General features: G+C 36.1%; 3 protein-coding genes across 6 annotated transcripts in view; 1 reads left to right on the forward strand and 2 right to left on the reverse strand.

Moving 5' to 3' along the window:
* The first annotated feature begins 16,603 nt into the window (after window positions 1-16,603).
* Window positions 16,604-51,131, forward strand: LOC127811519 (cullin-1). The gene is made up of 20 exons (XM_052351450.1): window positions 16,604-16,773; window positions 17,587-17,763; window positions 17,856-17,955; window positions 22,380-22,565; window positions 22,790-22,837; window positions 22,919-23,122; window positions 23,216-23,293; window positions 23,466-23,555; window positions 23,640-23,720; window positions 23,851-23,913; window positions 48,391-48,426; window positions 48,509-48,595; window positions 48,676-48,825; window positions 48,909-48,964; window positions 49,065-49,185; window positions 49,281-49,442; window positions 49,567-49,710; window positions 49,807-50,025; window positions 50,129-50,296; window positions 50,417-51,131. Exons 2-20 carry the CDS (start codon window positions 17,624-17,626, stop codon window positions 50,516-50,518), a joined length of 2,235 nt encoding a protein of 744 aa, XP_052207410.1. The 5' UTR covers window positions 16,604-16,773; window positions 17,587-17,623; the 3' UTR covers window positions 50,519-51,131.
* Window positions 51,132-54,448: 3,317 nt separating this feature from the next.
* On the reverse strand, window positions 54,449-56,956 carry LOC127810902 (transcription termination factor MTERF8, chloroplastic-like). Its single transcript, XM_052350494.1, has 2 exons — window positions 55,623-56,956; window positions 54,449-54,709 (listed from the first exon to the last, which is right to left on the reverse strand). The coding sequence occupies exons 1-2, from the start codon at window positions 56,777-56,779 to the stop codon at window positions 54,694-54,696; spliced, it is 1,173 nt and encodes a 390-aa protein (XP_052206454.1). The 5' UTR covers window positions 56,780-56,956; the 3' UTR covers window positions 54,449-54,693.
* A 12,086-nt stretch (window positions 56,957-69,042) lies between these two features.
* LOC127811503 (probable serine/threonine-protein kinase PBL28) overlaps window positions 69,043-72,089 on the reverse strand; it is a 3,757-nt gene continuing 710 nt past the window's right edge. Inside the window, exons 1-9 of one of the 4 annotated variants that reach the window (XR_008025703.1) lie at window positions 71,942-72,089; window positions 71,615-71,853; window positions 71,125-71,251; window positions 70,950-71,021; window positions 70,717-70,857; window positions 70,451-70,590; window positions 69,861-70,143; window positions 69,398-69,574; window positions 69,043-69,313 (exon numbers count right to left, since the gene is read on the reverse strand). The exon at window positions 71,942-72,089 is cut by the window's right edge and continues 709 nt beyond it. Coding sequence is in view for 2 of the 4 variants with exons in the window: in XM_052351427.1 (XP_052207387.1) it covers window positions 69,895-70,143; window positions 70,451-70,583; window positions 70,674-70,857; window positions 70,950-71,021; window positions 71,125-71,251; window positions 71,615-71,853; window positions 71,942-72,089 (1,152 nt within the window). In the remaining 2 variants the exon portion in view is untranslated. The other 3 variants (XR_008025702.1, XM_052351427.1, XM_052351426.1) reach the window with 3 other exon arrangements.

The following is a 72,089-nucleotide window of genomic DNA, read 5'->3' on the forward strand; positions in this document are numbered from 1 at the left end:
AGGCCAATTCTTTTATGTTAATTAGAAGCAATGTATCATTGTATATTGGTAGTTTAGGATATTTTATTTTGCTTTTTTATTCAGTTTTTATTGTGATACTTGGGATACCCCCTTCCAAATGCTGTAGACATTTTATAGTTTTTTGTAATAGATACTTATCACTTACAAAAAGTAAAAATAAAATTTTGATACATCACTTCATTTTCACTAATTTGGACTCTTCTATGACTCATTTTATCTGATCAGTTTTAGAGTTTTCAAAACTATTTATTTAGTCCTCTTATTCGACATATGATATTCATCTATGTCTATTTGCCCTAGATCAAGACAAGTCTTAACTACTTGTTCTTTTATATATGTTTATTTGTTCTTTTATATTTGGTCATCTTCAGGCTTCAGTCTATTTTAAACCTTTTTTAGCTTATTGATGTTCTCTTTTATGTTTGCTCCCTCTTTCTTCACTCATTTTGGTGCTCTCATTTTGACTCTAAGTGTGCTCTTTTATCGCGTTTTATTCTTTGTCTTCATACTTATTTTAGCAAACAAAAAAAATTGAAAAAAAAATTAAACATCGTTATTTTTTCTTTTTTAATTTTAAAATAAACACACCAAAAAAAAAAAAAAAAAAACAAAGAAATCACAAGTACTGCAAGCTTATGCTTTTAGGGTTTGGGTTCTAGTTAAAATTGCATAGATATTCATATAACAACACTAGAGGGTAGCTACGTGCAAAAAAAAAAAAAAAAAAGTTTATTAGATAGCATTTGACAATTATAACTTTTTTTTAAAAAAAAATTAGATAAAATTTAGATAAAATTTAAATAAAATAAGTTTGGTGTAGTGATAAAATTATTTAAAAAATTAGTTATTATGTAAAGGTTATAAGTTTAAATTTTATGAACATAGTTGATTTTTATTTTTTAATATACATAAAGAGTATTTTAGGAACATATTTTATTGACAGGATTGACTCGTAATATCAAACTATATAGTATTTACTTGTATAATAATATAATATAGAAGATGAATATATTGTATTCAAAATAAAGCATTTATTAACTAAACTGTGCCCAAAAAATAATTTTAGGAAATATTTGTACAACACGTAGTTCCTCTCTAATGGTTGACAAAATAAGAAATTTTTGTATTGAGAGTGCCCATTTCAAATAATTTAATAATTAGTAAGTTGGAAATTAAAGCAGTCACATGGCACAAATTAATTAAAGGGAGGTGACGAATCTAGACATGTTAATTGAAATGATGGATTTGGATTCACACCCCCACTTCAAAGAAAGAATTTTCATTGTCAACCATATTAAGAATGGCACTTTTGAGACTGATTTCTTTCGAAGACTAGGTTTCAATTTGTTAGGACAGGTTAAAAAAAAATGTCCAAAATTAAAGAGGTAAGATACTTAGAGATAAGATAAGTTTTCAAGATTAAAGAGACGAGGCACTGCTAAAGTAATCGTCGCAAAATTATACTTTTTTGCGGTGGTTCATATCTATTATTTCTCGGTTGTTAATAACATTTAGCGGCGGTTTCATAACCGTTGCTAAATTTGAATCTTACTATTGATTTTAGTGGTAGTTTCAAAATTGTCGCTAAATTTTAATATAAATTAGTAGTGACTGTATCGGCGATTTTAAAATTGTCGCTAAAATTTCAATATAAATTTCTATAAATAATGATTTTAGTGGCGATTTCAGAACCGTCGCTAAATTTAAATCTTACTATTGATTTTAGCGATGATTTATATAAATTAGTAGCGATTGTAGCGATGGTTTTAAAACCACCGCTAAATTTCAATATAACTTTCTATAAATCAGTTAGGGTTGCAAATAAGTCGAGCTGTTCGAGCTTGGTTTGGTGTTCGGCTCGGTAAACACTCGTTTGAGTTTGTTCGTTAAAGTAAATGAATTGAACTTGAGCCTAATTTTAAAACTCGATTTGTTAACGAACTAAGATTGAGCTTAGCAAAGTTCGGCCCGATAAGTTCGTGAGCTGACTCAATTATAAACTCGCGAGCTAGCTCGATTAGAAACTCGCGAGCTAGCTCGTGAATAAACTTATTTATAAATGTATTAATAAAATTATTTATAATATTGAATATACTTGTTTATAAATACATTAATAAAATGATTAATAGAACGTGTTGATAAAACGATTTGTTGTAACTTAAAATTAATTAATTAATGTATGAGTTTAATAGCTTAATTATCATTTTAATTGAGTAAGAAAATATTTAGTTGAATAACAACTAATAAATATTAGACTCGACTAATTTTTTATTTTTAATCAAGTAAAACCTAAACATTTAAGAGATTAATCGATTATATACTTGTCTTATTCAAACATATGATAGAATGATATTAATTGAATAACCAAATAGTTATTCGACTAAATGAGTAAATGGTACATTAGTTGAATAACTATAACATTTAATTTAAGTACCGAGTAATAAATATGGATTAAAATAACAACTCTACATTTGTATTTTTGTATCATTAAATTTTAAAAGATTACTACTTAGTAATTACATATTTCACTCGAGTAATACTTAGTTTAATAGAATGTGTTGATAAAAAAATTTGTTATAACTTAAAATTAATCAATTTATGTATGAGTTTAATAGAATAATTATTATTTTAATTGAGTAAAAAAATGTTTAGTTGGGTAACAACTAATAAATATTTAGTTTCTTAATTGATAGAATAACATTAATTGAATAACCAAATAGTTATTCGATTAAATAGTATGATAAGTGTCTTTTATACACTTATTTTGGTCTATAAACTTAGCATTTATACATTCAATGAGCATGATTTCTACTTGATTTAGTTCTATATATGGTTATGTAGATGTGGAGCATGTGTTGAAGACAATAGGAGCACAAAGTGATGATAATGTCGCATTTTTGGAGCTAAAATGGCAGTAAAGGCAAGGTCAAAGGTCCATTCGGGGTCGAGGATGATGATGTCGCAAAGCACCGGAAGAATGACATCATTGGTGAAGTGTTGGAAATCAAAGAGAAACGGCTCACGGTGTTGTCACGCAAAGTATTGTGTGGTAGGGTCGTGGTAAGAATTGTTTTCTGTGGCTCACGGTCTTATCGTGGAAAGCATTCCGTGATAAAGCCGTAGTTGAAGAAGTATTTTGTGGCTCACGACCTTACCACGGAAAGCATTCTGTGGTAAGCCCGTGACAAGATTTTCATTCTGTGGCTCACAACCTTACCGCGGAATGCATTCCGTGGTAAGGCCGCGGTAAGGCTCTAAGCTTCGTAAAAAGGCCGTTTTGAGCCCGTTTCCTTTCAAATCAAGTGGAGATGGGCTCTCTCAAGGGGCACGACTTTGAAGACCTAAAAAGCACTATATAAGAAAGGATTCTTGATAGATTGTGGAGCTTTTGGAGGAGGAGAAGATGACAAGTCTAGGAAGAAGAGGGAGATTTTCTTGAAGATCTTCGGTTTGGTTGTATTTTTCCATTTTTTCTTCTCTCCAATATCATGAACTTTGTTTTTATTATTCTTTCATTGATTGAAACTATGCTAGGCTAAGTACTTTGTTGCTAGGGTGATTGATGAAACCTAGTTCAATGATGATTTAACTAAAAGTATTTGGGTTTTATTATATTCTTGTCTTTCGGGTTGATCGTTTGTTATGCACTAATTCCGTTTTGATGCTTGGCCGCCATTAGAACGTGTTTGTGATTTATATTGCTTTCGAGAGATTCAATATAGATTAGCACTTGGTAATAAACGACATAAGGTTCAATAATAGGTAGAGATACCGTTATGCCTTGTGAAATCTTATTTTGATGATCATTGTGGATAAATGCATGTTTGTAGATTAATTAGAGATAATTAATCTCATATGTAAGCATAGATTCAATCGACCATTGAGAGAGGCTTTTGATTAACTTAGGATAATTGATTTTCAGCTTCAAGCAAGAATTATAAAACTCGATTACTGAAAGATTAAATCAATTAAAGAATTATGGTGGATTCATAAACCTTAGTTGTAACATCCCGTTCGAGCGATAGGAAGGACCGGAACAACTTATCCTGATGGGCCGACGCGAACTTCCCAGGGGGGTCACCCATCCCTGGATTACCCCAGGTCAAGCACGCTTAACTTGGGAGTTCTTTGCCAACATTCAGCCCAAAAGGTATCCAGCTGGTGTTGTTTCCTTTCTTACACTATCCTCGATATATACTAATCTCTCTGAGCTCTCCCGGGGGGTCACCCATCCCTGGATTACCCCAGGTCAAGCACTCTTAACTTGGGAGTTCTTTGCCAACATTCAGCCCAAAAGGTATCCAGCTGGTGTTGTTTCCTTTCTTACACTATCCTCGATATATACTAATCTCTCTAGGCTCTCGGGGTATTACATTCTCCCCCCCTTAAGCACATGACGTCCTTGTCATGCGACCTTACAACTGGTCCCAACTCTCTCTCGTTCAATGTCCCCGGTCCAATACCCCCAGCCTTGGGCTAGTACACGGTCCCCAATCCAGTACCCCCAGCCTTTGGCTAGTACACGGTCCCAACACACGGCTCGGGTCGGCTCTGATACCACCTGTAACATCCCGTTCGAGCGATAGGAAGGACCAGAACAACTTATCCTGATGGGCCTACGCGAACTTCCCAGGGGGGTCACCCATCCCTAGATTACCCCAGGTCAAGCACGCTTAACTTAGGAGTTTTTTGCCAACATTCAGCCCAAAAGATATCCAGCTGGTGTTGTTTCCTTTCTTACACTATTCTCGATATATACTAATATCTCTGGGCTCTCGGGGTATTACACTAGTGCATTAGATTTCTACATTTAAAACTTAAAGAATTATTTTGTATTTTCCATTTAGTGAGTTGGTTTTAGTTAATATAGAACTTCCATTGAGTATTATTTTGATTGTGTGTGACTTATTAAAGTTAATAGTGGTTAAAGTAGGGATTGAAAGCTAATCTTCGTGGGATCGATACTCTATTCATCATTATATTACTTGTTACGATTCCGTTCACTTGTGGGAAAGAATACGCGAACATAGTACATTACATTAGTTAGTAACTATAACATTTAGTGTAAGTACCAAGTAATAAATATGAATTAAAACAATAACTCTAGATTTGTAATTTTATATCATTAAATTTTAAAAAAATTACTACTTAGTAACTGTATATCTCACTCGTGTAATACTTAATTTATTCTACTAATGTTATTTTAAATTTTAAAAAATGAATCGTTACACACAGTATTAAATGCACATTCTAACCCTTATCACAATAGAATTTTTTTACAAACCCCATTGATAATCATTCTCTACAGATTACTCAACATAAAATGAATGGAAGTAATTTTAGAGAATTGTTTCAATCAATTTTGCCAGTGATCAAAGAAAAAAAAAAGAGCCAAATATTTGACAGGAACTATTCATATCCCACCAGATACATTAACAAATTATGGCACATAGGAAGTAGAAAACTAAATTAATATGACATGTCTTATCATCTCAATGGAGCTGAGGATTGGTGAAACATATCTCTTCTACAAAATTGCAAAAGAAATTTGAGATGGAGTAAAAGATATGTATTTAGATTTAGAAAATACCTCTCAATGCTTTAAAATTAGGTCAGTTATTCGTACAATTAGACAAGGTAACTTTAATGTTACATAATACTATAATGTTTTGACAGAATTATGATATGAGATTAATTTATTCTACAATATTAGTTGGGATTGTCCAGCTAATAGTATAAAATATAGTAAAGGCCGAATAGACTAATATATTCTGAATTTTGGGTCAATTTTTAATTTTATCCAGTTTTGACCTTTACTTTAATTTGGTCATTGAACTTTCACATTTGTTTCAATTTTATCTTCGATTGGCCAAGCCTGTGTCCCAGCTCATGTGGAGGCTGATGTGGCCAATAATGGACAAATCAGCAAAATACCTGACCCGATCCATCCCGACTCGACCCGTTCGCTTAAAACCCATCATCTTCATCTTTTAGCTAGGGTTTTAACCCCTCTGTGCATTGTCGTTGTAGCCAAAATAGATGCCAAAACTGAAACTAGAGTTCCGTCTTCAACCTCTAACCAAACCTGATGTAGCAAAGACAAAGAGTTGTCCTAGAAAAGAGGAATTCTTTGGAGTTTTTTATATGCTCGAAACAACTATACCACACGAAGATCAGGACCAAATGTTACTTGAACAGGAGCTACGTGGAACTCGTATTATGAACGTTGTAGCATATGAAGGTATTGAGAAAGCCAAGAATAAACGAGCTAATGTGCAAAGGGAGCCCTAACTCTCCAAGTTCCCTTCATCTTCTCTGCAACAGCTGTCGATTCCTTTCTTAGAGACGTGGATCAAGCTTCCCCCTTCTCATCCCCCATTCACAAATCGACAATCTCTCACCTTTCCTTCCATGGCATCAATGTCTTATCCTCTTGCAAGATTTATTCAGCAACCAACTCTCTCTCTCTCTCGTGATATATCTCTTCATCACTCGACTTCTTCTTCTTAGTGTTGTGGGTGGTGGCCGAAAATCACAGGTAAGAATGTAGCCCTGTGCATCATTCCATTGATTTCAATTTTGTGTGGGGTTGTGCTATGGCCAAGTTGATGGTATCTTGGTTCGTGGCTTTGAATCCCCTTTGCTCTCCCTCAATTCGATCTTGCTTCTTCTTCTACTTCGTTTGCGTCGTCTTCTTTTCCTGTTTCCTCTGCGTCATTTTCTTCTTCTGCGTCGGCTTCTTTTTCTTCTTTTTCTTCTTCTTCTTCACGATGAACCCTAGCCCTAAACAACAAGATGGTCGTGGCTTGGGGGCCTCCAACGATCATGGTCAGAAGCCACTGCCGTTGGCAACAATCTTAGGGCAATGAACATAGGGTTTTAAGCGAGCAGGGCGGGGCGGGATGGGACGGGTCGAGTCAGGTGTTTGGTTGATGTGTTCATTATTGAACACATTAGCAGTCACGTAAGTTAGGGCACAAGTTTGGCCGATCGAGAATAAAATTGAAACAAATGTAAAAGTTTGATGACTAAATTGAAGTAAAGGTCAAAACTGGATAAAATTGAAAATTGACCCAAAGTTCAGGATATATTAGTCTACTTGGCCAATAGTAAAATGTTGAAAAATGATCTTGTTTTTTATTTCTTCCATGGCCTTAACTAAGATTTAAATGAAGTTCATAGAAAATTGTTAGGTGCTAAATCATTACTTACACTCAGAAAAATATTTGCTGAAGTAAGGAGAGAGGAAAATAGGTGGAAGGTAATGCTCACCCAAATTGCAGATTCACACTTAGGCCCTCAAAATTCTACTCTCGCTACAATTAAAAGAGAATACACTATATCCAAGGATTAAGGAAAGGATAAGTAGTGGTGTGATTGTTAGAAAACATTGATCTGATCATACGCAGCGGAAAATAAAATCTGATTTTATTGGTATCACGTTTTTCAAATCTTACGGTTAAATCGAAGACATAAAACGAAAGGTTACCTCGAAACGAAATCTGATTTCGTTGCCGATAACCCGCCTGATATCTCCCACGCGTGAGATGCCGAGTAGGTCCACCCTGAAATCGTCAAGACTTCAATAGACTTGAGAGAAAAAGGGGCTCGAAAATTTTCTCAAAAATTTCCGTTTTTGATTCAACTGATTGATAGATTGGATTTTGGGTTTAATGTTATATTTATAAACAAGAAACCCTAAAACCCTAAATGCTATTGGGCCGGGCTTTAGGTGCTAGCAAAAAGCCCAAACCAAATTAATAATTAAATAAATAATCATATTACTTATTTAATTATTCTTATTTCTTAAATAATTGCATTTATAATTTAGTAATTCCATAATTACTAAATTTGCCCCCTTTTTCTTTTAAAAAATGATTTCTATTGGGTGGGACTTTCTGGGTTCACAATTAAATTGGCAACGAGAATTAATCAATTATTAATTCTCGTAAATCACGAGTGACATCTAGCAATATGTCATGATTACCCAATTTAATGTGAAGCGGGAATGTGAACCTTACATTTCGGTGTCCTGCAATACAGTCCCTCTATCATACTATATCCCAACGAGATATGAGATCACGGTCAGTAGGTCAAATCTCTCGATCTCGTCGTATGACCAAATCCAATAATCACACTTGACTAATATGACACAACCTCTACGGAATCCAAATTCCGTCGTCATATTACCTCGGCCAAGGATTTATCGTCAAGTGACCACTGGATCGCATATGATATCTTCCTCGTATATCTCGAGATGATAGATTCCATGTCTGATGCACACATACCTCGTGTGTCACTAAACTAGGCACATAGATACGTACGGCTATCCTTGATTAGGACAACCATATAATATCGTTGATATCCTAATCCACTAACACACAGATATCCATGTCATCTCAGGTCTAAGGACTAATGCAAATCCGCAGTTAATATTAAATCATTGACCCGTGAGATAAAACCCATGTGATTCAATATTAATAGTCCCGTTCAGTGAACTCGTTCCTATAACGAGCACCCACTCGTCTTCCTTCTGTATCTTATACAGAGTGGTATGAGACCCACCAATCTTGTCTTTCGGTATCTTATACCGAACAAGGAGGAAGACGATGTGCCAGCCTTTGCGAGTTACTAATTATCCAAGTTAGGAACTCTATGGCCAAGAACATATTTATAGTATAACGTATTGTGGATTATCCGTCTCGATTATTCTTAACAATTAAGAATGGTATCCACTCCTTATTATACTAAAGGATATTTGTATGTTCAATTTAAATCATATTGCAATTTCAATTAAACATAAAACTTGCCATTAAATAAGATTTAAAGAATTACAAGATCAAGTCCTATTGTGTCACTAGAACTGGTCTTAAGGGCTTATATCTAACAGTGATCACTATAATAAACCATACCACAAAAGAGAAACGTGCTGGAAAATTCATGTTAAGCCAACAAATTGGAAGCCATGAAATAAACGAGAAACAACCCATTCGGCCTACGTTATAGAAGTTCGTATTGAAACTAAAACACACACACACACAAACCTAAACCTATGAGCTTAGTAGATTGAAGCCTAAATCAAACCATAGGTACAAAACTCTCAAATACTGTTATTTTAAGCCAACAACTTTAATTGCTTAACAAGGTATTTTTTTAGGGGTGTTCACGGTGCGGTTTGGGCTGTTTAAGGCATTTTTAATATCTCAAGTTGCATGTGCAATTTTTTGTTATTCCAAACCACGCGGTCTGGTGTGATTTCTGCGATTTGTTCAAAACATGCATGAGACACAATCTAAAAATATCAAACAACAATCGACACCCAACAAAAGTAAGTGCAATCTCGACCTCTAAAAACTGACCTCAAATATGAAAACACCCTTAATTGGATTGAAAAAGTGAGGATCAGATCATCAAATAAACAAAACCCTCGAAATGTCCACGGATTGACTTTACCCAATTGTTGAAGTGGACAACATAAACTAATTATGAATTAATAGTCCAAGGGGCCTAGGGGAGTGAATGACAACTAAACCTGTATTTAGTTTCATTATTTTTTTATAAAAAAAAAATTAATACAACAAATAAACTAATGAACATGAGATGAGTTATAGACACTTGTCAAACAAAAATAGCTTTCCACAATCCTGAGATATGACAAGATTTTTTTTTTTAACCTAGGCATTAAGAGATAACAAGCAATCATCCTTGCCAGATAGGTTGTATCAGTTCTATTTTATGAAACTATTATGCATTTACATGCAATCCTTAGGGCCAATATATTAAGCAAGAGAAAAACCTCTTATTAATAGCGAGATTAAAGAGAGCCACCAATTTCCTTATAAGAGAAACATGGCTCAAGAACAAGAAGTTACCTTCAACTCCAGTGAAGCGTTGACAAGACCCCAAACCTCTTGAGATTCGCCAATGTGGAAGGCATCTCCGGCGAAGCGTCAATGAGAGATGAAAGCGTGGAGGTAGAGGTAGTCCAAGAGATTTGGTTGGCACACTTAGGTGCCTCCACCTTGATTTGGTGCGTTTTGAGGCCTCACCGGCGATTTTCTCGAACTGCTTGGACCCTCTAAGATGATGTCATAGAACTAGAGAGTAGAGGCTAAAAGAAAAAGGGCCAATTGGAGGAATGGATGTCGTCGATCTAGTGCTACGGGGACTGGGTAGAGAGAAAGAATGAAAGATTAATTAGGTTAACTGGTTAGGGTTTTCATGTTTTATAGTTTATAATTTTTTTTATTATTATACCACTCGGGCGGTTCAATTTTTAACCGAACCGATCTTACTCAAACCGCACAATTTGAGGCTTTCTCAAACCATGTCAAACTATTTCCCTAAAAAACCTGCGCTATGTAATGCGAGTTTGACGATTTTTTTTAACACCCCTAGTATTTTTCGATACTCATTGATATCTAGAAAACTTGATGAATATGTTTAGATAGTGGATACAAGTGCATCTGATCATATAATAAGTTTGGCTAATTCTATATCAGATTACACAACTTGTACTACTATTAGTATTTTCTATGGGTGATGGCACACCATCTCTTACTTTGGGATTTGGAACACTTAGTTTATTGAAACTAAAGCTGAAATTTGTTTTACATGTACCTGGATTAAAATGTAATTTACTCTCAATTATCAAGTTGACAAGAGACATGAGTTAGTGTAACCTTTTTTTCATCTTATTGTATTTCCATGACCAATCTTCGAGGATGATGATTGGCGGTGTTGAGGAAAAATATGATCTCTACTATATTTGAGGAGATGTTGCGGCAATTCAAAATTCTCCAACAAATAAAATATTTTTGCTATAACTTCTAATGTTAATGCACTACTATAGCATAAACACTTAGGACACCCTAGTTTTCCATACCTAAAATCCTTGCATTCTTATCTTTTCATTAATAAAAAGCAATCTTCTATTAAGTGTGAGGGTTATATTTTTGCTAAACAACTCTGATTATCTTATACAGTCTTACAAACCATCTAAACCTTTTCATTTGATTTATAGTAATATTTAAGGTCTTGCCTAACATGCAAATGTCTCTGGTACTCATTGGTTTATAACCTTTATTGACAATCATGCTAGAGTTTATTAAGTTTATCTCACAAAAGAAAAATTTGAGGCCAGTAGCATTTTTAAACAGTTTCACAAACTTATCTTGAATATATTCCAATCTTCCATTTATGTCCTTCAAACTAATAATGGATGTGAATATTTCTCTCGTGATTTCACTCTATCTTTCCAAACATGACATATTCCATCAAAGTTCATTCCATATACCCCTCAACAAAATGGGGTGGTAGAAAGAAAAATTAGACATCTTCTAGAGGTTGCTTGATCCATGATGTTCACTAGTTATGTTCCTAATTTCTATCGGGGGAAACCATTCTCATAGCTTCTTACCTCATCAATTGTCTTTCCTCCAAATCACTTTAATTTCGAACCCCTCCCTTTTAACACTTTTCGTGATTTGTTTTCTCATGTCTACCTCCTCACTTTTCCTTCCCCCAACGTTTTTGGTTACACTATGTATGTTCACAACCATAATCCCCTTGGAACAAAATTTGAACCTAAAGCACTTAAAGTGTATATTTGTTGGGTATTCTCTTTTCCAAAAAAAGCTACAAGTGCTATTGTCCCTCATCTCATAAGTTTTTTATGTCTTATGATGTAATTTTTTATGAAAATCAACCTTTATATCCTCATATATCTCTTCAGGTGGAGACTACAAGTGCATATTGGCATTAGAATCCCCCTGTCTCTTTTCCCATGAATGACCCTATTGAATCCCAATCGTCAATGTGTTCTCAAGATAAAGCATCAACTCCTGAAAACCCATTACTAGTTGCTCCTGAAAACTCACTTACAATTCCTAAAACTTCCTTTACATCTTCTAAAAATTCACTTATAGCTTTTGCCACTTTTTTTACAGCTCCTAAAAATCCATTTACAACTCCTACCATTTATCTCACAACTCCTAAAAATCCACTTCTAGTTTATTCTCGGTAGCCTAAAGATCCTCAACAACCTTAGCATATCCAAACATTAGATCCTGAGCCCAATCCACCTAAGAACATCATTACCATGGTTGATGATCTAGCTATTCCTATATCACTTCGAAATTGGGTAAGGTCATATGCTAAGTACTTTATTTCTAATCATTTAGCTTATTCCAAGTTGTCTCCGTTTTTACAAGTATAGAATTAATATTGAAATTCCTAAGACCATTTAATGTGCTTTGAAGGTCCAAAGTGGCAATCTGTTATTTTAGAAGAGATGAAAACCCTAGTTGGTAACAATACTTGGGACATCGTAGAGTTACGCTCAAATAAAAAAGTGGTCGGATGTAAATGGGTATTCATAGTGAAGTATTGTGCATATGAGAGTATTGATAGATATAAGGTCAGATTGGTGGCCCAAAATTTCTCTCAAACCTATAGGATTGACTATAAAGAGACATTTGCTCCTGTAGCTAAATTAAATTATATCAGAGTTTTACTTTCTCTTGCTGTCAATTTAGAATGGTCTCTATATCAATTAGATATTAAATATGCCTTCCTCAATAGAGAATTGGATGAGGAAATCTATATGAAGGTTCTTCTTGGATTTGAGCAAGAAGTGAAAGTTGGAAAGGTATGTAAGCTTAAGAAGTCTTTATATGGGTTGAAACAGTCACCAAGAGCATAGTTTAAAATGTTCAATATGGCTTTCAATCAGTTAGAATATCAACAAGGGTAAGCAGACCATACATTATTTACAAAACATACAGTACATGGAAATAAGGCTATCTTAATTGTATATGTGGATGATATCATAGTAACAAGGGATGATATTCAAGAAATAGTTGAGAGTTGAATTTAAAGTTAAAGACTTAGGAACAATGAGATATTTCCTAGGAATAAAGGTGGCTTAGAGGAAAGTAGGTGCTTTCATTTCACAAAGAAAATACACACTAGATCTTTTGAAAGAGGCATGTATGCTAGGGTGCATATATACCTACTGGAACACCTCAAGAGAAGAACTATAATTTTGGAGAAATCAAGGATGATGCACCTATAACAAAAGAAAGATATCAACGGTTGGTGGAAAAATTAATTTATTTATCTCTTACACAACTTGATACAGTATACACAGTAAGTGTGATAAGCCAATATATGCAATCTTCTACCCAAAGGGTTTTGTTGATGCAGATTGTGTAAGAATTATTTTGTGGTTCACATGATAATTAATGTATATCTCAACAGATATTATAGTATTTATCTGATAAGATAATCCAGTTCATTATCAGTTATAATTGTATTAATCTGATAAGATAAATATAAAGATTTAATAAGATAATGATTTACTTAATTCTATTTGGTTTAGAAGATAATGATGATAATTCCTAAGAGTCTTGATGGAAGACTACTTCTACTATTATAAATAAGGGGTTTGGTTATCTCCCTACCCAACAACAATAAAAAACAATTATAGTTATATTATTCTATCATTATGGTTGAGGTGAAAGGGGAGAAACCAAATTCCAGCATTTTGTCTTTAGCTGGTATTTCTCATTACAGTATAATCTCTTATAGATATAGGTACGCATTTAATTACAGCATCACATGATTTACATGAGTTTTACGATTATGGACATAATATTTAATTGTATGTTATGTATGTCATACAATATTATTGTAACTTACAGATTGGGCTAGGTCTATTAAAGATAGTCGGTTAATTTTAGGTTATTGCACTAAGTTCTAGGAAATTTTGATTATATGGAGAAGTAAAAAGTCAACAACTGTTGCCCATAGTAGTGCCGAGGTAGAATTTCAAGCCATAACTCAAGGGATTTATGAAGTAATTTGGTTAGAAAGATTGATAGAATATTTTCATATTATTTTGTCACAACAAACAAAAATGTACAATGATAGTAAATCAACTATTAGTATTGTCAATAATATTGTTTTACTTTTGATAATGTTTTGATGATGAAAAACTTTATATATTTAGAATTTAAAAATGAAATATATTTTATATCTTTGGAAATAGAAAATGAAACATCCAAATAATACCAAATGATAGATTTATTTTTAATGTGCTTTCAATATATGCAAAAATCCTTTGTGGCATAAATTTTCAACTTGGAAGTTAATATTATGGTATTAAAGAATTTTTATTTTGAAATCAAACGAATATTAAAAGAGTGTGTTAAAATTCTTTCAAAATCATACATATTCCTTTAAATCAAGGCAAAATTATCATCTATGCTATCAACCATTTTGTGCTTTAGGAAATGAGTTGATGAATTAAGCAAAAATTGATGACCTCTTTATCAAAAGAGTCGACCATTTATAGTCTTAAAGCAAAAATAGTTGATTGTTCTTGCTAATTGTCGACAGAGTGTTTTCATATTTTTTTTTTATAATTTTTATTTTAATTAAAAAAATGTCGATCATCACTGTAGCATATCAAAAGTTTCTCAAAACTATTGACCCGTATGATAAAACAATCGACCATTTGCATGAAATTGTGACATGTTGCAAAATTTGTCAACTGAATTTTTAAAGAAATCAACCATTTTTCTAAAAAGATCAAAAGTTTGCCCTAAGTCGTAAGAAGATTTTCAAATTCTTGATGGAAATAGTCGATTGATTTGAAAAATTGTTGACAATTTCTTTTACTAACATGTTAAAACAACTAGTTTTTATAAGCATTAAATACTCCCAACAATTTTTGAAATGTCTAATTAATTCAAAGATCAGGAGAAACTTATAAATATAGCTTAAGGATGTGCTGAAAAATGTTACCAAGCATATACAAGTTTAAAGTGATCTCATCGTTCATTAAAGTGCTCAAATTTTTAATTTTTCTCTCAACTAAGGCTGTAATTCATTTGTTATACTTTCTTGAAGGCTTGTTGTATATTTTAGGAAGACATTATAACTGAGAGGTTCAATTTTAGATATTCTCAATTGTAATCCTTGTGTATTTTCTAGAGATTTTGCTAGAAGGTCTACTTGAGTGCAAATATGAGGTTATATTTATCTAACCAGTTGCTATAAGGGCTACTTAATTTTAAGTATAAGGTTTTAGTGAATTTTAAAATCACTAATAAGGAGTTAAGGTAATGGATTATGTCGGGTTGAGTTAAATCACTATAAATCTCTCGTGTCTATTTTATTATTTGTTTTGATTTTTTCAAGCTCACAAATATTAATTTATACGCATTATTTCATTGCACTGAAACAAATTTTCAAGAAAAAAATTTGTAAAACTCAATTTAATTTTTAAAATACCCAATTCATCTTTCTCTTGGGTGTATGGTGACATAATTGTACTAATCCAACAAATAATCTAGTTCAACATTATCGAATAAAATATGTGAAAATAGATTAGAGTTTCATAAAGCAGGAAATTGAAGGAGGAGGAATTAATTTGTCCTTTATTCCCATAAAAAGTCATATTGCTAATGTTTTTAACAAAGTTATGACAAACCAAGTTTTGAATCACTAATTGGTAAGTTAGAAATGACAAATATTTATTTACCAATTTAAGGAAGAGTGTTAGAACGAGTAAAAATGAAAACTCGAAATTAAAGTGATAAGATTATTAGAAATAAGATAAGTTTTCAAGGTTAAATGGATGAGACAGTCTAAAAAAAAAAAAAAAGATGACTTGAGAAATTTTAAATTTTAGTTGATTTGTTTTATTTTTTAAGTCTAATTTAAGTTGATTTTTAAGAGATAGTTTAAATGGTTTCTTGTATATATATACATATATATGTTATATATGTACCATACTCAAATTCAATAAAATTCAAATAAGCTTTTTCAAATATTCTGCTTATTTCACAATTATTAGCCATATAATGATTAATTATGTGTGTTACATGAAGTAATATTTTGTCAAATAATTTTTTTCACTAGTTTTTTTATTTTTTATGTTAATAATATTATTTTTAAAAAAAAGTTAGCAGTGACCATTCTCTAGGGTTTTGGAAAAATAGTACATATGCATGTACGTATAAGGAAAATTGCATAAAGAAAGTCGGTATATTTTTGCCAAAATGAAAAATAGATGACAATAAGAGAAAGAATTGCAAAATTTTAGAGGGTGATGCTGAGAATTCACGAACATTAGGGGAGTAAAGGTAAATAAATAAACATTCGAGTGTTTTGGACATTGCTATGCTTAAGATTTTGGGGTCTTGAGACGAAATGTAAAAATGGGCCCTCGAATCGATCACGAGGATGAGCTGGCGAGTGTACGAAATTGCGACGAAACTATGAAGTGAGAAAGAGGTAGTAAGCGAGCCACTGGCCACGAGGATGAGGACAACAGAGCAACGAGAGGAGAGAGAGGTAGTGAGTGACAGTGCAATGAGAGTGAGGGCGACACAGCGAGAGATGCAGGACAACGAGCGAATCAATGAAAGCAAGAGGAGGAGAAACATAGGGAAACTTAGCAGGGGGAAGGGGGGTGGGCTGCTGGGCCTGGGCAGTGGGCCTCAGAAAGAGGGAGAATTCCAATTTATGGGCTCAAATAGTCAAATTTTATGGGCCCTGGGCAACCGCTTGCCTCATGGGCCTCATGGGAGCACCGGTCCTGGCTCTGGAAGAGAGAGCATCATACAAGGTCGACGAGACGTGAGAAAGAGAGATCGATCTCCTTTTATTCAATGCTCCATTGGAGCTCATACATCTTCTTCGTTGATTCTGGTGATTTCAGTTAGGGTTTATTCGGAAAATCAGGTTTCCTCCTCTCTACGTGTGTGTATATATATATATATATCTGTTCATTCTCTACGTTTATCTGTGTAACTCCTATCTATATACAAAAAGATATGTAATACATGTGCTTTCTATTTGTTTAAGTGCTCATTTGTTCGTTTGGATCTTTGAACGCTTGATCAGATGTTTGTTTCTGATTATTAATTCATTTTTATTGTTTTTATTAGTTTTATTTGTGTCGGTAATCGATCGAGGGATTTGATTTCGGCGCTTATTTTGCATAATTTGATTCTTAAAGTTCGATTTATGGTACTGTGAGTTTAGGTCGAAGGTTTGTGGTCTTCCGGATTTGATTCTACCGCTTTTTCGGTTTTAGGCTCACATTTCATGGCATTTCCCTTGAAATTGTTGGGGTTTTGCAATGAATTATCAACGGTGCGATTAGAATGGGAGTCCAATGGTTGATTCTGGTAAATGTATGTGTGATGTGTAGAATTGGGTTTAGAGCTGAAGATAAGAAATGCGGCAAATGGTGAATGGTTGATTTTGGATGGTTATTTAATTGGTTTTGGATTTTGTGCTGGTCTTCATTCAGAAATAAGTCTAAATTCTTAATTTATCTTATATAATTTTATTGCTGAAGCTCCATTCACAGTATTCTGAGCTTGGGTTCAGGTTCTGTAGCTCTCTGGATTTGATTCTTTTACTTGGTAGGGTTTATGCTAGTTTCAATACTATTGCTTTGAAATGGTCAGGGCTTGTAATTTATTATATGTGGTATCTCTAGAAAGGCATTGCAATGGGTGACTTTTGGTAATCTATGTTTGCTTATAGATTCTAGGTTTAGAGCTGGTGATCAGGGTGTGGCAAGATGACAATGAATGAGCGAAAGACAATTGACTTGGAACAGGGATGGGAGTTCATGCAGAAAGGGATTACAAAGCTGAAGAACATTCTAGAAGGACTCCCTGAGCCACAATTCAGCTCTGAGGACTATATGATGCTCTATACGTATCCTATTGTCATTGTTTTCTTATCTGTTTGTTTTCATTAGCAATGATTTTGTTATTGTGCATTGGACTTCTCCTTAACTTTGTATACAGAACCATCTATAATATGTGCACTCAGAAGCCGCCTCATGATTACTCTCAGCAATTATATGACAAGTACCGAGAGTCTTTTGAAGAGTACATTACTTCCACAGTAAGGAAGATTTATTCATCAAGTATATATTTGCCAAGATGGGGAAGACACACATATACAGGCACTTTAAGATAGGAAAAAAAAAAGTAAATGATACATACACATGCACACACCATCATGTCATGTTACACTAGGAAGATCTTATTCATCTAATTTATCTATGCATGATCAGGTAGACATGGGACAAAGATATGCACCTAATTTGTCCTTTTGACATGTTATTTCTTATGAATGTTCACTTCTGTATAATGTTTAACATTGTACTGCATATGCGATTTTATCCCATGAGGAAAGTGAAGGATGCATTTAGGAAAAAAAGCGGAATAAATGCTGTAAATATATGAAGGAAGACTGACAGTACACGTTTTATAAGCTCCAAGGGAGTATTGCCAAAAAAAAGGAATAGCTTGTCTGTTGTTTTTTGGTTGTTGAATACATTCTGAAATCATGAAATAGTGTTAGCAGGAAAGAGAAAAGATTAGTTATTTTCTATCTCATGCAAGATTCCTTACTAGGTTCTGTTGATAAGATGGGGATGTCTTTAGATCATTTAAATTACACGTGAATGCAAGGTGGAAAATTACTAACAAGCTGCCAATGGCAACTGTCATCAGGTTGTACCTATAAAGCACAGACATTTCCTAGGGGCTGCCATGCTAGTATAGCCTGTGTTAGACACTCAGACATGCCTCTAATATGTGTCAGACACGCCCATGTGGTGTGCCCAACACTTTCTTAAAACTTTATAAAAGGATACAAGAGAGGATACAAGAGAGGACACATGTGTCCTTATGCGGACACTTGGAAGACTAAAATAAGGGTTTTCTTTTTGACTTGTCAGTTTTCTGACTAGGCAACTGCATGATTCTTTTGTTTTCCCATGTTTTGATTGCATGATTCTTCAGTTTTGATACCCTTCACACTTCTATATTCTCTAGCTCTTTAAACATCGACTAAATTGTGAGGGACAAAGACGATTGGATTGTGAGTTGATTGCTAATTAGATTAGACTTATTTATTTGGAGTTTTGGCTTATGAATTTTAAATGCATATTTATGAGTTTGGAATATAGTTTTGATACTTTATGATGTCATAAAAAATATAAAAATTATTTTATTGATTAACATATCTCAACTGTATTGAGTGTTCCTGTGTCCTTGTGTCTGCATCTGTGCTTCACGGGGTTGTATTCATTCATTTATTAAATGCTCAATTTTTGAGTTGTGTTATTCTTTTTAGATTTTTTAGACCTTTGACTGCTGCAATTTCCAAATAAAACTCATTAGTATTATTTCTGATAAGCCGTGGACTATATAGAAAGAGCAACCTTGTTACCAAAGAGGCCGATCAAGCCTCACCTAAGAAATTAATTATACAAAGACAATCCAGAAAGCAGACAGGGGTTAAAGTAAACCCCACTATTTAAATGTTATGAGTCTGTCTCCCAATACCCGAAAAAGCCCTCTTTTTGTATTTGTGTTAAATAATTATTTAAATATTGCCGTACGTATCATATTTGCTGATGGATATCCCTTTTTTTGTCTTTTATCTTTCTTTTTTTTTCTGTCCTGTGATATAGTTATGGTGTAATTCACTGGTCATAAAATGAACTTTTAGTGTTATTATTGATATAAGCCAACACTATGCTGCATTAGTATGGTCAGTAGAACCATTTTTTCACGCAATTCTTTTTCCTATTTTTGAAGCATGGTTTATTTTGTAAGTTATACAATTTTTTTCCCGATACTAAAAATTATTAACATGTTAAAAATGAAAAATCTTGTATAAGAAAAAGTTTTTATCATCTTTTTTCTTTTACATGGGAAAAGAGAGTATTTATAATATTAAATGAATAAGATTTTTGCCATGAACTTGAGATAGAAAATGATAAAAGTCTCTTAAGCAGATATGACGAGTGTAGTACAAATGAGTTGACAAGCCTTTCTCCTTAAAATAATAAATATCTTGTAGCCTGAAAGAAGGGCGAAACCAACCACAATAAGAGTAGCAAACTTGGTGGAAGAAAAATAATTGGACTATTGGAGCACAACTAGGACATGGTACATCCATGCATCCACTTCCAACAATATTGACTTAAGCTTTTGTTTTAGTGGATTATCTAGTAGAATTCTAGATAGCAAAAGCTCTTTACAACAACATAAATCACAAGCCTTTATTCCATTAGGTAGTGTCAGCAACATGAATTATAGATCTCCAAGCATCTCTATCAATGCCTATATCCTCTATAACATAAGCATTATTTGCAACATTCATGCTCAAAACATGTTTATCTGCAAATTTCTGTAGCATTTTCTGGAGCCTGGGCGGAAAAATTAAGTCACAAGTTTTGTTTTTGATTGCTATTAAGCATTAGATGACCCTGCCACTATTTGTACACTGATTGTGATTGATACGCTGCTGATTGTGTGATTCAAAACTATACTTGCACCCTTGGCTTTTCTTGGTATTTTCTTCCTCTTGGAAAAAATAACATATCTTTTAACAATTTTCTAATAATATTTTTGGCTAAGTGAAAAAAGTTGATATTCAAAGATAATTTCTTCTCAGAATTTAGTAGCTATTATTTTTTTATAGGCAATAATATTGTATGATAAGAGGGCCACCATGGATGGGTAATCCTTTAAGAAAAGTTCAAAATTTATTAGTTATTGGAAAAATAGTCAACAAAAATAGAAACACATGGAAAAGTAAAAGACGAATTTCTTCTAGAAATCCATACCTTTAGCCTATGTTTGGATAGAGGGTACAAAGAGGGAGGAGACGGGACAGGAGGGAAAGGGAGACTCTTTCCCTAGTTTGGGAGAGAGTTTCATAATGGAATAGAATGGAAAGGGAGGGTAAACAATACCCTTCCAACCCCTCCCATACTCTTATTTTCCTTACACCTTGATTTGTGGTGTAAGGAGGGGGAAAGAAAATATTTTCCAGTATTCTTATTGTTTTTACTATATCCTTCCCTTTCCATTCTTCATCCAAACAAGGTAAAGTTATATTACACTCATTTATGTTCCATTCCTTCCAAACAATGGGATGGTATCAAACATTATGTTACTTACTTTACTCTTCTATTTCATTTGATTATGTATTGTTCTGTCCTCGACCCAATCCCTCTCCAAACATAGGTTTAGGTTTTTTTTTTTAGTGTAAAATCCTCAGTGAGGTTGCTTGGGAAATTGTAGGGATTCAACTCACATGACTTGGAAAGCATATTATTTATCAAGGAAAAAAGGTCTATCTATATTTGTGGGGTGTTTCCTTACTACTGGTACTAACTATGGCCATACAAATTTGAAAACTTGACCATTCTTGACCACCACAATGACTTGTAATGGCTACAACATGTCAAGCCTTAATCCCACTATGACATGCAACGGCCGGAAGAAATAAAAAACCAAATGAAATACAGTTACAAATAGTGTTCAATTAGTTGATAACATTTCAAATGGTTTGTTGTCTTCTAAAACCCAATAAAAGTAAACAAATGGCTGCCACAAAATCACATTTGATTGCTCTTTAAAGTTCCCCAACTTTAAGACTTGATTTCTCACAGTTCAACACATGCTGCATCCCTTTTCATGTTCACACGCTAAATATCATCACCTATAAGGCTATATCAAAGTTTCATGAATGTTCAGCACTTGTATCTTTGTTGCATAAGCATAATAATCTAGTAATTTGTTCACCTTGCACATTCTCCTCTCTCGCAATGGTGATGGTGCCTCATGTGCTTAAGTTTAAGGATGTAGAGGGAGGTGAACTTATTCATGTTCCAGGTGGTCAAATGTACAATGTTCGATTATTGGGTTAAGGGCTGAATAGCAGTGGTGTTTAACTAAATGATGTCATTTGTTAGATTACAATTTGAAAGAAGATGTATTTATCCATTTATAATCGGATAATGAGAAAGAGTGATTTTTGTGTGCGTTGTATTTGTGCCATGAATTTGGATGTTGTGAAGGATCCTTTCCTTTTTTTATTTGAGTAGGATCAACTCCTCTGATATTTCCACTATAGAGTGCTCCTTTTCCCTAATTTCCCATTAACATCTCTGTATGGATTTTGTGGTAAAAATTTATGTCAAGATAAGGAAATTATCACATCATTGGTGAGTAATCCTTTCTTCTGTTTGTATACAACTGGCATTGAATCTGGTTCTTCTTTTATCCTCTTATGTACATTCATTCGCACGTGAGTTATTATGTTAGTGGCTATGCTGTAGGCTTACTAGAAGACTGCTGACAGTATTGCAAAATGCTTATTTTCCTATTTGATAGACCAATGTAGAATTTTTTTTTTTTTTTATCTTCGCAGAATATAATTTTCACCATTAAACTTCTAGGGTTAGTTTCTGCTAGCTCTCTTGCAGATTTGCAGATAATTTCATATATTGGCTTTCTGATTAGGTATTGCCTTCTTTGAGAGAGAAGCATGATGAGTTCATGCTAAGGGAGCTTGTGAAGAGGTGGTCAAATCATAAAGTGATGGTCAGGTGGCTTTCTCGATTCTTTCATTATCTTGATCGCTACTTTATTGCTCGGAGGTCACTTCCAGCACTTAACGAAGTTGGACTTGCTTGCTTTCGGGATCTGGTATTACATGCTTCTAGCCTACTGTTATCTTATATATTCATTTCCTCAACTTCTTTCTATGGAAACCTCTAAGTGGCTCTCTTTTAGAGTTTTATCTTTTAACAAAAGTGAACTCCTGCTTTTCATATCCTCTTTATTTGTCTTTCTTTTTCTACCTGGCCTTTCCCTCTGAAATATTCAAATTTGTTGCGTTAAAATATGTGTATGATATGCTTTGATTTCAGGTTTACCAGGAGATAAATGGGAAAGTAAAGGATGCTGTCATATCTCTGGTATGTCTAAGCCATTATTTCCATCAGTTCAGTCTTTTCCATGCTTCCTGGTTGGATTAATCACCTGTATCCCCTGACCAGATTGATCAGGAGCGTGAAGGAGAGCAGATTGTCCGAGCTTTGTTAAAGAATGTATTGGATATATTCGTTGAAATTGGATTGGGTCAAATGGATTATTATGAGAATGACTTTGAAGCAGCTATGCTAAAAGATACTGCTGCTTATTATTCTCGGAAGGCTTCAAACTGGATCTTGGAAGATTCCTGTCCAGATTATATGTTGAAAGTAGGCATCTACATTTTCTTTTTAGTTTTAGGTTCTGATATTTATCAGTTTGGAAATTATGTATAATTTCCAATTCTCCTTTTTGGAATCCAGGCTGAGGAGTGTTTGAAACGAGAGAAGGATAGGGTTGCTCATTACCTACATTCTAGCAGTGAGCCAAAGTTGCTTGAGGTTTGTTCTTCCTATTGTTGAAGGAATAATAATAGAAACTAGGGAATTATTTCCAACCATAAAAACTAGTATTTTCATATTGCCTATTACCTTTCTTATCTTGAGAGCAATTTTGAAGCTATCCATTTTTGTTGCTGCTGTTAAAATTTTGGGTCATGTTCTCTTGCTATAGAAAGTTCAACATGAGTTGTTGTCTGTTTATGCGAACCAATTGCTTGAAAAGGAGCACTCTGGATGTCATGCGTTGCTTAGGGATGACAAGGTGCCAGTCGGACTGTTATTATTCAAGCATTTCTGCTCCTGTTTATATCCTATAGTTAATTATTAACTGTCTCTTCTCTTGTAGGTGGAGGATTTGTCAAGGATGTATAGGCTCTTTTCTAAAATACCTCGAGGGTTAGAGCCTGTATCTAGTATTTTTAAACAGGTTTGTTTCCATAACTTGTAGTATTTTATTTTATTTTTATTTTTTTTTAAATCTTGTAGCATGGAACCTCTTGTTACTATTTTTTTTTGCTCTCTCTTTTCAAATTGCTTACTGCTATTTCTTAATGCAGCATGTGACTGCCGAAGGTATGGCCTTGGTTAAGCAGGCAGAAGATGCAGCAAGCAATAAGAAGGTAGGTATACTGATTGTGTATATCTGATCCCATATTCATGTAAATTATACCTTGGGGAGATGCATTGACAAGACTGAGAATTGATTCAGCATCTTATTTAGACTCAAAGCAGGCTACAGCAATTTATTTGTGTGGATGAAAATTCATTTAGACTTTATTTAAGTGAAGCTTCATAGAAATGTAGTGCTTGTTTGGTTTAGGGGTATGCAGTAGCATCACTGACTGGAATGCTGGAAAGTCTTAAGTTAATCTTGGTGGTTGTATTGGATGCTATATTAGTTCGTCCTCCAAAATGAACATTTTTTTTGATGAATGTGATGTCATGACCCAAGAAATAATAGAAGGGCATTATTGTAATAGGATTGTAACGGGTTGTTAGGATATTTTTACAAGTTGTTAGAAGCACATGGGTGCTGTTAGGATGTTGTTAGAAATTAGTTAATTAGCTACTATGCCTATATAAAGGCCCCATTGTAAGAGGAGAAGATATGCTTGAATTGAATGATGAAAATCTGATTCTCTCCACAATTCTCCCTCTCATTTTCTCTCTACTTCTCTCCCTCATTTCTCTCTACATCCTTCCCCCATTTCTGTCCAAATATCCCTCTAAACTTTCTGTTCTCAGTTCTACTCCATCGGATTCTTCCGATTGCCCATCCAACCCTGTTATGAACCCTAGGTTCATGACATGTGAGAATCTATTAAATGCGTACCGAGGCTTTATTACCCATATGCAAGATGGATGGTTTAAGCATATTCATTATACGCCTTTCCTCAAACTCTACAAATCCAAAATAGATAAAGATCGCTTAATACTACTAAAGAATTAACAATACCACATGGATAAAAATATAGTGTCAACTGAGGTTAATAGATATGAGCTTGTAGAAGATATGGCAATAGATAGAGATGATTGGTGAGTTAGACTCCATGTAGCCAACCGCATTTAGTGAAATTAAGGCTTTACATGTTGTAAGTTTAAACAAAGGTTCACATAATTGGAATTGCAAATTTATTCATAGGCTAATTCTGTAGTAAAATTGTTTCATTGGTAGATCATATTGTGAAAGCATAGTAGGCTTCTTAATATATCTTTAATGTTATGTTGCTATGTTGTGTTGTTGCTACTGTTGTTTATTATAGTTAGGCGATTATAAGGTGCCTTCAATAAGACAACTGCTATATAAATAGCTGTCTCTTCATTTGAGTTTGGCTTTTGTAATTCATACTTTGTTCTTTGATTTAGTAAAATTCCTAAGAGGTATTTCTTCTTCCTCCTCGTGTTCTCTATTTGTGCCCTAGGGTTTTGTTACATGGTATTAGAGCCATAGCTCTATTTCAATGGCATTCAATTCAGATCATAGTCCTTCCTCCTCATCACCTCGCACCTCCTCTTTTTCTCTAGCCTCGCAATCAAACTTTTTTGTGGTGGCTAAGGCATTTAGCTTTATTCCGATAAAGCTTGATTCGAGCAACTACATTTTCTAGAAAGCATAGATTCTTGCAACTCTCCGTGCTTTTGATTTGGTGTCTTTTCTAAATAAATCACCACCTCCACTGAAGTACCTATCAAATCCAACAATCGGTGAAGTTACCACTAGATCTTCGATCAGTCTAGAGTACCTGAATTAGATCAGATCAGACCAATTGCTGCTTGAATGGCTGTTCTCCACTATTGATAAAGAGGTTTTGGCGTAGGTGATTCACTGTGAATCATCTGTCAAGATATGAATTTCTTTAGAAAGCCTTTACTCGCGTCAAACGATTGCTAAATCATTTCAATTAAAGCAGGAACTATGGTCTATAAAGAAAGATTCCTTATCTGTGAATGATTACATTCTAAGGATTAAAACGGTAGGTCATTCTCTAGCAGCTATCGGAGAGCCTCTAAATGATAAGGAATTGTTGCTTGCTATTTTAAATGGTCTTGATCGTGACTATGAGACAATAGTGAGTCTGATTACATATCAAATGGAAGAAATTGACTTAGAGAAGGTGCAGTATATGTTATTAATGCATGAACAAAGACTAACATCCAAGAATTTGTCATCACTTTCAACTAATTTTGACTCTACTATTTCTCCTTCAATGATTGTAAATGTGGCTTCACAATCATCACGAAATGGTGATTTTGTTAACAATAGAGGTGGTTATATGTCACGAGGAGGTAGTTATGTTAATAGAGGAGGTCGAGGCCAAGGTAGAGCTTCCAATAGAAAAATATACTGTCAATTGTGTCGTAAACTAGGGCACTTTGCTGATAAATGCTATTGTCGGTTTGATAGGAATTTTTAGAGAACTTCTAATCAAGGATTTGGATGGTTTAACAATGGTGTTCAGACAGATTCTAAAGCATATATGGCTGCTCTTAGTGATTCTAATGGAGTCTACATGAATGAGATAGGATCAGTCCAAGGTGCTCACTATAGTCATTTTCCTCAGCAACCTGATATAACCTATCTTGACCTTCTTCTTTGTTAGATTTTTCATGGTTTGTTGACTTTGGAGCAACAAATCATATTACATCCAACCTCAACAATCTTTCCCTTTATGCTCCCTATAATGGTGGAGACAAAGTTGCCATAGGAAATGGTAAGACTCTGCCTATTTCTAATGTTGGCTATGTCAAATTATATACTTAAACACAACTTGCTTCTATTATTTCATTGCCTAATACGCTTCACGTATCTAGTATGAAGAAGAATTTGATTAGTGTATCACAATGTTGCTGAATTTCATGCTACTTCTTGTTTGATTAAGGACAAGGATTCCAAGCATGTGCTACTTCAGGGACACTGTCATGGTCTTAATAAGTAGAAGTAGAGATATCATATAAAAGGGGAGTATACATGTGGGGCAGTTAAGGGAAGCAACTAGCTAACTCTATAAGAGGGTAACTATGTAAATAAAAGGCTGGCGGGATCCTATATAAAGGACCCGAGCACATGTAAATCGGTTATCGAATATATTGAATTGAATTCATTCTCTCATTCCCTCTCAATTTCTCTCTCTCTCGGTTTCTATTCTCCTCTCTCCCTATTTCTCTAATTCTCCTGAATTCTTCATAGAACTCGAGAGAATTCTGATCAGATCTTCTAAGATCTGACAATTTGGTATCAGAGTAGTTTCGGGCCAAGGGAAGGCGGTAACAACAATGGTAGAGGGAACTCGAATGAAAAACTTGGAGTCATAGGTGCACCAATTTCATTTGATGGTGACCGACTTGCAAGCTCGGGTCGAGCTGCTGGAAATGGGATCCAACTGCAATCATGAAGTGATTGTGGCAATGGATTGAAAGGTGGACGCATCGTTAGGAGGTTTGGAGAGAAGATTGGATGGAATCAGGGATGAAGTTGGAACTCGGATTAGAGACCAACTGCAGAATTTCATGGTGATGTTTACGCGTTAGAATCAAGTAAGTTTGTCACCTGATTTTCCTCCTATAGAGAGAACCAAACCGGTGCTAACCGGGCAACGAGTGAGGAATGGGAATGCCACACTCTCTGAACGGGAGATGGCTCCGAGAGAAGAACAGGATATAGGAATAGATCTAAGGCGGGAAGGACCAGTTACAGTTAATCAATCGGGGTTTCCTATGCGTAAACTAGATATTCCCATGTTTGAAGGGAGTAATCACAGGTGGTGGGTGAGAAGGTGCGAATAGATGTTTGGTTGGCACAATGTTCTAGAAGAGCGTCGGGTAGCATTGGCGACTGCCTACCTTAATGATGCAGGAGATGCCTGGTACCAAGGGTGGTCACAAGCTAGAGGCGAATGCCCGTGGGAGGAGTTTGCTGAGAAATTGTGTGAGAGGTTTGGAGATAGAAATAGAATGGATGTGGTTGAGGAATTTAATAAACTCAGACAAGAAAGGGAAGTGAAATCTTATCAGGCTCAATTCGAGGAGCTCAGATCCATAATGGTCACCCTAAACCCCCACCTCTCGAAAGCATACTTTGTCTCCAGTTTCATGAATGGGTTAAACAAGGAGCTCAGACCTATAGTCAAGATGTTACGACCGACAACAGTGGAACAAGCAGCGGAAGACGCTAAACTACATGAGGTTTTGATAGAGGCCCTTATGAAGAAGCAGAGGTAGCAAAGTAGGGGAGTGGGTATAGGGTTGGCCGGACCGATGGTGAAAGGGTACAATAGGGAGATGGTAAGAGTGAATTCGGGGCAGAGAAATACAGTGATTACGACACATGTCTCTTCCTCCACAAGACCAAATGGGAGATTCGCAAAGCAAAGGAGGCAAGTAGGACTATGTTTCAGAAGTGGTGACCGCTATTTCCTAGGTCACCAATGCAAGAGACAACTACTCTTGTTAGAAGGGGACGAGAAAGAAATAGACGAAGAAGGAGATGGAGTGGAAGAAGTGTTCGAAGTGCCAGGGGATGATAACGGAGAAATATCATTGCATGCCCTTAAAGGGCTAGCCAACAATAAAATTATCAAGGTGGAAGGAATGGTCCAGGAAGGGACCCTAATGATCCTAATTGATAGTGGGAGTAACCACAGTTTCTTGGACAAGGGTACTGCCAAGAGGCTTTAATGCTAGCTAACAGGGACCCAGCCATTGTCTGTGACAGTTGCTAATGGCCACAAAGTACTAAGCAAATCAGCTTGCTCTGGTTTTTGTTGGGAGATGCAAGGGGAGCGGTTTAAGATTGACTTGAGGTTGCTTAAGCTAAGAGGTTGTGATGTAGTACTCGGGGTGGACTGGATGAAACAAGTGAGCCTGATCAGCTTGGATTTCAATCGGATGGAGGTGACGTTTGAAAAAGAGGGAAGGAGGTTGACCCTTACTGGTAGCAAAGAGATTGGTACATGCAAAATGATCACTGGAAGAAAATTTCAGCGACTGCTCCGAAGTAAATGGACTCAAGTAGCCCAACTATTCTCCATACAGACATTAGGAGAGATAATAGAAGGGAAGGATTAGGAAGGGGAGTTGAAAATGGCCACCCACAATGCAAATCCAAACAAATTGGAGGTAACATTCTTACACCATCTTAATATGCTTTTGGCTGAGTATGAGAACCTATTTGTAGAATCTCACTCCCTACCTCCCAAACGAGCCTTTAACCACTCAATTAACCTTAAACCCAACTCTGTGCCTGTTAATATAAGATGTTACAGATACCACTCACACCAGAAAACCAAGATTGAAAGAATGGTCAAGGACATGCTTCAACAATCCTTGATCCGTCCTAGCCAAAGCCCACATGCCTCCCCTGTCTTCCTTGTAAAGAAAAAAGATGGAACATGGTGTTTTTGTATAGACTATCGGTAGCTTAATGCCTTAACCATAAAGGACAAATTTCCCATTCCCATAATCGAAGACCTACTCGATGAACTAAAGAATGCCACCTATTTTTCTAATTAGACCTTCGATTAGGCTATCATCAGATTCGCATGCATGCCAATGATATCCACAAAACAACCTTTAGAACCCATCATGGCCATTATGAGTTATTGGTGATGCCTTTTGGACTCACTAATGCACCAGCCACCTTTCAATCTCTTATGAATCAAGTTTTTGAACCATACCTACGCCACTTTATTCTGGTTTTCTTCGATGACATCTTAATATACAGCCCAACTTTCAGCCAACATTTGAAACACCTAAGGACTACATTTGAGGTTCTCAAAAACAGCCAATTGTATATTAAGAGGTCTAAATGTGCCTTTGACCAGAAGCAAATGGAGTATTTGGGGCATGTTATATCAGGAGTAAGGGTGAGTACCAACCCAAGGAAAGTGGTTGCTATGGTGGCTTGGCTAAGGCCTACCAACATTAAAGCTTTAAGGGGTTTTTTAGGTTTGACAAGGTGCTATAGGCGGTTTGTAAGAAATTATGGGGTTATTAGTCGAACCTTAACAGAGCAGTTAAAGAAAGAAGGATTTCATTGGGGACCAGAGGCGGAAAAAGCATTTGAACAATTAAAAGAAGCTATGAGCAAGGCCTCGGTGCTCGGGCTACTAGATTTCAGTAAGCCATTTACACTGGAGACTGACGCATATAGTACGGGAGTGGGGGTGGTGCTAATGCAAGAAGGAAGACCGTTGGCTTATCTTAGTCAAGCCTTGTCCCCTAGGCATCTGGGCCTAAGTATATTTGAAAAGGAGCTCCTAGCTGTGGTAATGGTGGTTGAAAGGTGGCGGCATTACTTGGAAGAAGGCCAATTCATCATTAGAACTAACCATGAAAGTCTTAAATTTTTATTACAACAAAAGCTCCACACCCACCTCCAATGGAAGGGAATGTCTAAGCTGATGGGTCTCGACTATAGCATACAATACAAGAAGGGAAGAGAAAATGTAGTTGCTGATGCCCTCTCTAGATGCCTCGAAGAGGGAGAAGCAACTGCCCTTACTGTGGCCATTCCATAATGGTATCGAGAAGTCAAGGCGAGCTATGAAGGAGATGATAAACTGAAAGAGTTATGGGAGCAGTTGATTTTAAGCCCCAACAGGAAGCTAGGGTACACACTGCATCAGGGAATATTGAGGTACAAAGGCAGGGTCATAATTGGTGAGAATGAAGAGCTAAGAAAGAAGATACTGAGTTCCCTTCATGAGTCTCCCATGGGTGGGCACTTGAGAATTCAAAACACATATCATAAGGTGAAACAAATTTTTTATTGGCCTCACCTCAAACTCAAATGATATGTGATGGAGTATGTGATGGCATGTGATGTGTGTAGCAGATGCAAATATGAAATCATGGCACAACCAGGCTTGTTATAGCCCTTACCAATACCTGCACAGGCTTGGGAGAGCATAAGTATGGATTTTATTGGGGGACTTCCCAAGTCAAAAGGGAGGGACTGCATCTTGGTGGTGGTGGATCGATTCACTAAGTATGCACACTTCATTGGCCTAACCCATCCTTACTCCCCCAGAAAAGTAGCTCGAGCTTTCTTAGATCACGTGATGAAACTACATGGGGTTCTCTCGGGTCAATAATTTCTGATAGGGACAAGATCTTTACAAGCTTGTTCTGGCAGAAGCTGATGAAATCCCTAGGAGTGAAGCTTAAAATGTCTACAGCTTACCATCCTCAAACGGATGGCCAGACGGAGAGGGTTAATCAGTGTGTGGAAGGTTACCTGAGGTGTTTATGCTTCTTGCATCCTAAGGGGTGGCACAAGTGGATTTCCCTTGCACAATGGTGGTACAATATCAATCACCATGCATCTCTCAAATGAACCCGCTTCAAAGCACTATTTGGATATCGGCCTCCACTGCTCCCAGCAGTAGGGGAGCACATCTCAATGGCCATTGTGGAGGCTACTTAGAAAAGAGACAGAGGGTGTTGCAACAACTCAAAGAAGAGCTGGTAGTGGCGCAAAATCGGATGAAGCAATACGCTGATAAGAAGAGGAGCGAAAGGGAGTTCAATATGGGGGACAACGTCTACCTCAAGTTCAGGCCGGCCCACCTTAAAGCCATTACGAAGGGTCCAATGACCAAACTCAACCCCAGGTACTACGGACCCTATGTGATTGAAGCCAAGGTGGGGAAGGTAGCATATCGACTACAGCTTCCTGATGGGTCCCGAATTCACCCAGTTTTCTACGTTTCTTTGCTCAAGCAATCAATGGGAACACAACAGACATCCTCCAATTTGCCCCAGCTCTATCCTAGACATACGAGTATTGTACAAACACCGGGCTCCTATCATACAGGTGCTGGTGAAATGGTCGAACCTTGCCACAAAAAATAGCACATGGGAATATTTACCTGACCTGTTACGATAATTCCCTTAAGCAGCCAGCCTTCTTAACATTCTTGGGGGCAAGAATGATCCCAAGCCAGGGAGAAATTGTCATGGTCTTAATAAGTAGAAGTAGAGATATCATATAAAAGGGGAGTATACATGTGCGGTAGTTAAGGGAAGCAACTAGCTAACTCTAGAAGAGGGTAATTATGTAAATAAAAGGCTGGTGGGAAGGTAATGGCGGGATCCTATATAAAGGACCCGAGCACATGTAAATCGGTTATCGAATATATTGAATTGAATTCATTCTCTCATTCCCTCTCAATTTCTCTCTCTCTGTTTCTATTCTTCTCTCTCCCTATTTCTCTAATTCTCCCGAATTCTTCATAGAACTCGAGAGAATTCTGATTAGATCTTCTAAGATCTGACAGGCACCTTAAAGATGGGCTGTATCGGTTGCTTCCAGCATTTGGTCATGCTGTGTATAGCACTCTAGGCCAATCCAGTAAGTCCTTGTTGTCTAGTAATATTGTTTTTCCTTTGAATAAATGTAATAGACAAAGCTCATTCTATCATGAGTTGTCTCAATGTAGCCCAATGTAATAATGTTTGTCAACAATGGCATGCCAAATTAGGGCATCCATCTTCCAGTGTATTGAGATCAGTATTGAATAAAATTCATATTCCTTTTTCGCAATCTGATCTTTCCTTTTGTGATTCATATAAACTTGGCAAATTGCATCAGCTTCCTTTTGTTGATTGTGAAATCAAATCTGTTAGACCATTGGAATTGGTGTATTTTGATTTGTGGGGTCCTTCACTTGTTTTGTCTATGGAAGGCCATCAATATTACATTATCTTCGTGGATGCATACACTAGGTATACCTGGCTATATCCTCTAAGACTTAAGTCTGATGCTCTATTTGTCTTTACCATTTTCCACAAATTTGCTGAGTTACAATATCAGACCAAACTTAGGACATTACAAACTGATAATGGGGGGAATTCAAGGCCTTTTTGCCCTACCTTCAAAGTCATGGCATACAACCTAGATTTACTTGTCCCTATACACACCAACAAAATGGTGTGGCTGGAAAGAAACATAGACACATTGTAGAAATGGGCCTTACTCTCATGCTCATATGCCCTTAAAGTATTGGGTAAAAGCCTTCCAAACTGCTGTGTATACAATCAATCTATTGCCAGCCTCTCCCCTCAAATTTAATACACCTTTTGAATTGCTCTACCATAAACCACCAAATTACTTTTTGTTGCAGCCATTTGATTGTACTTGTTTTCCTTATCTTAGACCCTATAACGAGCACAAATTTGATTTTCATACTACCAAATGTAATTTCCTTGGATATAGTCACACTCAAGCCAATTATAAGTGTCTGCATCCATTAGGGAAGATATATGTTTCAAGACATGTTCAGTTCAATTCGAATGAATTCTCCTTTCCTAGTTTGTCTTCTTCTTCTAGGTCAGCATCCAGTGGGGTATCTAATGGGGTATCTACTTCAGTATTTCAATCTCTTCCTTCTTTCACCTCATTTTCTTCTTCTCCTCAAGTAGCACATTCCTCAACTCCTGTCCTATCTACATCTTCTCCCTCAGATTCTAGAAATTCATCTACTCCACCTGTGACTGTTTATCCTCAGATTCAGTCACCTGTTATTAACCCTCACTTACCTAGACCTAAAGCTACACCTGCACCTTCTGTTCATCCTATGGTCACTAGATCAAAAGCCAAGCATCTTGTACCTACCTCTCCTCATGCTTTAGTGAGCTCTCTTGAACCTGATTCGGTTCATGAGGAGGCTCTTTTAGACTCATGATGGGTTAAAACCATTGAGGAGGAAGTTTCAGCTCTGCACCAAAATCATACTTTGGATCTTGTTCCCTTCTCTAAGGATATGAATTTAATTGAGTGTAAATGGGTGTTCCAAGTCAAGTATAAGCCTGATGGGACTATTCTTAAACACAAAGCCAGGTTGGTGGCCAAGGTTTTCTTCAAAATCCAGGGGTGGATTAAGCTAAAACTTTCGGTCCAATTGTTAAGGCTCCCACTATTCGGGTGTTATTCTCTTTACCAGTGACCTTTGAATGGGATATTCAACAAGTGGATGTAAATAACACTTTTCTAAATGGTGATCTGCAAGAAGCAGTCTTTATGACTCAGCCTGAAGGGTTTGTAAGCTCTTATGTTTCGCTCGCATGTTTGTAAGTTGAGAAAATCTTTATATGGTCTCAAGCAAGCTCCTCGAGCTTGGTATACTAAACTGAGGACTGCTTTATAGAGCTGGGGTTTCTCTAGAGCTACTTCTCATGCTTCGTTGTTCATTAAACGTACTTTAGCTTATGTCTTGTTCATCTTGGTTTATGCTGATGATAGTTTGCTCATTGGTTCAGACCCAACAACTCTTTAAGTCCTGCATTTATGACCTAGATAAATACTTTACCCTAAAGACTCTAGGATCCATGAATTATTTCCTAGGGTTTGAGGCTTACCAAGATACAAATGGTTTATACTTGACCCAGTCTAAGTACGCTTTGGACTTGTTGAGGAAAGCTGAAATGCAAGACCGCAAACTGTGTGATACACCTATAACTTCCAAGAGTATATTTGACTAATGAGGGAGATCCATTTACTAATCCGTCCTTGTATAGGACTATCATTGGGTCATTGCAATATTTGACCTATATACGCCTAGACATTGTTTTTGTGGTAAACAAATTAAGCCAATTTTTATCTGAACCTAAGGTACAACTTTGGTCGGCCTGCAAAAGACTCCTTAGGTACATTAAAGGGACAATTGGCTTGGGTTTGTGGTTCTCTCCGTCGCATGATAATATGTCCCTAGCTGTCTATACAGATACAAACCATGCTGGCTGCAACTAGGAGATCTATTAGTGGTCTCTGTGTATGTCTTGGCAAAAATCTGATTGTATGGGGGTCAAAAAAATAATCAGTGGTAGTCGGATCTGTTGGAGAAGCTGAATATCGGGCTGTTGCACATGGGGTTAAAGAACTTTTATGGCTAAGATAATTGTTTTTAGAGTTGGGTTTTCCTTGTACTACTACTTCAGTTGTTTGGAGTGATAACTTGGCTGCAAAAAGTATGGCTTAGAACCCTGTTTTTCATTCTTGAACAAAACATATCGAGATCGATGTTCATTTTGTGCGTGAAAAGGTTGAAAGTGATGAAGTTGAAATTAGATATGTTCCTACAGCTTATCAGGTGGCTGGCATTTTTACCAAAGGGCTGGCAATAGATTGGTTTCAGTTTCTGTGTGATAAACTTGGTCTTAAAATGTCTCCAGTGCGTGGTAGGTCTGGTGCTTCTACAAGCAGCTCAAGGATCATCACAAGTTCTTCTTCTATGGAGTCTGGTTTGAGGGGGAATGTGATAGCATAGCATGCGTCTTATTGTATCTTTAATGTTATGTTGCTATGTTGTGTTGCTGCTACTGTTATTTATTATAGTTAGGCAGTTATACCTGCCTTCAATAAGACAGCTGCTATATAAATACCAGTGTCTCTTTTGTTGAGTTTGGTTTTTGTAATTCATACTTTGTTCTCTGATTTAGTAAAATTCTTGAGAGGTATTTCTTCTTCCTCTCATGTTCTCTGATTGTGCCCTAGGGTTTTGTTACACATACCACCTAAGACCCAACTATACAGAAGGGCAAGAAATTTACTTTTCGAAACAAAAATAAAAAAGAAGAGATTTTTCATAGACTTGTGAAGTCAACTAGTACCTGGAAACACGACAAACTTATCAGGAAAAAGTAAATAAACAAATAAAAGTCAGCCTCCCTTCCATAGATATTTACTGCCATTTTACCTTCTATATCTCTGGAATCTCTCTATGACACTGTTTTGCGAACTTCTTGGCCTTAAGAAGAGGAATCACTCTTTTTAGAGACCATGCATCCTAATGATAAATATTCCACTTTACACCTCGGAGATGAATGGTAATCCTGCTTAGCTTTAACGCGTTTCCAAATGAGTCAATGCTAACTTACCTGATCTCGATATCACCTTGGAACCAAAAAGAATAGGCTACAGAATGTCCAACTGATAACCTGAGCCCCTGCAGAAAATGCTAATATCCATCTGGGATACTACCAGAGACCCAATTAAAATCTCCCAAATTCAACACCTTACCTAGAACCTCTATTACCAAAACATGTAGAGGGCATAGAAAATTTCCAGTTTTATCTAAAAAGATCCAGATGGTGATCAGTTGACCAGAACTGAGTCTCTGCATGGTGATAGAAGGCTTAATTACCTTGGTCTGGCTAAGGCCATAATTCATCCTGTTAAGCAACTACAAAGGCAATCCCAGTTGACATGATTTTAATCCTTTTCCTATTGCATTCCCTTCACTGAAGGTGCCATGGCATGACATGATTCTAATCCTTTTCCTATCACATTCCCTTTTCTGCAGGTACCATGCCTGCACTTACTATACTTCATTGATTTATAATACATGCCTTTTTGAGTATTTATTTTTTATATCTAAGTTAGGGGGTCCACATACTGTGGGATTACGGTTTGGTAGGTTGTTCCTATATAAGTTGGGGGGTAGACCTTTAATTACAGTTTACAACCCATGACTGTTTAAAGGTGTTAAGAGTTTTTATTTTCATCTTTTCTGATTTTAACTTATACTCTCCTTTGATCCTTGCAAAGCAGGGATCCTCGTGTTCTGGGACATCCCTTTTGGTTCCCTTGTTTGCCTGTGTTAAGTATGATAAATCTCTATGCACGCTAAGTTCATATTGTCAAGCTGGACAGTTGAGTGCACTGAATCATGTCAGAGTGAGAAAGAGGAGTGGATTATATCATGTAAAATTACTCTCGACTTTGTCTCTTTTATTAGAGCCAAGAGCTGGCTAGAGTTGCCCTACAAACTGTTTTGAGGCTCAATTAATGCTTGCCATGCAAAACTTTAGTCTCTTTCATATCTGACTGGATGTCATGACACAGTCAAAATGAAACAAAAGGATTACAATAGGTCTGGCAGTAGGAATTACGAGTGACAAAGGAGTTGAAATTACTATTTGAACCAAAAACGTTTATCACAATTGTCATGACCCCCAGGGCATTAGTAGTAATTGTTCTTTTGCATGTATTTTCCCTTGGTTGCACCCTAGGCTGTTGTAGTGTTGTACTTCAGTTTGTTAATAACTGATAGGATGTAACAGCCTATAAATAGGCCAAAGAGTAGAGAATAGGCAGCTGATGAATACATTTGAATTCTGTTTCTCTCTTAATTCTCCCTCCATTCTTCTGAATTCCCCCTCCTTCTCCTGCCTTCTCCCTCTTTCCATTCTCGCACTCCCGATTTCTTCCTTAATTCCCTTTCACATCCTTGGGAACCCTAGGAACAGCAGGTTGATTCGTGGCTGTTTTCTGAGATTGTTGCGGTTGTCAAGGAAGGTGAAGCAGATTCAGGAGACACTTTTAGAGAGTTGACTTTGTAACCCTAGGCGACTGTTGTTCGATCCTCAGGAGAATTGATCAGATCACATCCTCAGCCAGCGACACTCCCTGCGATCTCAATTTAGATGGCGGACGGTACCGGAATGAACTTCGAGTCCCAACTGCAGCAATTCAACTCGACGATTTCTGATCTGCAAGTCAGGGTGGATCTATTGGAGATTGGGTCTACCAGGAATCATGAGGTGATTGTCTCATTGGATCGGAAGTTGGAGAGCTTGATGGAAGGATTGGAGAAGAAGTTTGATGGGTGGATCAGTTAGTTGCGCATGGAAATCAGCAGCTGAATCCATGCCAAAGTAGGAAGTATATGAGATGAACTCGGTGTCACACCCTTGGGTTGAGCTAGGGTATGAAAATGGAATCGAGTAGATTAAGAAAAGAATTTGGGAGGAAGAGTTCAAATCGAAGATAGAGGAACAACAAGAAAAGGGAGAATGTTCGAGAAAAAGGGAGAGAGATGACAGGAAGTGAGAGAGATAACACAGAATATTCAATTCATTTCCTATCATGCCCTTCCATCCTATAGCTGTGGCTTATTTATAGGCTCATAGCCTGTGCACCCATGTGCAGTACAACCGTTTGGCCTCAGCTCAAGCACCCATGTGCAGTACAACTGTAATCATAACCACCTATAGCTAAGGGTAAATATCTATAACAAAAAGAAAATTACAAATACTACCTTGAGAACGTGACAAATTCCCCCCCCCCCCCCCCCGAAATGTTTCTTGTCACCAAAAACCTTATTTCCGTTGTTCCTTTAACCAATAGTGGCTGGCTCTCCTACTTCAGTGTCTTCCTCTAAGCCTTCCATATTCAACAACCATCTTCTGCATTGGTGGTCGAGACTGAATTTGTTCCCGCATTTAAAGCATAATCCAAGTCTTCTCCTTGGCTCCATAACAGTAGGTTTGGTTGCATTAGGATGCTCTTTTCCCTGAGTCAGACCTGAGGCTGTCGTCCAAGCATTTTCTCCCACCTCTTGACTGCTAAGGGGATAGCCTTCTATTAGAGTTCCATGCCTTCTAAAAATCACTTCCATTGCAAGTTCCTGCATTCTTGCCTTCTCAGTTGCTGTTGCATTGTTACCAACTGCATGATCTTCACAATTGGTTTTAATTCATCATTCAACCCACTTACGAAACTAGACACAAAATATGCTTCATTCAAGGTTGAATAAGACATGATCACTAATGATTTTAGCTCCTCAAACCTAGTTTGATTCTCTTCTACTGAACCTTCCTACCTTAGCTTATTGAATTCTTTGATGACGTCCTATTAATCCTAGGGTCACTAGATCAGTTTTCTTAGACAAGAATTCAAGGACTCTTCAACCCAAAATCAAAACCAAACAACATAAACAAAAATTTAATGAATTGACAAATGATAAAGATAGAGCAATCAAACCACATAAGTACACCGAGATTTATCCTAGTTTGAACTTATCAAAATCAGTTCTACATCCAGCTGCAGTCCAAGAGCAATTCACTAGAATTCCAGTACAGAATTAGTACACAAGAAGCCCACATAAACCCTTTCCTCTATTTCTATCACACGAACACACACAGCCTTCAACCCGAGATTACAAAGAAGTTCCCTATTTTCAAGTCTTTCCTTTCACAACAATTCTTATATTCAGAAAGAGAAGAAATCAAATGATCAAAATGATCATTTCAATCCACCTATCTATCTTATTTATAGAGTAGGCGGATATCCTAATGAAGACATAAATATATTTATAGTTTAACCCCCCCTAACTATCACTAATTACAGATTGGGATATAAACTCGTATTTAATTTTTCATTAGCCCTCAAAATGCACTGCTTTCACTGATCTTCTTATCCTATACTCGAGACAACTTTTTTACACGTCCGTCCTAGTTTTTTCCTCAAATCTCATACAGAAATCTTCTACAAATTGTAGCCAACTCAAATTCGTTCTCCTCCTACCACACCCTTGGAACCATAAATCCACTATGTCATTGAGATAAGTGGCTACCAAATTCACCTTTTGTCCTTCCACCACTCCATATTGATAAAAGAATCGTTCATATCTTTGTATCCACCATCTTGGTTTTGTCTCCTTCGAATACTGAAATGTCTAGCCTCAGCATTGTGTCGTGACCTCTTGGATCCGACAATGTTCTTCTAGTAGGAACGCTTAGGCGAGAATCACCAGAATAAAGGGAGGGAATGAAGAAGAATTAGAAGGGAGAGAATTGTAAAATTAGGGGGAAGAATTTGAATAGGAATCAATTCAAAAGTATTCGATCCTCACAATTGAATTGGGCCGAGCTTTATATACTCGGTTCCCAGCGGTTGGTGCCAACAGCCTGGCTCTCATACCGCCTTTGATTTGCTACACATTCTAGTAATGACACCCGCCACTCCAACTGTACTTTTATTACAGTAAGACCCCCTTAGGTACACGACAACTCCCCTCCCCTTTAATTAATTCTTGTCCCCAAGAATGGTAAGTAAGCTTGCTGTGTTGGGCAACTAATTGAGGAATTTTGGAAGGTATTCCCACGTACTGCTATCTGGGTGTAGGGTGGACCATTGGACCAGCACCTGAGTGATAGGGGCCCCTTGCTAGAAGATGACTCGCTTGTCTATAATAGCGATTGGTTGGATAGCTGGCTCTGGTTCACGGATGGTAACTGGTAGGGGATGGCTGGCGACCTGAAACCCGGTAGCTTTCCGTATAAGGGGCACATGAAACACCAGGTGTATTTGGGTTCCTTCGAGTAGTTGTAATCTGTAAGCAACTGGTCCCACCCGTTTGGTGATTGGGTAAGGTCTGTAGAATTTGGGACTGAGCTTGGTCACCTTGTGCTGTAAGATGGATTTGAGTTGGGGTTGGCTGAGCTTGAGGTACACTTCGTCTCCTACCTCGAATTCACGTTCATTTCTCTTCTTATCGGCCATCTGTTTCGTTCGATTCTGAGCTTTGGCCAATTCCGTTTTCAAATTCTGTAAGACCTCCTGTCGGTGTTGTAAGTAGGAGTCCACATCTACCACTGAAGTTGGCTCGCTACCCATCCATGCTAAATTGGGTTTGTACCCGTATAAAGCCTCAAATGGCGTCATCCCTATGGAACGATGGTGGCTAGAATTATATCACCATTGTGCCAAGGATAGCCATTTGTTCCATCCTTTAGGTTGCGCAAAACAAAAACATCTGAGATAGGCTTTCAAGCATTGGTTGACTCGTTCAGAGTGGCCGTCGGTCTCAGGATGGTAGGTAATTGACATAAGAAGCTTAGAATCCAATTCTTTGAACAACTCCTGCCAAAATAAGCTAGTAAACACCTTATCCCTATCTGAAATGATTGACTGAGGAACCCCGTGCAGCTTGACTACCTGATCCAAGAATTCTCTGACTACTTCTGGTTCTGCGAAGGGATGAGCGAGACCAAGGAAATGGCTATACTTAGTCAACCTATCTACCACGACTAGCACGCAGTTCTTTCCTTCTGAGCGTGGCAACCCTTCGACAAAATCCATTGTAATGTGAGCCCAAGCCCGACCAAGTACTACCAGTGGTTGCAACAAACCTAGTTTAGCTACTGATTCATGTTTGCACCTTTTGCAAACGTCGCACTTAAGTACATACTCCATCACTGATTTTTTTAATCCAAGCCAGAAAAAGACATGTTTCACCTTTCTATATGTATTTTGGATCCCGAAGTGTCCTCCTAAAAGAGAGTTGTGCATCGTTTGGAGTATCCTTCCCCTCAGCGCCTCACAGTCTCCTATTACCAGCCAGCCACGATATCGAATGAGACCGTTATTGAAGGTGTAACCTTGCTTGCTGTTAGGGTCTAGACTCAATTGTTCCAACAATTCCTTTGTCCACGAATTCTTGTCATAACTACTTGTGATTTCCTGGTACTAATTCGGGATCACTGCCGATGTGAATGCACATTGCCCTTCCTCATGGCACCGGGATAACATGTCGGCTGCCACATTCTCCTTCCCTTTTGGATATTGAATCATAAATTCCAATCCCATTAGCTTAGACATCCCCTTTCTCTGTAAATTGGTATTCAACTTTTGTTGAGACAAGAATTTGAGGCTTTCGTGATCAATCTTTATGATAAACCGCCCTACCTTCGAGTAATGCCTCCATTTTTCGACTGCCAATAGCTCCTTATCATACATACTTAGCCCCTGATGCCTTGTGGCCAAGGCTTGGCTCATAAAAGCCAAAGGTCGCCCATCTTGAGATAGAATAGCCCCCACCCCTGTACCACTCGCATTTGTCCCTAGTGTAAACGGTTTGTTGAAGTTAGGAATGCCGAGTATCAGCACCTCACTCATGGCTTTTTTAAGGTTTTCAAATGCAACTTTTGCTTTTTCACTCCACTTAAAACCATCATTCTTCAATAGGTCAGTTAATGGCTTGCTTATTACCCCATAGTTTCTTACGAAACGCTTGTAATAATCTATCAGTCCCAGAAAGCCCCTTAGAGATCGAATATTCCCAGGTTTTGGCCATGACAACGTTGTGGATATCTTCTTAGGATTAGTGCTAACTCCAGCACTAGAGATGACATAACCCGAGTACTCCACCTGTGTATGAGCAAAGGAACATTTGGACCTTTTGATGCACAGTTGATTGAGTCTAAGGACTTGAAATGCAGCTCTAAGATGCTCTAAGTGTTGGGTGAAAGAGGAGCTATATATGAGGATATCATCGAAGAATACCAAAATAAATTTGCGGAGTATGGTTCATAAGGGCTTGGAAGGTTGCGAGGGCATTGGTTAAACCGAAAGGCATTACGGTGTAAATTCATAATGCCCATGGTGAGTTCTAAAAGTGGTCTTAGGAATGTCCGAGGGGTGCATCCGAATTTGGTGATATCCAGACCTAAAGTCAAGTTTAGAAAATACCGAAGCATTAGCTAGCTCATCGAGTAAATCCTCAATGATAGGGATAGGAAATTTATTTTTTATGGTGATGCTATTGAGCTGGCGGTAATCAATGCAGAAGCGCCAGGTTCCATCCTTTTTCTTAACTAAAAGGATGGGAGATGCAAAAGGGCTTCTGCTAGGTTGGATCAAGGATTGGTCAAGCATTTCTTTAACCATGGTTTCAATCTCAGTTTTAAGTTTAGGAGGATATCTATATGATCGAATATTGATGGGTTCTGCATTGGATTGAAGGGCAATCGTGTGATCAAAGGGTCTCTTAGGAGGAAGGCTGTTAGGTTTTGCAAATAAGTCCCCGAACTCAATAAGTAGTGCATTAAGAGAAGATAATTCATGTACCTGCCATTGGTTGGTCGTTGGGATGCTGTTGCCCATCGTCCCTTGACCTCTTGGTTCTTCTCGATCCACATAAGCCTCAATGGTAAAAAGCTGAGCCACCTGGGACATCTTACACTTCAGTAATTTATGCAACCTTCTTCCTCTGATCAATTTGCACACCTTTGTCTCCACATTTCCTTGCAACGTAATTCTCCTGTCTCCCCTAGCCAATGTAACTTCCATTTTGTTAAAGTCGAAGCTAATGGGGCTAACTTCTCTCATCCAATCAACTCCCAACACTATTTGGCAGCCTCCTAATTTTAGTAATTTGAGATCAGCTTCGAAGGATTCCCCTTGCATTGTCCAGCAAAACCCTAGACATGTCGACTTACTCAACACTCGACTTCCTTTAGCTACAGTTACCGTTAATGGTTGAGTGTTGGAAAGCTCACACTTCATCTTTCTCGCAATTCCCTCGTCAATGAAGCTATGTGTGCTTCCACTGTCAATCAATACCACGAGTGACCCCTCCGGTACCCTCCCTTCTACCTTGATTATTTTACTGCTAGCCACCCCTTTAATAGCATGGAGGGAGATAGTGCCATTGTCTTCCTCTTCTCCCTCCTCTTCGGCCACAAAATTTTCCTCCCCTATATCATTCTCCACTTCTCCTCCTTCCAGTAATAACAATTGTCTGCCACAGCGATGCCCAGGGCGGTACTTATCGCCGCATCGGTAACACAATCCGGGAGGCCTCTTTGGCTCCATCACCCTTCCCCCTTGCTGCATCGTATTAGTTGGAGGCAGAAAAACAGATGACTTCATTACCAGTCCTATTCTGTACATCTCTCTTAATGGACCTCTTCCCACAGTTGGAGATGGGACGGATCCCTGTCCCCTCGTTTGAGTCCTCTGCACCTTCATTATAGCTTCTACATTCATCTCCTGAAGTAAAGTACTCTCTACTGCTTCTTGTACCGTTCGGGGCCTGGTCGTCTTCATTGCGGACCATAACTCTCCTCATTCAAACCGCTCAGAAAACTCGACTCGAAGTAATCTTCGATCAAGTAGGGATTGCGGCTCAACATCTGAGACTTCAGCTCCTCGAATCTGAGCTGGTACTCTTGCACCGAGCCATTCTGCTTCATCTTATTAAATTCCTCCACGATGTCCATGGTCCTCTTTTCTCCGATCCGTTCACATATTCCCTTGACAAATTCCTCCCAATTACAATCCTCCCTAACTCATGACCAGCCTTGGTACCACACATCCCCTATGTCGTTCAAATATGCTACTGCCAAGATGATCTTCTGGTCCTCAGCCACTCGGTGTATCCCAAATAGTTTCTCACATCGACGTAATCACCAAAGAGGTTTCACCTCGTCAAACACAGGTAATTCTAATTTTGGTAGAGGAAAATTAGAATTCACCTGAGTTTTCGATCTCCTTCCCATTCCAATGTCTTCCAAAGCTGTCGGATCACCCCCCGCTTCCGACGAGCCAACCATTCTCTGGCTCGTACTAGCTCCTAGTAAAATTGGATCCGACCTTTCTCTCGGAGGAAAATCTAGAGATAGTCTCACTTGAGCTTGACTCGAGAACACGAGCATGAATTATTGTATCTGATCACGCAACATATTGCTCTGCTCTCTCATCTCCTCTCTAATGTGGTTGCACATATCCCCACGCAACCGATCCGTTACCTCTTCCAATCTCCGATCGATCACTGAGCCTAATAATTCCTCCATTGATCCGACTCGAGTCTGAACATCCATCATCGTAGCCAACACTTGTTGAAGCTGCAGTTCCATCTGCCATTGCTATTGTCTCAATTTCCTTGGAAACCAGGAGCGAATGCTCTAATACCAATTGTCGTGACCTCTTGGATCTGACAGTGTTCTTCGTAAGAACGCTTAGGTGAGAATCACCGGAATAAGGGGAGGGAATGAAGAAGAATTAGGAGGGAGAGAATTGTAGAATTAGGGGGAAGAATTTGAATAGGAATCAATTCAAAAGTATTCGATCCTCACAATTGAATTGGGCCGAGCTTTATATACTCGGTTCCCAGCGATTGGCGCCAACAGCCTGGCTCTCATACCGCCTTTGATTTGCTACACATTCTAGTAATGACACCCGCCACTCCAATTGTACTTTTATTACAGTAAGACCCCTTAGGTACACAACACATTGGGGTGTGATATTGATTCACATTTGTTCCCCTAGTGGAATTTTCTAGTACAAATTCCGACCGTTCCTTTGCTTCTAGAGGATCAGGAACATGCTGTCAAATTCTTGATTCAGTTAGAATCAGAGTCGAGGTGGGCCTTGGAGGGAAATTCGCCAACAAGTTCACGTTAGGAATTTGGGAGAACATACTTAGAACGGTGCTTAGCTATTGTCTAAAACTAGAGAATTCTCAGAGAGTAGAGAAGTCTTCTTTTAGATTTCTCTCCACCGCCATTGTCTCAACTCTACCTCGATTCACTTCCTCGGGTTTGACGAAGGCCGAGTTCCAACCTCTCCTCTATCTGCTCACGATTCTATCGAAGGCCCATCTCCATCGCATCCAACTGCATCTCCAGTTGCTTCATCCTAGTGCCTTCGGCCATCCTTCAACAATCTACCTTATTTCGCCTTTAATTCATTGAGAATTGCCAGCCATGTCCACTGCACTAATCGCCAACAGACTCAAGTCCTGTGGATCTCTAATCACCTAGATCTAATCGGAAGTTTTTGGGGATTAGCAATCGCTCAACCACTACTTCCAACTGCGCCTACCTTACTCGCCTGAACTTGCTATGCCAAAAGCGTTGCACAACTTCAAAAACCCACCCTGCTCTTCGCAATTACCTTCGCTTCGCATCTCAAAAAATTTTGGTCCAAGAGTTGCTTGCTCATTCAAAATCTGCTACTGGAATACCCAATCGGAAATCATCAGAATAACTAACAACTGGAATAGTCTAAATCACGGCCAAGAATTGACGGGCTCTGATACCAATTGTCACACTCTCGGGATGAGCTAGGGTATGAAAAGGGAATTGGGTAGATTAAGAGAAGAATTTGGGGAAGAGTTCATATGGAAGAGAGAGGAACAACAAGAAGAGGAAGAATGTTCGAGAGAAAAGTAGAGAGATAACAGAAAGGGAGAGAGAGATAATACAAAATATTCAATTCATTTCTCAACATGCCCTTCCATCCTACAGCTGTGGTTTATTTATAGCCTCACAGCCATGCATCCATGTGCAGTACAACCGTTTGGCCTCAGCTCAAGCACCCATGTGCAATACAACTGTAATCATAACCACTTATAGCTAAGGGTAAATATCTATAACAAAAAAGAAAATTACAACTACTACCCTGGGAACATGACACTTGGCAGCCAGATTCGTGATTCGTGAACAGATGCAGAGCCTTATGATGATGTTGGCGGGGCAAAATTCAATAAGGATTTCTCCTGATTTTCCTCTAAGGGAGAGATTGGACCCAATCCTACTTGGAAATGGGACGATCCACCGAGCTGTCAGATCTTCTGAATTCGAGGTAGAACCAGTAGTGTTAGAAGAGAACACATTAGAGAGAAGGCAGGGAGTGCAGGCTGTCCCAAAGAAGCCATGCTTCCCTATGCCTAAGCTGGAGATCCCTTTGTTTGATGGACATAAACTGAGGTGGTGGATTTGTAGGTGTGAGATTTTTTCCGTTTTACAATGTAGCGGAAGGGCAGAAAATCAATCTGGCAGCAGCCTACCTTAATGATATGGCTGACTCTTGGTATCAAGGCTAGATCAGGACAAGGAGAACTGAGGTGGTTAGACTAAATTTGCAGAAGATCTATGTGACCGTTTTGGAGAAAAATCCATGACTGATGTGGTTGAAGAGTTTAACAAGTTAAGACGGGAAGGATTAGTGGGAAAGTGGCAAATTCGGTTCGAGGAATTAAGATGCTTAATGTGGAGTTTACAGCCGGCCCTAACAAAGCACCATTTTGTTTCCAGCTTCATCGGCAGACTCAAGGATGAGCTGAGACCCACGGTCAAAATGATGCAGCTTGCAACAGCGAAGCAGGCTGCTGAGAAGGTAAGGCTTCAGGGGCTTGCCTTGGAAACAATTTACAATAAGTATGCGCTCTCAATGGAAATTCAGCCTTCGTTCAATCAACAACTGGGAGGATATCAAGGAGATGTGAATTCTAGGGTTTTATTCTAACCCTAATGCAGCTAAATCATTTACTATGGAGCAAAGAAGGAAGTTAGGATTATGCTATAAATGTGGAGATAAATTCAGTCCCGGTCACCAATGTCGAAGACAGTTGCTGCATGTGGAAGGAGTAGAGGATGAAAACAGAGAAGAAGAACCAGCAGGGATTGGGTGACAGAGAAGACACAGTTGTAATAAGTTTTATGGGGTCAAAAAACCTCTTTAGGAGGGGGAGTTGTCATGACCCCAAGGGCATTAGTAGTAATTGTTCTTTTGCATGTATTCTGTTGAAATATATACACTGGTTTAGGTGATTACTTAGACAAGAACAGAATCCTCTCCCAATTCTCTAATATTCTCCTGGATTGAAACAGAATATAAATCAATCACTATAAGAATTGAAAGAACAGATAAAGAACAAAACATAAATGTAAGGCAAACCACATGAGACAAGCGGATTATCCTAGTTCAGATTGCAATGGTTGCAACCCTACATCTAGCGTCCAAACACCCACCAAGAGCAGCCTTTTTTATTGCCAAGAATGATCACTACAACAACATGAACGATTTCCCCTATTCTCGAGTATATCCAACACTCACTCCCCAAGATTACAAAGCTATCATGCTCACTAGCCTTTCTCTCAGAATGAATATGCACTCATTACAATAGAATGAGAATAACTTGCACACACCCGGCTGCCCCATTCCCTCTATTTATAGAATAGGGTGGACATCCCAATGAAGACTATAGATAATTACAGTTTAACCCCATAATTTTCACTAATTTCACATGAGATACAATTTCCTATCTAAACCTTCAATAGCCACTTGTGTGCACTGCCTTCACTGATCTTCTAGGAATGACTTTATCGTATACTCGAGACGACAACATAACATATAATTTAGGCTATTGTAGTGTTGTACTTCAGTTTGTTAATAACTGATAGGATGTAACAGCCTATAAATAGGCTAAAGAGTGGAGAAGAGGCAGCTGATGAATACATTTTACTTCTGTTTCTCTCTCTTAATTCTCCCTCCATTCTTCTGAATTCCCCCTCCTTCTGCTTTCTCCCTCTCTTTCTATTCTCTCACTCCCGGTTTCTTCCTTAATTCCCTTTCACATCCTTGGAAAACCCTAGGAATGTGACAACAATGCCATTCAGCACGAATTTGTTATTGGTTTCAATTGATTTAGCTTTCACTGGCCGGTAGGACCAGCCTTGACTCAATGACCATGCTATCAAATTGTGGCCATAAATAACAGACCGTGTTACCTGTACACCAGGCATCAGTATCAAGCTGTTGCTTGGAAGCAGCCTCTTGTAACTGCTCATTTACCATTTAAGTTTTATACACCTGAACGTTTGAACTGATAAATGCATGATCTGATCCCAGTTAATTTAATATCCATTTATTGCTAAATATGCCATTCACATCTCCAAATTTGTAATGTGCTTTTGAAATTTATATGTTTTTGAAGAATTCATATGGCAGAATGTGTCTTGTGGTCAATCAAACCAATAGATGAAGGTCTTGCTGGTTTAAGTTTATGTAGTTCCTTTTGAACTAGAACCTATTGTTGTATATTTCTTCCATCTTCTTGAAATGACAAAGCCATTTTGGAAGTCTGGTTTGTTGGTTGGCTTTTCATCAATTATCGAGTTTGGGTCATCAGTTTTGTCTTTTTTGTGTTTTTTTTTTTCCCTGGAGGGAGAATATGCAGCCGTGCATTCTTTATTGACAACCTCTTTGATGTTTGTCCCCGGTCCTCATTTCAAGAAATGTCCTTTTGCAGGCAGACAAGAAAGATGTTGTTGGTCTGCAGGAACAGGTAATGCAAAATTCTGATGGTACTTCTTGAACTTGAGATTGGATTCTGGATGTCATATATAACTAAGACTCGGGATGTTCAGCTTTTTGTCAGAAAAGTGATTGAGCTTCACGACAAATACCTGGCATATGTAGTTGACTGTTTCATGAACCATACTCTTTTCCACAAGGTCCGTTCTAAGATATTGTTGCATGATTGTGCTTTCCATGTTACTATTCCCGTGCCAACATTTTCTCTTCGTTTGCTTAGGCACTCAAGGAGGCTTTTGAAATCTTCTGCAATAAGGGTGTTGGTGGAAGCTCAAGTGCGGAACTGCTGGCCACTTTTTGTGATAATATTCTGAAGAAGGGTGGGAGTGAGAAATTGAGTGATGAAGCCATTGAAGAAACACTTGAGAAGGTATTCTGTTTTCCTCGTGGAAAGGATTTTCACTTATTCTCAAGATATAGGAAGGTGTAATTGAATCTCTTTCCAATTTGCAGGTAGTAAAGTTGCTTGCTTATATTAGTGACAAGGATCTGTTTGCCGAATTTTATAGGTAATATTATTTAATATTTGAGTTGGTCTCCTTAAAGTGATTATAGAAATACAGTGGATTAGGTTCTTGGATAATTATTTTGCTTTACAACTTCTGGCAGAAAGAAGCTTGCCCGACGCTTACTTTTTGACAAGAGTGCTAATGACGAGCATGAGAGAAGTATTCTTACAAAGCTGAAGCAGCAGTGTGGTGGTCAGTTCACATCAAAGATGGAGGGGATGGCAAGTTGCCTGCAGCCATACTGTCTGCAATTCATGCTTTAAGATATTATTGTGATACTGATGGAGAGAACTATTTTTGCTTTGATGTCTTCCAGGTCACAGATTTGACTTTGGCAAGGGAAAATCAAGCCTACTTTGAGGAGTATCTCAGCAAGAACCCAAATCCAAATCCAGGGATTGACTTGACTGTTACTGTCCTGACTACTGGATTTTGGCCAAGTTACAAGTCTTTTGATCTCAATCTCCCTGCAGAAATGGTATGCTTTTGGATTTTATTCCATAGGCAATTAAGAATTAGAAATCCTTTTGGTAATATTTGTAGTATACTGCACAGGAAAGCATCCTGATAGACATTTTTTATTTAATTCATTTCTGCCCCAGGTTAGGTGTGTTGAAGTTTTTAGAGAATTCTATCAAACAAAAACAAAGCACAGAAAACTTACATGGATATATTCATTGGGTACGTGTAACATCAATGGAAAATTTGAACCCAAAACCATGGAACTCATTGTGACAACCTACCAGGTATTACTGAATTTTTTTTTCCCCCTTTTTTCTGGGTATCCATAGACTTTATGTTTCTTAATATAGAGGTTAAGCTTAAACATTTTATCTCTGCAGGCCTCTGCTCTGCTGCTCTTTAATGCCTCAGACAGATTAAGTTATCAGGAAATCATGACTCAGTTAAACCTGACGGATGATGATGTTGTTAGACTGCTTCATTCCCTTTCATGTGCGAAGTATAAGATTCTTAACAAAGAGCCAAACACCAAAGCAATCTCCCCGACTGATTACTTTGAGTTTAACTCCAGGTTCACTGACAAGATGAGAAGGATAAAGGTATTGTGACGTTCTCCATTTTGAACTTAATATCCTATTTATGTCTTTTTGGCCCCTCTTGACTGATCCAGTGAGCGGGATGCTAAAATGCTCCAAAATGCAGATTCCTCTACCTCCTGTGGATGAGAAGAAAAAGGTAATTGAAGATGTTGACAAGGACAGAAGGTATGCTATCGATGCTTCAATTGTGCGTATCATGAAGAGTCGGAAAGTTTTGGGCCACCAACAGTTGGTTATGGAGTGTGTTGAGCAGTTAGGCCGCATGTTCAAGGTACCATCAGAAAACTTCCTTTTGACCTATGTTTTTTTTTTTTTTTTTTCCTCTCTTTTTTTAATGTTTCCTTAGTTCTAACAAAAAATGTTTCCTATGAACTGCACTCCAAATCAACAGCCTGACTTCAAGGCTATCAAGAAAAGGATTGAAGATCTAATCACTAGGGACTATCTGGAAAGGGACAAGGAGAACCCTAACCTGTTCAAGTACTTGGCATGATTTGGCCAGTTGACATGACAGCCCATTTTTAGTATATCGTTTTGGTGCTGGAACTAGCCCCAACAGTAGAGAAAGGTCAGATCATGATGATGGGACGGGGCTCAGTTAGAGCACAAACAAAACTGCTGTAAATTTTGTCGCTGTTGGATGGCCTGGTCTGCCGATGGCGCAACACCGGGAGCTTGACAAGTCTTGTATATTTTTCCCTAAAAGGCAGGCGCGAACAATATGTTAAAAATGCCATGCCTGTTCTATATATGGAAACAATTGTATTTTATCTGTGTGTTCTATTTAGTTTTTAGTGCACCAGCAAGGGGACCGACCATCTGTCTATTAGTGAAATATCTCTCTATCAATGATGCATGCTTGTTCTCCACGGCTTATTTCAGTTTGCCCTGACCTGCCCTCCGCTTCCCCCTCCTGTAAACAAAGATTGTAATTTATCCTGTTAAATCTTGCTCTAGCCGGCAGTCTAACTTCTTACCTTTGTTTAGCTTGTCATATATATCCAAGGAATACTTTGTCTTGAGCAAGTTGTGGGTTTGTGTACCATGTTTTAGCTTTGAATTCTTTGATAGATGGATCAGAAAGAAATGGATGTCATATTCCTATCTATCGCTATATATACTGTTGTGTTCTATCCTTCCCTATGTAGCTGATCAATAGTCGTCCTACTTTTTGTTTTCCACAGTGCGGGCGGGCGGGCGATAATCAGTGATTGGAGGTCAACAACATAATTCATCCCATTTTAGTTATTAGTGTTTGCAGCTTAGTTAGATGTTATGATCTTGCTCCTAGGCATCTGTTCCCTTTCTTCTATTTTAGCGACTTACAAAAGTTGCTCAAAGATCTTGTGGGGCCCATTTGCTTCAAATACAGCTAAATTTTTTTTTTTTTTCCAAGTGAAAAATGGATTCTCAAAGGAGCCCTTTCACGAATCGACATGTTTAGAGAAAGATTTTCATTTTGAGTCTTCTCATGAATAGTCTTTTTCCATCTTTGTGAGATTAGTTGATTGATTATTATTAGGTTATCTTGAGTTTCAAGGATGGAAGAATTAATAATATTATTATTAAACCTTAAAAGAGATATTATAATTCTATGGATTGACACTTGAGTGTAGTGAGAAAATGTTAAAAGTGGATTTTATCCCGTTGAGTCTGTCTTAATATATAGAAAAGGTGATTAGGTCCATTCTTACAGCATGTAAACATCACTTAAAATCTAAACTAACTCTATTAAAAATAAAATAAAATAAAGTAATCCCTTCAGCTTTTCAGAAAGTCTTTCATAATCACTTATGCTAATGGCATGTTAGAGAGGGGAGAGGAGAAGCAAACACTACATGCCATTTTGATGATGATGATTTTTGGGGTTCATATTCCAAAAAAATACTAGCATTTTCATATTTTCGTAGCCTTGTATATGACGCCCTGCCAGTCTAGAGATATTTCTTTCCAAAAATTAGACCTAGAAAATTACTTTCTAATTCAAATTTTGAATCTTCTGTGCTTACGCTCCCATAATCCTGGAGCTATGACCTCCTCCCAAGAACCACAGGTAAGTAAATTCGAGTTTGATTTTAGTCAGCAAAGTCAGTATTGACTCTAACGATGCACAATCTAGAAGGAATTACATCACTTACATAAAAGCTGTACCTCCCACTACTCGAATTTGCGACGTCCTTACCACCCGTTCCCTCTTCCACCACTAAGCTACCCCGTGGGGGTATCTTCTTCCTTCTTTCTGCCGACATGCCATGGTCCTTGAGCAATTTTCCAACTTTGTTGCCATGTCAAGCCAACCTTCTCTTAATGTTTAAAAATTACCTCTGTTTGGTGCTCTGCTGCTTCTCAACATGCCCTTTTGTCAATTCAACTTAAAATCATCGAAAGCACATTTTAAGTTGCTTTCCTACTGCTATCACACCAGTAATTTAATAGGAGCCGCCACTGAAAAAGTTCAGTCTCTTTGAGGAGTTGTTATTTTCCATGTTTGTAAATATTTCAGAAAGGAAACTTGTGGTGGTGGTCATAGGTTCAGCCTATATGATGGCATGCATATGCTTCTTTCCATGTTACAGCTTTTAATTGAGACCAATTTGCTGAGAAAAACTAGCACATTATAAGAGTCCCCTAGCTTCCACTAATAGGCAGATGTGAAGAGCTTTTACACAAAGGAGTACTACTACGAATGAGACCAACCCTTGCAAGTACTGAAGAAGATATATTCATGGAGAGTACAGCAAGCACTATGTGAGAAACAAGCTTCAGGGCAAAGGCATAGAATGCCCCAATTCATAAAGCCTGTCTCCTTCTTTGTCGGTCACTCTTGCATCTCCCATTAGTTAGAACCCGTTGGGTTCATTAAAATCAGAAGGAAAAAGAAACCAAAAAAACAAATCATGGTCCTTTAAGAACAATACACAACTCATCAAGCCTTATCCCCCATAGTGAGGAAACAAAATCTCTTAGCCAAAAAGGCAAAAGGGAAAATAGAGGAAGAAAAGGAAACAAGAGTTGAGATTTCTTAGAAGAGGGTGAACCGGCACCCATGTATTCTCTTCTTTAAGTATCTCAATGTTGATTGCAAGTGCAATATTTGGAAGAGGGTGAACCGGCACCCATGTATTCTCTTCTTTAAGTATCTCAATGTTGATTGCAAGTGCAATATTTGGAAGAGGGTGAACTGGCACCCATGTATTCTCTTCTTTAAGTATCTCAAGGCTTACCAAGCAACCTTTTCCTTACTCCTTAGTGCAACACTGTGAGGGCACTTCACTCGTACAACTTGAACAGCTTACCCTAAACATCTCCTCAAAAAGTGTCTTTGTTCAATCCAAGACTTGTAGCTGTACAACTAAGCAACTTTTAGCTCACACTAATCACTCTAGAATTTCACTCGACGAGCAAAAAAGGTAAAACGTGTAAAAAAAGAGAGCCCAGAGCACGAAACAGTTTCCATCTTGGGATGGGGAGGGTAGGTTCGTAAATAGCGAAAGTACTCAGCTTCTATGAGCCATAGTTCAGGAGCTTGCATTGAGAATGTTGTATGCATATACATACCTGAAAGAATCCCCCTCTCCTCACAGGAAACTTGCAGCTTTGAGATTTCAATTTGGAACTCTTCTTTGTTGTTAGTCTTTAGAAGCGTGGGTGAATCAATAACAGGTATGTTGCTAGATGAAGGCACTTCTCTCTCTCTCTCTCTCTCTCTCTCATGAGGCTTCGAAACTTTATCTAAAATTGAGTTCTCAAAAATCAGCAACAATGTCGTCAAGGAGCTAATATATCTTGGCCTGTGACTGCTATTAAACCTTTTGACACCAAGATTGATTTGGTACGTTCAAATTGTACAGCTTGGCTTGGAACAATCCTCTTCTGGAAGCTAAAGCGAATAAGTAATGGGCTTCTTGCAATATATAATGGAGGATTCACATATCCCATTTTATTGACAAGAAAATCCATGATTCACCATCATGCACCATGGGGCATGGGCTCTTCCTAAAAGCCACAACACAAGAATCTCAACATCAGTAGATTTTGGTCATTGCCCCCGAGATGCACCAATTGCCGATAGAAGAGTTTCATCATCGTAGCAGGATTAAACCCAGTCTTGTTTACCTCCTTCACAACCTGTCTAAACTCGTCTGGAAATGAAATCTCTAGTCTTGAGATAATAATAATGTATTGAAGATATTATGATTATTTTTAATTTCTAACAAAAAATTTTTATTATAACTTTATATACTTTCTATATATATGTATACAAGTCTTTGTATGAATATTTTTATACAAGAAAAAGTTTTGACAACCAAAAAATTAGCACATTTTTTTATTTAAGTTATTATTTCTTTTTTGCATACATTGGGTAAGTTCTTATATCATTCGGAACTTTAGTAAAGGAGTAACTAAATTCACGATACTGAAACTTTGAGATTTTAAATTCACAAATACTATCACCTACCATTAAACTACAAACTACAAATCCAGTAATTAATATCAATAATGTATTTATATGCTTGCTTACATGGCCAAGGAAACTAATGATTTAAATGTTACACATTTCACTGGTGTATTAAGAAAAAATAATTAGCCACGTGGCTTCTCCATAATGGCCTTATCAAAGCATGTACTTCCTTAACACAGCAAAAACACAATAGTTCTTCGTGTGGTTCAAAGAGGGTGAGCCCTGGAAGGAATGGAAATATTGCCTCTTTGCGAATTGAAAGTTAGGAGTTTGAATTATGTAAATAATGGCTTTGCAGACCTAAGGGTACAAAAATAACTTGATATTTCAATCCACCAACAATATAATTCCTTTTCCCTAGCGCTTTCTTCTCTGTGACAAATAACATCTACTCAGCATATATCTCACCATATTCAGCATCTATTCCTGTGTTGACTTACTGATTGACCAACCAATGAAAAATAGTATACGCATCAAAGGGTTGTTTGGCAAACTCACATTTTCCTTCTATATATATAAACAACTCCTTGTGTATTTTTAATTCAGTATCCCACCATATTCAACATCTATTCAGGAACACGCACAGTATCCTAGAATTCTGGTCTCAAAACTATCAAAAACGACACAGTAATGATGGTGATTAAAATTATTGACTACAACATTCATGGAAAAATAAACTTGCATATTTGTAATAATTCAACTAGATATGATTTAGTGGGTAGAGAATGGCCAAGGAGAGTTTTTGTGGGCATCGGAGAAGAACATTAAAGCAGAGCACAACATATGTATGGGGAAAGGGAAATGCAAATGCAACTGATTGGCTAATAGACACTTTCCTAGCTGACCAGACACTGTCTTAACCTATAGGTTCATACATAGAAGGTCCACATATTTAACAAAATAACATATTTTATTGGACCTCCAAGTATAAATATCTGAAGTTAACAAGCATCAAGCTACAAAAACTACAAAATGAAAGACTAAAGGCACCAAGTTGTGTAACTTCAAGTTCCATTTGCCCTGACTAGCTTTCAAGAAGATCAATTTGGGTGTTTTCCGGGTCATATTGACAGTAACTGCGTTAGAGGAAAGCTCTGGAGAATTGAAGAGAGAGAGAGATAGGTTGATTCCTTACTTTGCAAGACAGTGCTTTTTTTTATACAACTTCAATAGCTCCGGAGCTTGTCTCTCATGAGGCTTCAAAAATCTATCTAGAAATGACTTTTCGGATATCTGCAGTGCTGTCGTCAAGCGAAAATCTTGGTCTGTGACTAAACCTTTCGACACCAGAACTTCATAAACAGCATACCTTGGAAAAATTCTCCTCTCTAAGCTGAAGCTAGTAAGGATTGGGATTTTTGCAATAACTGAGGGTTCGTATCCTACTTTATTCACAAAAAAATTCATCACCCGCATAATTTTATACTCTGATGCCACCAAACAATATGGATGCTTCCTAAAAGCCAAAAGAATCTCATTATCAGACCAACCCCAAGTCTTATAAACCTGAATCTTCTTATTCCATGTTGATTTACTCATTGTTCTCAACGCAACAATTGCTAACATGAAGTTAACTCTTGCAGGATTAAAACCCATTTTCTTTACCTCCTCCACAACCTGTTGAAATCTATTGGTGCCTGAAATGAATGCTCTAGGTTGGTACTGCAAAACAGTCACAATATTCTTAGCAGGCACACCAGCATGTTGTAGAATTTCAATGTTAGGTTGCAAACAAGTTTCAAGATCACACAAAACAATATCACCCCAACGTTTAATAGCAGCAATAGCCTTCTCTTCGGATTCCAAAAAACTGGAAAGGAAACTGAAAGATGGCAATATTTGGTTCTCCAAACTTCTTGTCAACATAGCGGGCGTTCTGGACAATATTTCAGCAATATCTGTTGTGGGAATGCCCTTAGACTTGAGAAATTCAACTTTGGGCAAAAGGGTCTTGTCGAGATTGCTTGAGAGGACGACAGGACGCCTCGTGATGCATCTTGTGATCTGAGTTTTGGTGAATCCATGGTTCTTCAAGAATGCCAGAACAGAGTCTGGCTTAACAGGGGCTTGAAATTTGACATACTTGGAAGCCGAGATAGCCTTTTCTGGATCAAACCCACATGTGTTTACGAGGTAATTCGCACTGAATGAGACTTGATTTTGAGAAGCTTCTTCAACTTGGATGGATGAAGAAGAAAACCGGCGGTGGGTTATTGGCGAAGAAGAAGCCACTCTTACTTCAACCCTTACTACTACTACTACTACTTGGCCTAGAATTTTGCAGATAGACATTGACGAAGAAGAAATTCCAGCAGAGGGGGAAACAGAAACAGTAACTCACCGGTTTTGCAGAGAGGCTCTTCACGATCTTGACAGAAACACCTCCCCCGAAGACGACGGCTAGAAATTTTAGTTTTCTACAGAAGAACGAACCCTAGCCCGAAGAGGGAAATTTGCAAAAATAGGACTTTTGGTACTAATTTTTTTAAAAATAGGACACTTTACAAATTTTTACAAAATTAGGGCTTTTGAAACGTGTTTCGAATAAAAACTAGTGCATCACCCGTGCGATGCACGGATATCACAAGAAAAAAAAATAATCATTAAAGTAGAAGTTACATAATTTAGTAGTTATAACAAATTAACATCATAATAAAAAAATAAAAAATAAACAAAATAATCATATTGCAATCATGAGAAATAAACAAACATACAACAAAATTAGTTATTTAATTATTCCGGAATATGTATGCCCCTTTTTGTCTGACATTTTTTTTTTTTTTTTAACTTTTTTTATACTTTTATCATGGTCTTTCTACTAACATATATATATATGTCTTTAACAAAAAATTGTATCCAACGTCTATAGTATTTGTGACTTATTAGAGTGAGATTAACGTCTACCATTTCTAATACACTATTTTTATTTTGATACACAAAACACTAAAAATGTGGCATGTCTTATTCTAAACTCTCAGTAACAAGGTAATTACTTCGTATAAATGGTGATTTCTTGATTCATTTTATTAATTATTTGATTGAAGATATTTCTCGTTCGTTATGATTTCAATATTGTGTATGTTATTAAAATATAGCTCAATTATGATAAATTCTTGTGTAATATGCTGAAAAGAATAATTTGTTCAGTGAAAAAAAAAAGAATGCGGGTAATAATGTACTTAGGAACGTTAAATAGAAAAAGAAATAAGCAAATACATAAGTGTGAATCAGTAAAAAAGAAAAAGAAAAAACTAAATAATAAAAGAAAACAAAAAACATATAGATCAAACAAATTACCTAGATATAAATCCAGCAACAACCAAAATATTTAAAAATAAAAAATCTGCAAACCAAGTTTACCTTGCATAAGAAATTATAACAAAAGCCAACAAATAAAATTCAGTAGTAATTAACAAAACAACCTCAAAAGTTTTATAGGAATAGGTCATAATAATAAAAAAAAAAAAAACATTGTAATCCGAAACCAATTAGATAAACTTTTTTCAGTTATCTTCCTTCTTGATCATCAATCGAATCTTCTTAGTTGTATTAGTCAACAAATTGCCAAAGAGAGCCTTTTTGGCAAAACACTCTTCATAGTTTTCCAATGTATCTATAACTCACGACCCGACTTCAGCGACGTAGTAACCTCATCATTAGATGAAGAAATCTAGAATATAATGTCATTAATTAGTACTTACATCATACATATTAGGAACCCCCAAACTTATTTTACAAATATAGATATTAAATTCTAAAAATTGATGAAACACATTTTTCTCCTCAATTTCGGTCTTTTCAATTTTTTAATAAAGTTCAGACTTTTACTGTTGAGAAATATGAGCATAACACGTTAGAACATGTTTTAGCACATAGTCATTCTTAACACATTGCAAACCTTAAACACTATACTAACTTGACTTGTTTTTAACACATTGCAAACCTTAAAACCTTAAAATTATAACATTTAAAATTATAAAAAAATAAATTTAAACTAATAAAACTATATATAAAATAAAGATAATTTAAATAATTAATTAATTATATGAATGATAATAATCAAAATTTCAAAATTGATTATCCATACATGAATTCATATATTTCTCCTAACAATCAATTATCACATTCAAAACATGTCAAATTTTTAAAAAATCAACCAAAAAAAATTAAAAAATAAAATTATAACATTTAAGTTATATATAAAATTATAACATTTAAAATTATAAAAAAATAAATTTAAATTAATTAAATTATATATATATAAAATAAAGATAATTTAAATAATCAATTAATTATAATAATCAAATTTTCAAAATTGATTATCTATACATGATTTCACATCTTCTTCCTGATAATTAATTACAACATTCAAGATAAGTCAAAATTTTTAGAAAGTAACAAAAAAAAAAAAAACTATTAACTGAAAAACTTAGGCTGCGTTTTCTTTGTTGTTTTCAAGTCATTTTTTATTTTCGATTTCTAAAATGATGAAAACGCATTTTTTTATTATTTTTAAAAATATATTTTTGAAAATAAGAAAAAAATTATAAAGAAAACTCAAAACAACAAAAAGTTATTTTGAATTCATCCAAAATAAACTCTAAACTCAAAACATATTTATTTATTCATATTTTATTATTGTAATGAGAAAAAATATTACAAAATTCATTAACTTTAAAATGTATATATATTTTTAATAATATATTAATATTAAATATTTCAAATTTATTGAATAAAATATTTTTAAAATTTTAAAAGGAACACGTTTTCTAATTTTTTATTTTGAGAAATACTTTTTTTAAAATGATAAAGAGAACGTGTTTTTAATTTTCTAAAAATAGATTATCAAAACAGAAAACTAAAAATTAATTCAAAATTCAAAACTAAAAATTGAAAAATAAAGAGAACACAGTCTTAATGTTAAAACAACTTGTAAAAAATTAAATTGTTACACAAAATCTGTTCACTTTGACATAACTTTACATATTCATTATACATACATGAGTCAACTTTTTAAGAAAATAACAAAAAAAAAAAGTTAAAAAATAAAATTATAATATTTAAGCTATATATAAAATTATAACATTTAAAATTATAAAAAATATATTTAAATTAATTAAACTATATATATAAATAAAGATAATTTAAATAATCAATTAATTATATAAATGATAATGATCAAAATTTTAAAATTATTTATTCATATGTGACTTCACATATTCCTCTTCACATATTCCTCCTGCCAATAATAAAAATATAAAACATAATAAAATTAAATTTATTTTTTTAAAAAAAATATTTTGTACTCGATGGTATTACTTGATATTTCAAAATTTTTTCCGATTTAAAAAAATCTCATTTTTCTGTAATTTATTTTAATTAAAATTTTATATTAATTTTTAAGAATTAATAATATGGATTAGATATTATTGTCTCTTCATATACCATGTTTTCACATTCTCCAAGCACTTTTCAACTAAAAATAATTATGTACAGGTTCCAAGAATTATACGTTTTTCATAAATCTAGACTTAATTAATGATCTATGAAAATTCTATTTTGGGTAAGAAAAAAAATAAACAAAACATAATAAAATATCAAAATGGAAACTGAAAATGGGCAAGAAAAGAATTTTGCGACTATTTTGTTATAATATATAGAAAAATATTAATTTTATCAAAATAACTTAAACGACTTATTTAAAAACATAAATTTAAATTAATTAACTCACATATAAAAAATAAAGATAATTAATTAATTATATAAATTATAATATTCAAAATTAATTATCTATATTTGATTTCACATCTTCTCCCTGACAATTAATTACCACGTTTAAGATAGATCAAAATTTTTTGAAAGTAACAAAAAAAATAAAGTTAAAAAATAACTATTAACTGGAAAGCTTAATACTATAACGACTTCCAAAACATTAAATTGTTACACAAAACCTGTTCACATTAACAAACCAGAAACACGATTAAAATTAATTGATTGAAAACCAAAAGCACGGTTAAACTAATTAAATAAATGATAATAATCAATTAAGTTATATATAAAATTATAACATTTAAAATTTAAAATTAAATTAAATTAATTAAAATATAAAATTATATAAAACTATAACATTTAAAATTATAAAAAAATAAAATAATTAAACTATATATAAAATAAAGATAATTTAAATAATCAATTAATTATATAAATGATAATAATCAAAATTTCAAAATTGATTATCCATACATGATTTTACATATTCCTCTTAGAAAGCTTAAAGTTAAAAAATAACTATTAATTGTAAATTTTAATGCTGAGATGACTTCCAAAGAATTAAATTATTACACAAAATCCGTTTACATTGACAAATCATAAATATGATTAAAACTAATTGGTTGAAAATAAGAAAATATAGTTAAACTAATTAAATAAATGATAATAATTAATTAAGTTATATATAAAATTATAATAAAATAAATTTAAATTAATTAAATTATATATAAAATAAAGATAATTTAAATAAATAATTAATTATATAAATAACAATAATAAAATTTTTGAAACTAATTATCCATACATGACTTTACATATTTCTCCTGGCAATAATAAAAATATAAAACATAATAAATTTTTCAAAAGAAATATGACAATATGTGATAAATATAAATAACCTATACAAAATATTAATTTTGTCAAAATAACTTAAACGACTTATTTAAAATAATCCATTTTTGCCTAAATAACTAATTTAACATAACTTACTAACTAATTATTTTTTAAAATTAAGTAATAACATAAAAATATATATGATTTGTACTTTTTTTTTGCATAATTTTGAAACTAATTAAGGGTTTTAGAGTTTTGAGTGGTGGCTTTATTGAGAGAGAATGAGAGATAAATTATGGGAAATAAAATAAAAAAATTAATTTATTTTTTTAAAAAATTTACTTGGCACCCGATGGTATTATTTGATATCTCAAAATTTCTTCCGATTTAAAAAAATCTCATTTTTCTATAATTTATTTTAATTAAAAATTTATATTAATTTTTAAGAATTAATAATATAAATTAGATATTATTGTCTCTTCATATACCATGCTTACACATTCTCCAAGCAATTTTTAGCTAAAAAAAATTATGTACAGTTTCCAAGAACTATACGTTTTTCATAAATCTAGGCTTAATTAATGATCTACAAAAATTCTATTTTGGGTAAGAAAAAAAAACAAAACATAATAAAATATTAAAATAGAAATTGAAAATGGGCGGAAAAAAAATTTGACGACTGTTTTGTTATAATATATATATAGATATCTTCACTTTTCAATTAACTCTCTCCTTATTCTTCTTTCGTACTGACACATGTATATAGTATGTTATAGATTTGCTAACACGCGAAAAGTCGAGCACTTTTCAATTATCATTTCTTCACATCACCACCATCATTCATTACTGCACACGATAGAAAAGGTCATTACAATCAGCTTATCCGAGAGACACGAAAACCTACGGGATCCAAACAACTTCTAATGCTATTGAATTTTTGGTCCAAAATGCAAACTTTTACGTAGATGGGGATGCTAGTTGTTGTTAATATATTTGATTCATACATAATACTTAAAGTGGAGTGTCCCATAAAAGTGAAGAAAAAGTTGTAAAAAATTAATGTTACTTTGTATGTTTCATCCATTTTGTAACATAAACTATTTTCATGTTTCTGTGTAATTTTTGTTATTATTGATATATATTTAATCAACTGATATCTTTGAAACAATATCTTTGAATCAATCTTTGCACCAATATTTTTGAACTAATATCTATCAACAACCGATATATTTGCACCAATATCTTTGAATCAATATCTATCAACAACAGTTATATTTGAACTAATATCTTTGTACCGATATCTTTAAATTGATATCTTTGCATCGATATTTATCAACAGCCGATATCTTTGAATTGATATCTATCAACAACCAATATTTTTGAATCGATATCTAAAATTAATATATTTGGACAATATTTGTGCTTGTTTGATGGAGAACTTGCAAAATGTAAAGAAATAAAAAAAATATATAATAGAATAACAACTAAGGCGGAAAAAGCAAGATGCGCAACTGTAGTGTATGGCGGACTTTGAAAATCTTTTTAGCAAATTAATCAGTAAGGAAGAAGAAGGGTCATTGACAAAAAATAAATAAAATAGAATAACAGTTTAGACAAAGAAAGCAAACACATAGTAGCTGTGTGTGGCAAACTTTGAAAATCTTTTTAGTAAATTAATTAGCAAGGAAAAAGAAGCATTATTGAAAAAGGATAAAAAAAAAATAGAATAGCAGTTTAGGCGGAGACGCACAATCGTTGTGTATGGTAGACTTTGAAAGCACCATTGAAAAAGAAAAACAAGGAAAGAGCTAACTGAAAAGCGAGAATATCTTTGTTCAATTCACATTTAAAAGTCCTAATTTTGCGAAGATTTGTAAAGTGTCATATTTTTCAAAAGTTTAGCACCAAAAGTTCTATTTTTGCAAATTTCTACCCGCAGAAGCATTTATTTCCAACGGAACCAACATCGTTCGATTGCAAAGATTGGAATCATTACAGAATCATTACAACCCACGTGCAAAACATTTTGTCGTTGATGTTGTCAAATGTGTAAAGATAGTGATTATTATAGTTGATCTTCAGTGCTTAACTGGGTAATTCACATCAAAAGTCACAAAATTTTGGTGTCTTTTACGATTTGGTCTCTAAACTTTTATTGATTGTAAAATGATCATAAAATTTTCAAATATTTTGTAATGTAATCACATTTGAGACTTTCTTGCATGCAATAGCAACTCCCAAGAAGAGTGCAAACACTCTGAAGAAGAGCGGTTCCTTTATGCTCCTTCATTCTGGGGTTTTCCTCATCAACCAAAGCAAAAATGGAGGCAGCATGAACACTAATACAAGTATCGTAAAGGCTCTGGCAGTTTCTGATATCAAGTAATCGATGGTTTCAAACTTGGAATCTTGAGCATATTGGTTGGCAGTACTGTAAACAATGAAAACCCAGCTGGCTATACTGCTAACCAGCGAAGAAGACATCGCAACGCGACCAATTTCTGAGTTAAGTATGCCAAGGTCTTCAAGTAGGAAGGAGGTGACTTGAAAGGATGTTGAGGCTAAAAGAACGGATGACCAATGGTGGTATTTTGCAGATGGATTGTCGGATTGTACAACAAACTAAGAAGCATAACGAGCAAACGTCACTGGTAGCACGAAACACAGGATGCCGATGATCCACGACAACTTGCCTGAGGTCTTGATAACGTGTAGATCCGTTCGAATACCAACTACAAACGCAATTGTTGTCATGCTAAAGACCTCAAGGAAACCCATGATAGCCGTGAGCTTGAGCGTAAACAAGCTTGCATAGAATTCTCCCCCTCCGGAAAGTCGAAACAGTGTAGGACCCAGAATGAAGCCAGTCTAATTGATGAAAATAAAAATTAAAAAAAAAAAAAAAAAAGAGTCATTGATCACCAATCGCCACAGAATGGGAAAAAAAAAAAACAAAGCCTGGCACACTGGGCAAAATAATCAAACATTTGGTAGGCAACTCAAAGGCAAAACATATTGAAGTGCCCCGCAATGAATTAAGCAAGGGGAAATTAATTATTCATGTAAAAATGCTAGTTGATTTGTGAAGCCGAGCAATTAATTACCAACATCTCGGCAACAAATCTTGGCTGCTTGAGAGGCCGGAGAAGGCGTCGCATGATTGCCAAGAGGAGAATTGAAACCCCACGCAGCAGCAGAAGAAAAGGAAGTGGTTGGTGCAACGGATCGCCTTTCCGGAAAACACCCTTTGAAGTCACAGCGGAGCCGACATATTCACACGCACGCGTGAGACACCATGAAAACGGTCAGGTTGAAAGGAACCTGCGCCGTCTCGGCATTGGGCATCGACATCTTTTTCTTTTTCTGGATCTCCGAATAAGATGGAGGAGGAGGAGCAGGAGGGGGACGATGAGAAGAAGAAGAAGAAGAAGAAGAAGAAATCTCGGCGAACTTCAATACGCTGAAGCATCATCGTTCATCAAAGCTGTAATTTTGACCCCTTCCAACTTCAATTGCCAAAATTATGCTGTTTGATTTGAGTAAGAATACCAAAAATGGGGAAAAGCAGCTGTGTCCTGTGTGTGTGTGTGTGTGTGCATGAATGAATGCGTTGTGCTTGTGCTTTCAAGTACTCCTAAATATACACTAATCTGCTCATTCCATACACAATCAAGCAAGCTTGCTTGACCAGCTTGTCATGCTCATGACGGACCTTCCTCCTCTACTCCAAGAGGAAGAACATACTTGCCCTCACGGGCATACCACGGTTGGTTTTAAGGTAATACATTGTACCCAAATAGAAGAACATACATTCTTCATCCACTTCTTCCCTAGTACAAAATTTTTATTTAAAATTTAAAATACAAATAATACATTTCACGAGTGTATAGTTAGTTATTGTAAGAAAAATTCTATTTACATTAATCTCTTTTGTTCTCTATAACAACTTTCTAATAAAAATAATACTTACTCTATACAGCAATACTAAATTATTCTTTGCAGCATATTATTTTTCCAAAATATCCTTCCAATATCGCAGCCATCCCATAGCCATTTTTTTTTCTCTCAAACCTCACAACCCTATTTTTTCTCAAACCGTCGATGCTTTTCGATTACATTGCTTTTATGATTGAATCCGCGATAGAAAACGAACCTCTTCAATGTGATTCAAACCTTTCGAATCAAAGGATTCAATGGCTTTGAACAAATCTGAATGCTATGATTCGAGACATTTATCACAAGTGACGAATCCTTGGTTGAGGTTCAAACCGACGGAATCTAAAGATTCGGAAAACATGAGGAAAATCGATCCTTAGGGTTCAAAATTCTTCAACTTAAATAAATACGCAAAAACATAGAACCTTCTCATCTTAGGGTTATGTTAAAACATTTCCCTAACTCTTGAGTTAAGGAAATAGTAAATCTCTCAAACTCTAGAGTTAGAGAGAAAACAAATCTCTCGAACTCTAGAGTTAGGGAGAAAGCTGACTTCCCAAACCCTAGAGTTAGGGAAACAACTAATTTCCAGAATCTTAGAGTTAGGGATGTATTGAATTTTCTAATTTCTAGAATACGGGAAGATAAGTTATTTTCGACACTGATTATTTGAAAAAGATAAAAGAAAGGTTCCGAAATGGTGTACCTCAACCAGCGACATGAGTCCATTTTCGATCGATTCTAGCTGTTGTTCTTCCGAATTGTTCCCTTTCTTATCAGACTCCTCCCATGTTGTCACCATTTAAGTGTAATCATCCAAATCCATGGCACAACTCATGAAAGAAAAATGAAACGAAGGAAAGGAAATGAGAGTAGTTGCGGTGGGTGTTGAGAATAAGAGTATTATCAATATAAAGAATATAAGTTGATTGCATATTTAAAATAATAAAGGGAAAAAATAGGTTTTCCTTTTAAGTTATTTTAGTTATATTCAATTTTACTACAAAATTATCATAGAGAATAAAAGGAGTTGCTGTAAATAGAATTCTCCTTATAGTAATTATTTAAAAAAAGGGATAAAATGGACTTTTAGCCCCATTCCCCCATTCTTATGAGAAATTCCATTTGCAACAATCCGCTCAAGTTTCACACACTTTGTGAACGCATTGTTTATACTTTCCCCATCTCAAACCTATCAACTTTCAATCATAAATAAAAAAATTTATTATTTGTAAATAACACTGCAATCAATAGTTATAATTCATATAATTATCCAAAGAAAAAAACTGTTAGACTAGTCGAGGAACGAGAACTCAAGAAAACAACCTTAGTCAAAACAAAGCCTAATAATCTTCTCGCATAAGTCGCTAGTCGGGCAAGTGATATGTCGAATTTGCACTGTGAATCATGAGTTTGTTTATTACCTTACGCAATGAGATAAAACCTTACACTTACGATTTATCTTCTTTGCCAGAATCAAGGGCACGAGCGGCTAAGATCGCACAAAGAAGATCATCTCAAGTCTAATATTTTTTCCACTCTTAGCTTCATGTAGAGTTGGCAAATAGGTTGGGTGGGCCAACCTCCCAGCCTAGCCCAGTACTATAGCAAACGGAGCGAGCCAGACCAATACTTTATGGCTCGCGACCCGGGTCGATCCATCAAAATAGTCCGACTTAGCCCGTTTTGGCCCATTTATTAGGGGTGATATGATCGTGTCAAGTCCTCATTTTTTATTATTCGGCTCGGCCCACGAAATGGGTGGGTAAGCAAGAGACTGGCTGAGCCGAACCCCCCGGGCCCAATTCGTAAATTTTCCAACTCTAGGGATTGGTGAAAAAGTTGGTCTCAAAATCTTAGGTGGATCAGAATGAAGATTTTTGCTGTTTCTTTTGTTTTGTCACGCTGACATAAGCTCGTGATTTGGACCCCATTCTTATCTAATAAAACAAAAGTAGATTTGCAAAAGGCCCTTGTCGGAATGGCCGCTGGAGATTGAAGTTGAAATTGAAGATGAAGTTGATGCTTCTGGCTAGCTGTATGCAACTCCTCCTCGTCATCACTTTCACACGTTCTATTATTATTACCTTTCACATGGACCAGAAAAGGCAATTGTTTGTGTTATGCCGCTGTCTATATTTGAACAGCCTGAGTAGGATAGATCATGAAGCCATGTTTGAATTGAAGCGACCATGCAGTCAGTTATACTAAACCTAAACCAGGAAAGTAACTGTAGATAAATATAATGATAATAATTGATAATAATGAATTAATATTTTAAAGCAATGAAGATGAGTTAATTTGATTAGAAATAAAATAAGATAAGTCGTATCTACTCCGGAAGCTAGAGAGATGCAAGAGACACGGCTCTCTTTATCCGACGTCTCTTGTGTCTACTCCGACGTCTTGTCTTGCCAGAGGAGACACCTACTCCAACGCCTTTGCATCTATCTGTATATTGTTGCATTCATATTGCTAATCATCCTTGTATTCTTAATATATTACCACGATAACATTTTTTTAAATTTTATTTGAGAAAATAGAATCCATATTGTTTGATCTGTGCATATTGATGCTTATAACTGATTTCATTCCTTTAATTTGTATTTGGAAAAAATATAATCCATGTTGTCTTGATTTATACATGTTTATATTTATATCTGATACATTGTATTTGACACTTCTAACACTAAATGATAGCATAAAATGTGTTTTAAGGGGAGTAATTAGTTAAAACCTTATATTGATAATTACAATAAAAGTTAGCTATTGGTGTACCATGTATACATTAGGATAAGAGTTGGTCCATCTTTGTTGGCATGATCCGCCATCATGTTCAAATCAGGCGTGAATGGTTCCCCCAAAGTATAATTTGTGAGTTAAAGTTGTTTTGCCCTTAAGATAACTGAATATGAGAATTTTGATTCTAACTTATTTACTCTTAAATGTACATGTTTATTCGTCATCTCCTACATTGTCTTAATTACTACTTGGCATGACATGGCGTGATGATTTATCTTTGATGCATTGATTTTATATTTCTCTCATTATAATACTCTTTACCTCTCATTAAGTCAATGATAGACTTACCCCTTAACATTTTTAGAATTGTCGATTAGCATTGACCCTAATGATAAGGATCATGGTAGGCAATTCTAACTACATAGACCTTAGACACGCTCCAAACTACAACACATACACCTCACTTCAATGGACTTGTGCATGGGTAGACTTATGTTTCTTTCTTTTGTATTTTAGTAAATTTCGGACATCATAATCATATGATGAACTTCGGATCGTTGGGCACTTCAATTTTAGAAAAAAGATTATGGCAATTTTCATAATTTATTTGAGATGTTTAAACGAGATAGTAATGTATAGTGTAAGACTTTATTATTCCTTATTGGAGTCTACAACTTCTTAAGGGGTAGTGCCGGTCATAACCTCCAGAATTAGGGTGTAACCACTATTATTAGCATTGTACGATTCAACTCGATTCATATAGAAATCGAGTCAAATCTATAAGGTGAATCAAAAATCCCTTAAAATCGATTGTGAATCAGACAAATCAACCATGAATCATACGATTCATCCAATTCGTGCAACTTCGCCTACTTGTGTGCTTTAATCAAATATTCGTTTGATTTGGCTATCTTTGAAGACAAATAAGATGATGAAAATGATGATTGCTCTTGAAGATGATTGATAATTAGTGAAGATTATGGATAATGGAGTTTATTTAGTAACTTAATAGTTGTAGGTTTGATGCAATTTGAATTTAAAGGCAACATGAATATACTTTTTCCTTTTAGTATAATTTTAAACTTAACAAATATATTTAGAAGTATTATTTATCTATTTATATTTAAAAGAATTAATTATGGTGGACACATTGTTTATTTTCTATGGATATATATTATTTATATTTGAAATTGAGAATATATATCGAATCTTACAATTCGATTCGATTCTTGATTCACTATTCATAAAATAAGAATTTCGATTCTTGATTCAAATCTCGATTTAACAACTATGGTCACGATCTCCGGAAAAAACAAAAATTTGCTACCAAATGAATGCAGGAGCCATTGTTAAGCAGGGGAGTTGACAAGGCCATCTAAATCTTGACAGTTGATCCAACTAAACTATCTCAAACATTCAAATAATCCTCTATGAGTATGACAAGTTTTCTAGTACTCTTCTTATGAGGGAATTAATCTGAAAGCACCCCAGTTTAAATTAATCTGTCTATTTGAAGGATGCAATCTTCACAGCTGATCAATGTTTCTGCGAACATAGATGAACGTCAGCAGCTGAACTTATCACCAACGCATGTTTTGCAGAGTAGAATAAAATCTTGCAAACGCTGACCTGTTCATAGTGTTCTTAGACCTCCTAGTCTTAGCACATAACATGTCATACCGAGAGCAATTTGCCCCTTCTCATTTCTCTATAAAAGATGAGAATCTTGTTCATGTAAAGATCCTTAATTACCTTCTTTTGTAGGCCGCCTCTGGCCCATCTCAATAGAAGAACAGATCACATAAACTGCATTATCAAACAACATAACATAGTTTAGGCTGAAAGTGAAACATTTCAAAGTTACCCCTCTACTTATTACAGTCTATTCTTTTATTCCATCAAGAAGAAGAAAGATCACAACTTACAACCCTCTTCGTTATCTGTACTTGAAGTTTCCTTTGCCTTTTTTAGCTCCGAGGAAAAATAATTTTTTTCACTAAAGCTAGTTCCACTACCTTCTAGTTTCTGGTATGGATAAGCTTAAGCTTTATTCGAACATGAAACCGACAAACTTACTGAAAAAGGCCAGTACCCAGCAATGCTCGTCTTCTTCTTCTTTATGCTTTTCAAGAAGTAAATAGCTGGCTTCCAAGAGTAACCGTGGTGGAGCTCTCACCCATTACAGTGGTGAGAGTGATCTCTTTCTCGAGTATTCCGTCGAGTTGTGACACAACCATTTCCATATTTGGTCTCCTTTCCCCGGGAAAACTCATGCATTGCAGCGCCAGCCTCATGAAATCTCGCATTCCCTCCGAGGTGAAGCTTCCATCTAGCCGATGGTCCACAAAATCATTCGAACTTAAACCTGTTTCAACCTTCATTAAATTTATTGGAATTACAAAACTAGACACGGATGGTCCTTTCTAAATCAAGTGGCACACTGCTGAAAAGAAAGGTTAAGGTAACTATAATAACTCCATTTCATCTCATATATATGTGAACTCTAATTGCATACAGAATGATGCAATGATCGCTGTTTCCAGTTTGATATGTTTATCCTCTAAAGTGGTTTTAACCATACCATTGAGGTGCACCAAATTGATTAAATTAAGCTTAGGGTTAGGATTTGAGATTGAAAATCTTTCTAAAAGTAGACAAACATTAGAAAGAATTTTTACATACCCATTGAAGCATAGTTTCATTAGATCCAAAGGCGTCAAGATTTGAAGCCTCCCGACCAGTTACAAGCTCCAAAAGGAATACTCCAAAGCTGAACACATCATTCATTTCAGAGAAAATCCCCATTTGGCCTGCCCTAAATGCTGTTATGCATTAATGAAGGATCAGCTTAAAGTTGGTTTTGTTGTAAGCAAGTAAAATGTCAATGGCAGAAAATTTTGTTCACTCTGGGTCTTGGGAAACATTGATCGTGATCATGCTAGAAGGACCTGCATCGTCTGTTCTTGGAAGTAGTTTGTAAACCCCTGCATCTGCGACTTTAGCAATGAAGTTTTCATCAACCAAGACATTTGCTGTTTTGAAGTTTCCATGCACTACGGGAGGTTTCTGGTTATGCAAATGCCACAAACCTGCATTTGTAGCAGACACTTTATTTGAGTACTCCATATCTATACATCTTTACAGGACCAGAATATCTACAAGGGGCTTGTTTTAACAATACCTTTAGCTGCCCCAAGACTTATGGATAGCCTTTGCTTGAATTCTAGTTTTGTTGTCAAATCTTTTCGATCATCTGTCAAACAATAATCGGTATCATTCTGCAGGAAAAGGATAGCCTCTTCTGTATGTACCTCAATAGTTTAGAACACAGGCCAGTTTTATTAATTGAGTCATACCATACAAATGATTGCACATGCTGCCATTGGGTAAATATTCGAAAACTAACATTTGATATCCACTTTCCTGACAGTAACCTAGAAGTGTTACTAAGTTGCGGTGCGAAATCCTTGATAAATAAGCTACCTGTTATTCAAAATTATAGAGTTTAGAGCTCTAGGAAACAATTTATATAATTAGTTTAAGGTATACAAATTTGAAAAGCTTTATTGCGTTATTCTGGAAAAAGCTAAAGAGGGGAGTTTAGAGAATCTAAATACCCAAACTCTAGTTGGTAGCACGATAAAAAACTGGTAATTGTCTAAGTTCATGAACAAAAAGATAAACTGGTAACTATGAACTATATTATTGATGGATGATTGAAATAGGGTGATTTTAAGTTGATTTAATAAGCTTTCTTGTAGGACTGATGGGGAAAAACGAAAACAAGAGATTGAATAATTGGGCTTCTCCACTTAGGATACCATCAGACAATTAGTTCTGTCATACCTCCTCAACAAGTTCTCTTCGAGGGGCACCAGTACGCTTTTTGATAGCAACAAAGTTGCCATCACGAAGCAATAATCCTTTGTAAACAAGACCAAAACTTCCGTATCCAATGAGATTGCTTTCGTGAAAATGCTTGGTAGCCTGCTCCAACTCTCCTATGGTGAATTGAACAGCTCCATTTCGTCCCGGTATAGTTGTGGCTGTGGATGAACCAGGGCCGCCTCCTCTCCTCAACTCAACTGTAATGATTGAGCAGGAAATTAGAAAGTATTATTGAGATTCAAGTTGGTACTTCGATGAATTCCTATGGCTATACCCGAATATTACCTACTGCAGATGGATCTGAAGAACCTGTATCCGAATTCCTGTTTGAGAATCTTTTATGTTGCAACATGCAATAGCAGACAATACCTATAACTATTGCCAGCACTGCTAGCACCACTCCGGCACCTCCAATTATACCTGCAAATGAGCT

Source organism: Diospyros lotus, chromosome 10 (assembly GCF_014633365.1).
Source record: "Diospyros lotus cultivar Yz01 chromosome 10, ASM1463336v1, whole genome shotgun sequence".
In the NCBI taxonomy this organism is placed as follows: Eukaryota; Viridiplantae; Streptophyta; class Magnoliopsida; order Ericales; family Ebenaceae; genus Diospyros; species Diospyros lotus.

What these genes read in the sequence shown, in the direction of transcription:
- LOC127810902 (XM_052350494.1), bottom strand. Translation starts at nt 56,779, where the DNA reads ATGTCTATCTGCAAAATTCTAGGCCAAGTAGTAGTAGTAGTAGTAAGG.
- LOC127811519 (XM_052351450.1), top strand. Translation starts at nt 17,624, where the DNA reads ATGACAATGAATGAGCGAAAGACAATTGACTTGGAACAGGGATGGGAG. An exon ending in AAGAGTACATTACTTCCACA is followed by an intron (nt 17,956 to 22,379) that starts GTAAGGAAGATT and finishes CTTTCTGATTAG; the next exon opens with GTATTGCCTTCTTTGAGAGA. An exon ending in AGTTAGGCCGCATGTTCAAG is followed by an intron (nt 50,297 to 50,416) that starts GTACCATCAGAA and finishes CCAAATCAACAG; the next exon opens with CCTGACTTCAAGGCTATCAA.